At 39.8% G+C, this 60948-nt stretch overlaps 7 protein-coding genes and 1 long non-coding RNA gene across 12 annotated transcripts; 3 read left to right on the top strand and 5 right to left on the bottom strand.

Annotated features, from left to right (window-relative positions):
* Positions 1 to 464: 464 nt before the first annotated feature.
* Positions 465 to 1850, bottom strand: dusp29 (dual specificity phosphatase 29). The gene is made up of 4 exons (XM_026178553.2): positions 1558 to 1850; positions 1204 to 1423; positions 888 to 1111; positions 465 to 800 (listed from the first exon to the last, which is right to left on the bottom strand). The coding sequence occupies exons 2-4, from the start codon at positions 1383 to 1385 to the stop codon at positions 586 to 588; spliced, it is 621 nt and encodes a 206-aa protein (XP_026034338.1). The 5' UTR covers positions 1386 to 1423; positions 1558 to 1850; the 3' UTR covers positions 465 to 585.
* Positions 1851 to 4329: 2479 nt separating this feature from the next.
* LOC113028353 (dual specificity phosphatase 29-like) lies at positions 4330 to 6058 on the bottom strand. Its single transcript, XM_026178552.2, has 3 exons — positions 5691 to 6058; positions 5247 to 5464; positions 4330 to 4651 (listed from the first exon to the last, which is right to left on the bottom strand). The coding sequence occupies exons 1-3, from the start codon at positions 5816 to 5818 to the stop codon at positions 4464 to 4466; spliced, it is 534 nt and encodes a 177-aa protein (XP_026034337.2). The 5' UTR covers positions 5819 to 6058; the 3' UTR covers positions 4330 to 4463.
* A 1970-nt stretch (positions 6059 to 8028) lies between these two features.
* LOC113028352 (dual specificity protein phosphatase 13B-like) lies at positions 8029 to 11012 on the bottom strand. The gene is made up of 3 exons (XM_026178551.2): positions 10834 to 11012; positions 9013 to 9233; positions 8029 to 8273 (listed from the first exon to the last, which is right to left on the bottom strand). Exons 1-3 carry the CDS (start codon positions 10986 to 10988, stop codon positions 8053 to 8055), a joined length of 597 nt encoding a protein of 198 aa, XP_026034336.1. The 5' UTR covers positions 10989 to 11012; the 3' UTR covers positions 8029 to 8052.
* Positions 9624 to 11106, top strand: LOC145430283 (uncharacterized). Its single transcript, XR_013910753.1, has 3 exons — positions 9624 to 9757; positions 9901 to 9947; positions 10849 to 11106. It is a non-coding gene; the product is annotated as an uncharacterized LOC145430283 (long non-coding RNA).
* Positions 11107 to 15011: 3905 nt separating this feature from the next.
* LOC113028348 (uncharacterized) lies at positions 15012 to 21252 on the bottom strand. Its single transcript, XM_026178546.2, has 6 exons — positions 21010 to 21252; positions 20699 to 20916; positions 20394 to 20585; positions 16729 to 17068; positions 16345 to 16562; positions 15012 to 15846 (listed from the first exon to the last, which is right to left on the bottom strand). The coding sequence occupies exons 1-6, from the start codon at positions 21156 to 21158 to the stop codon at positions 15635 to 15637; spliced, it is 1329 nt and encodes a 442-aa protein (XP_026034331.2). The 5' UTR covers positions 21159 to 21252; the 3' UTR covers positions 15012 to 15634.
* samd8b (sterile alpha motif domain containing 8b) lies at positions 20483 to 27533 on the top strand. Of its 2 annotated transcripts, none has more exons than XM_080305062.1 (6): positions 20483 to 20615; positions 22792 to 23367; positions 23897 to 23992; positions 24064 to 24181; positions 24258 to 24408; positions 25941 to 27533. In XM_080305062.1, exons 2-6 carry the CDS (start codon positions 22811 to 22813, stop codon positions 26243 to 26245), a joined length of 1227 nt encoding a protein of 408 aa, XP_080161188.1. In that variant the 5' UTR covers positions 20483 to 20615; positions 22792 to 22810; the 3' UTR covers positions 26246 to 27533. The 2 variants fall into 2 exon arrangements, with proteins under 2 accessions (XP_080161188.1, XP_026034325.1); XM_026178540.2 differs by lacking the exon at positions 20483 to 20615 and adding an exon at positions 21784 to 21966.
* Positions 27534 to 29757: 2224 nt separating this feature from the next.
* LOC113028345 (non-selective voltage-gated ion channel VDAC2-like) lies at positions 29758 to 35989 on the top strand. Of its 2 annotated transcripts, none has more exons than XM_026178541.2 (9): positions 29758 to 29905; positions 30732 to 30803; positions 30932 to 30981; positions 33998 to 34150; positions 34226 to 34278; positions 34367 to 34594; positions 34694 to 34844; positions 34970 to 35027; positions 35114 to 35989. In XM_026178541.2, the coding sequence occupies exons 2-9, from the start codon at positions 30737 to 30739 to the stop codon at positions 35203 to 35205; spliced, it is 852 nt and encodes a 283-aa protein (XP_026034326.1). In that variant the 5' UTR covers positions 29758 to 29905; positions 30732 to 30736; the 3' UTR covers positions 35206 to 35989. The 2 variants fall into 2 exon arrangements, with proteins under 2 accessions (XP_026034326.1, XP_080161189.1); XM_080305063.1 differs by having other exon boundaries at positions 29879 to 29905; positions 30732 to 30837.
* Positions 35990 to 36734: 745 nt separating this feature from the next.
* Positions 36735 to 46650, bottom strand: LOC113028346 (catechol O-methyltransferase domain-containing protein 1). 3 transcript variants are annotated; one of them, XM_026178542.2, is made up of 7 exons: positions 46411 to 46650; positions 44488 to 44612; positions 44269 to 44374; positions 39505 to 39623; positions 38856 to 38910; positions 37649 to 37782; positions 36735 to 37550 (listed from the first exon to the last, which is right to left on the bottom strand). In XM_026178542.2, exons 1-7 carry the CDS (start codon positions 46505 to 46507, stop codon positions 37398 to 37400), a joined length of 789 nt encoding a protein of 262 aa, XP_026034327.1. In that variant the 5' UTR covers positions 46508 to 46650; the 3' UTR covers positions 36735 to 37397. The 3 variants fall into 3 exon arrangements, with proteins under 3 accessions (XP_026034327.1, XP_026034329.1, XP_080161190.1); XM_026178544.2 differs by lacking the exon at positions 46411 to 46650 and adding an exon at positions 45962 to 46137; XM_080305064.1 differs by lacking the exon at positions 46411 to 46650 and adding an exon at positions 45865 to 46127.
* Positions 46651 to 60948: the final 14298 nt, after the last annotated feature.

The following is a 60948-nucleotide window of genomic DNA, read 5'->3' as shown; positions in this document are numbered from 1 at the left end:
TCCCCACTTTGCTCTTGTCTGTTCCAGTGTTTTTAGAAAGTTTTAGTCTTTTTCTAACTAAACTGTCAAGACCTTTGACATTTAACATGCTAATGGATTCCTGCAGAGTCTGAGATCTAGCTCTTCGAGGTTTTTGTTTGCAATTTCTCTGACATGTCTGTGAATTTACCAGGACATCAGCTCCCAGGAAGATGTTGTGAACAATACTTCTCACTGTACAATGATGGACTCTTAGGTTGCATGGAAAAAAGCCTCATAACTGTTCTGAGATTGATGGGCAGCAACAGTTGCTGATGTCGTTCCTCCTTGGCATTGTGTTAACGCACAGCTGAATGCCTCCAGACCAACAAACCGCCCATACTTCTGTTTTTATAGAGGTGCTCAAATTGCTGATGATTAGCAGCACCTGGTTGCTACTTACCCCTGACTTTACTTTTATTCCTATGGAAGCAGTAAAGCTGTACTTAGTTTTAATAGGACTTTATTTTTTTCACATGGCTGTAACTCCTAGCATGACGAAGTCTTAATGGCTGGGATTTGACTTAGTCTCCGCTGACTTTAGTCTCAGACTGATCAGCCACACAATCAGCTTTCCCCTGCAGATTCCCCCCTTTTCTCCAAGAGGTGCTGATCCAGCTCTCGCAGCTGCTTCAAAAAGCCCCAGTTAGGGATGATACGCCTGCGTTTTTTTACGTGCTCTATGGCGTCGACCACCGTCATGTTCTCACAGATCATGAGATAGGCGAGGAAAAGTGTGGCGGACCGACTCCTTCCCATCACGCAGTGCACCAGCAGTTTATCTGCAGACGAATCGGAGAACAGATTCACGGCATGTTTTAGGCAATTTTCAGCCAAAATATTAGTTTTTTCCTGTGCAGCTGTCTTACTCTGAGGATTGCTCAGTGTCTTCTCAATAAACTGGGCAGCGGAGAAAAAATACTGGCTGAGGTCAAAGGTTGCGACGTCTTCTGCTACTACACCATAGTATACAATGTCCATGTCACTGTAGTAGCCAGCTCCAGTGTCCACGTTGTTCCATGTCCCCTCTGCTGCATTCAGGATGTGCGTAATTCCCAGCTTCTTCAGTGTGTACTTGTCCTTTGCAGTGTCCCTACAAGAAGCCAGTGTCAGTATCATTTTAATCCTGTTATTTTTATTCAGTTTAGACATTTTATGCTTTTATAAAACCTTTTTCTTACTTACTCATCGCCAATAAAGACATTAGGCCAAACCTCGTTGACATGAGTGTAAGCCACACTCCCTCGGTTGAGGATTTTCTCCAACTCATAGCCCCCAGGTGTGGAATAATCATCCACTGGACTGGATTCTTCAGCTGCCCGAGTAACATTTATCTTTGTGCCAGTCTTCGACTCGCGAGAAGCCATTTTCTTACCGTGGCTTCCTCTCACACATGATTTATTTGCTTAAGGAGAAAAAGAAATGCCACACTTGCTTCTTTATTTTTTCTTATATTCCTCCACCCCTCAAACTACTGTCATAAAAAAAGCACAGTTTTTGCTTTTTTTGTTTTTCACATGCATCTTCAGCAGCACTCACCCGGAGATTGAAGTCCTTCGTTTTTCTTCCCGGGAATTCGGTTTTCATCATTCTGGCAGCTGGTTGTGAAGCAGCCCTTGAAGGCAGAACATGGTAAGGTTTTAGTTCTGGCAGGCTCAAGTCAGGGCACAGATTGTATAACCGCTCTGTGACGGGCATCAAATGCAGAGGATATTTTTAGGGCTGTGATGTGGCGGGCCTCTGACCTTTGCTGCCACGTTCTCTGCCTGTGGGGAAAACTTCCACCCAGCCAGTCCCTGCCATCCACTTCTGAACACACAACTTTAATCTCTGCTGCTGGCAGGAAGCTGTGCTTATCCAAACTTTGCACTTGCCAAAGGATACCCATATTCACTGGAGTAAACAGGGCACTCTGAGCTTTTGCTCAACCGTACGAGCGAGTCCTTGAAATTGTGTCAGTCTCTCTTAGCCTTTCTGCATATCTTCAGACGCTGGGAGAAGCTGTGTAAGCGAAGCCTCACAACACCCGTTAAGGATGTTCAGCATCTTCTGGAGCCTCTCGGGGGCCAAAAGAGAACTGAAATGTGTCAGACTGTTAGACAGATGAGGTTTTTCGCAAGATGGCACACGTCTTTGATTCCCCATTATATGATATGCACAGTCCATTCAGTGATCTAAATGCAAGCCCCCAAAGTGAGAGTGTGATGATGGCTGTATTGCAGGATGGCTAGATGAAGCTGCTAACATGTCAGACAGAGTTTTCACACCATCAAACTCCTTTATTTTTCCCTCATATCTTCCTACTCTGCCATCATTCATTCTGACAGTGAAATCATTAAACCTGTGATATCCAATTCCTTTTATTTTGACAGCATCTGTCTCCCAGCGAGCTCTGGAGAGCATCTCTTATTAAGATGGCTTCAGTGTTTCATCTCTTTTCAAAGTCTGACCTGAATCTGTATACATGCTCAGAAAGCACGCTGGCATATTTTTGTCATCTTGTATCAAGACTCTTTAGACACATCACAGTTTTAACTGTACGTCACTGGATTGTAGCAGTTAGGACGCAGTATTTTGAGAAATGTGAATAAGTAAGTGGAGCATTGTTTATTTATAAGCATGCACTGTCTGTGTGTTGTTCCAGTACAGCAGGGGTCTTGATCTTGATTGTGCTGCGCTTAAGACGTGAGCCTAAAGGCCCATGCCGCTGTTTTTTTGCACATTTAGCTCCTTGCGTGCTTTGCCTTACCGGTGAACAGGTCAAGTATGAAGAAGTGGAGAGGAAGATGTTCAGATTTAAAATCTGAATATAATACAGATTAATATAACACAAATATTTGCTTTTTTTTGTAATTTGCCCTAGTCTGTTGAGATCTAAAGTCTGTAGCACTTTGTGCCAGTGATCAGGAGCAGAGATAAGAGGTGGCCAAGGGTGGCCCTGGCCCCCACAGAGTTTGTAGGTCACAGAAAAGTCTGGCTACCCCAAACACAACACACACTTTTTGCAAAATGATTTGTCTTCTGTTGTTGTTCCTACAATAAACAACAGCTTTTTTTTGTTTTTAATTAATCAAGGGTTATCGAAATATAAAGGAATGTTATATAGTACTGTGCAAAAGTCTTGAGCCATGCCTTCCTTTTTTAACTTGAAAATTGAAAATGGGAACTGCGTGCAGTGAAACATTTGCACACTGAAACGTGCAAACATACATGGAAATATAGTATTTAAGGCAAAAACGGAATTCCAATGAGCTTCAAAGTATTTGGTATTTAGTCTTTGACACAGTCTGAACAATCTAAGAAAGTCTTCTTGTCAAATCGTCTCCAGGCCTCTTGAAGGACATTCAAAGCTCTTCTTTGGATTCTGGCTGCTATTTAGTCTGTTCTCTGTCAAGATGATCCCACACTGCTTCAATAATGTTGAGGTCTGGGGAGGACCAATGTCATGACTGTATTTTTCTCTACGGATATGCTTTTGCTACATTTTACTACTTTTCCCTCATCCTGACTGGTCACAGCAGATGGCTGCTCTCCACAAACTGGTTTTGTCCATGATTTCCTCTTAAAAAGGAGGTTTCTTTCTCCAAGTGCTTGCACAGAGATCTGTGGCTCATCGGGTTAATGTGTGTCATTTTGAAGGGTGTTTATCTTGCAATATAAAACACTATTGTTAATAAATAAAGAGTAGTTTATTATTAATAACAATAATAGCAAAGAACCATCACTTTTTGTGACGTGTATGGCACTGTTTGAGCTGTGTAGTCCGCCATAGTGAGCAGTAATTGTGCATTCATTTTTATTAAAATTATATAATATTTTAAAATTTAGTCTAATCATAAACAGCATTATATTACAATATGAGCTTTTGAAGCAATCAATTACACAGCTCATGCATGAGTGGGCTAATTGACTTTCATACGTTTCAATTATGGAAAACTGAGAAAAAAAGAAATCACCCAGAAATCTGGAGTGATGGATTCTGGTTTGTAAAATGGAGAATTGTAGTGTGAAAAACACAAAGAGATTAAAAAATAAGGCTTGAAATAGTCTTGTCTCAAATACAATGAGGTTCCGTTTGTGTCAAAAATGAACCGAACATGACAGGATTGAAGTCTTTTTAACTTTCAGCTAACTTTATTTTAGTGTTGACAAACCCTTTCTGACAGGCAGACTGTCTGTGCTGATCGCTCACCTGACAAAACATTTGTCTGTCAGTTCTACTTTGTGCTCTGCATGTTGTGTGTTTAAGTGTGCTATTATGAATGCTGATGTATCGCTTGACTAAGCTAAGCAAAATCCCATCAAGCCAAGTTGGATTACATGGTGCTTTAATTCACTTAAGATGCGAGTGCCCGAAGCCACCCAAATGGAGCCACCAGGACGATTTCATCTGCACAGATAATGCCAACTATGAAACTGTCCCCTTTTTGGCGTTATGTGCTCTACTACGTGAATAGGGATGAGTCCAGCTCGCGGAGCTGTTTCAGAAATCCAACATTTGGGAGGATGTTTCTGTGCCGGCACACAACCTCCACAGCCTCCACCAGTGTGAGCCTTTCTTTGATCATGAGGAAGGCCAGCGTAAGAGCTGCCGAGCGGCTGATTCCCCGAGCGCAGTGGACGAGCACCTTCCCTGCACGGACAAAAGGCAGACTCTAAAATAAGCTGCGAATTCTGCGGCTCGTTGGGTTAAACACAAACAACAAAGGGATTAATTACAACTGTGGGCTCAGCTCACGGTGTAACAGTCACAAAAGGTTCTTTTCACAGCAGAAATGATGACATATGATGGCACACACACAGGTGCTGTCATAGCATTAATAGTGTTTACGTGTCCCTGTAGTAACTGCTCACAACTTTAACTCTCTTTACCATTTTAAATTGATTTTATTTCAAATTATTGTTCTTCTAAATGTTTGTGCAATGGGGAAAAATAGAAGCCTTACATTTTTAAAATAAAAGTTAAAAATAATAAAACATTGTGAAATTATTTTAGATTATACAGAGCAGCTGGAGTCTCCGCACACGACCCAGACGCAAAGGCAATTATTTATGTTTTCATGCATTTAAATATGTGCAACAAAACATAAAATATCATTATTATTTATCATTTTTCAGCTTGATGATGCATCATTTTTCTATATTAGGATGTGTTGGACTGTAACATATTATTAAAGCTCAATCCTTATGTGTTTATTTTGTCATGTGTTGCTAAAATAGACTGGTACCTTTTTGGCTCAGAGCACCATGAATAAAATCAGCAGTCTCACTGAAGAAAGGGCTCAAGTCAAAATCTTTACAGTCTGGTGCTTCTACTCCGTGATACAGTATGCTGGCGTCTGCGTAGAAACCTGGCCCGGTGTCAATGTGCTGGGGGCCATCTGCAGCATTCACCACGTGTGTTATTTCCAGTTTTGCTAACAGGGTTTTATCCCGAGCTGCAGCTCTGTAAATGACACAGGAGAGGCTATGAGAAATGTCATTTTTAGCAATTTTTCTCGCCTGTGTGCAGCTCCGGAAGCATATGTGTGTAAATGCATCACCGGTGACTCAAATGTACAGATTTTATATTTGTCCCATCAGTTGGCCAAATACACTTGTTTGCAGCGACAGTTTCACAATCAGATCACCATATTGCAGTTAGGGGCCCCCAAAGTGAGAATGTCACTTACGCATCTCCGATGTAGAGGTTGGGCCAAACCTCGTTGACAGCTCCAGTGGGGCGTCTGTTCTTCAACAGAAGGCTGAGCAGATCGCAGGTGGGTGGTGTCTGATACTTTGGCTCCTCCTTTGAGGTCATATCTGTATCTCTCTCACCTCAGTGTTTTTATATAATTATCACTTTCACTCAACTCAGTACATAGATAAATAACTTTGCAAGATACTTTATGTTCCAGGATGCAAATGTTGATTATTACTGCTGTCCTGCTGGTGTTTCTTGCTGCAGGCTTTTGAGACAAACCAACAGCGAATACTAACCTTACTGGTGCGGCTCGCGCTGTTTTACATCTGAGCTGGATATCAGTGTTGTTTTGAGGCTGAGCCCCACTGGAACGAGACAGCTGAACATACCAGAGACTGGGCACAAGCAGTGTGGACTATTTATTCCTCAGATGACTGTGACAGAAGCCAGGCTGCTTGTGCTGTGATAAATTCGACTACTGAGCCGTTGCAGTTTTAATGGTTGTAATAGTGCAAGTGATCCAAAACATGGTGGGGAATTAATGTCAGGTTGCCACGCTGAACGAGCTCAAACCACAGTTTGAGCTCAAACCACAGTTTGAGCTATTGCAGATGGTGTTGCTGTGTCTCTTTATTTTAAATCATCTGACGAGAATAAATGAATGACTTCCTATTTTGCCTGATGTCGTCGTCAACAAACTATTAAAGTCCCGTCTTTGATTGCATAGGTTGCTCCTGTCATTATGAAGAACACAAAGATTATATAAGCTATACTGAGAGTTGAATTTCTGGAGTGAAGGTCTGAGTCAGTATGTTAAGGATAATTTAAACTGCTGAGAGAAGCGAACCACACTGTGCTGTTGACAAGACAATCTTTAGGAAAGCGTACATTTAGCAGCTGCTTTTAAACTCTCCATCATATTTCATGAACTTCATTAGAAAACTGAGTTTTCTGATGGTAAAGTCTGACTTTAAAAAAGTTTTAAAGAAAGTTCATGAAAATACAAAATAAATTCCTCACGTTTCTGTGTGTGCATTCCATATTATATAGACTAAACAAAATAATAGATGTTTTACAGGTGCAGTAGTAAATATTGGACGGGCAGAAAAAAAAGAAGAAAGAAGAAACTATTTACAAAACTCTGTACACACTGACTGTTTTCATAGGAATTACGAGGTTAGGGCAGCAGCCAGGTGCTGCTAATCAAATGGATTTGATTAACTGATCATCAGCAGTGCAAGCGCCTCTGTAAAAGCAGGGCTTTGGCAGGCTTGTGTTAACACAATGCCACAGTCTTCTCAGCAAATTCGGTACAATGCTCGGGGAAGCCTCAGGAAACTCAAGATTTACGTCTCAGACTCCACAGGGCTCAGTTAGGAAAGTAAATGTTAAACTTCATGAAGGCAAATTTTGAAGAAAGGCTGAACAAAAGTGTTTAGAAAGGCTGTCAGCAGAAAACCTCTTTTCTGTCTGGAAACCTGTGGAACAATGTCTGGTGATGTTTGTCCATAATCCACTGCAGCAGAAAACTGAACACAGCATATCAGCACAAAACTTCATATCTATTGTGAAGCACAGTGGTGGAGGGCTGATAATTTGGGCTTGTCTTGCAGCCTCGGGACATGTACACCTTTCAGTCATTAAGCTGAGCTTGAACTCCTCTACCAAATTATTCTAAAATCAAATATGAGACTGTCTGTCTGATGGCTAAAGGTTGGCTGAAACCAGACAATGATTCCAAGCACAAGAGCAAATCTACATTCAAACGGCTGAAAAAGAAAAGAATGAAAGTGCTGCGATGGCCCAGTCAAAGGGCTGTATTTGACTGTATTTGTTAAAGGGCAAGAACTGTAGCATTTGTATGACTCACTGTCAAGTAAACATTGTAGTGTAATCTGTGACTGTATAACTCACTGAGTGCAGTAACTTTTCTGTAGTTTCTCAAACACAAATGTAACTGTTTTGAAGCTTTTTAAAGGCTTTGACTGCAGACAGGAGACACAGGCACAGATGGGGAAGAATTTCAACAGTTAAACACAAATGTAATCTTCTTTGTGTTTTGTGTTAATTCTGATTTTGTAACCTTAAAACCTCACAGTCGTCCTTTTGTGTCATACTTTTGGGTATTTTGAGCTGATAATTTAAGCACGTTTTGTTCATATAACTTAATTGTTAATGTTTAAAAATCACTCTTCATCAGGTTATTAAATTTTCTTACCTTGAAGCCCTTTAAATACAGCTGAAGTACCTGTTCATTACAAAAACATTATCACTGTAATAGCTTTTTAACACTCAGATATGGACAGGGGTCAAAAATATTATCCAAATTTATGGGCCGAAGGATTTTATTTTTACGTCCGCCCGTTGAAGCTCCTGGATAATCCCTGGCAGTGGAGCTTTGTGTCCAGTGCTCGGAGCTGCTCCAAGAACCCGTTATTGGGAGAAATGTTCCTGTTGGCGCCCACAGCTTTGATGGCGTCCACCAGAGTCATGTTCTCATGGATCATCAGGTAAGCCAGAACCAAGGTGGATGAGCGGCTGAGGCCCATTGCACAGTGGACGAAGACTTTACCTGCCAGTCAGAAGGCAGAAAATCAGACTTCCTGTGGATCATTTCAGAACGCAGCAGCCCACCAGCCTACAGCAATCAGTGGATTATTGTTGTAAAGTTTGTTCTAAATATCTAATTTGTAACTCCTCTGTGGATTAAAAACCGTGCACATCACAGGGAGGAGTACTTCTTACTCCCGACTAAAAGTTTTCAACAATGTTGCAACAAATGTTTCTACACACGGTAATCCCTGGTTCCTTATCAGGCCTGAGGATTAGGGCGCAGAGGAGCGCGTAATTGAACTGTCTTGGCTTCTGTGTATTTCTGCCGGGGATTACTGTAGGCCCCGCCACACACTGGAGCCCCCGATCAGCCAGCATGTGAAGAAGGAGGCCTCATCTTATTACTGTCATGTCAGATACTGACTTCACTTTGCATAACGGGCCAGGAAAGCACAGGCCACAAACATAATTGTGTAATTTCCATGTCCAATAAAAGTGTTGCTTACAAATTGCCAGGGCAATCCATTTAAAACCAATTTTCCTGGCCGAGGTCTGAGCTTATGAGAAGATTACCATGGGGGAAAGATATTAGCTTGATATTATGTTTAGTGTTTGATTTGCATTTTAATGACTGATACAACTGGGGTCTGCTGTAAATGGGAATTGACTGACAAATGTTTCTCTGCCTTGGCTCGTCTTCCCCGAGTTAATGTGTGAAAACGATGAAGGATACCTTGAGCGCTGTGAGAGCGCCTCACCTGTGGGAGAGCTCAAAGCGCTCTTGATGAAATTGGCCGCTGGGTAAAAGAAGGGACTCAAGTCAAAGGATGGCATGTCAAAAGCTTCGACTCCATGATAAGTGATGGCGGTGTCTCGGTAGAAGCTGGGCCCTGTGTTCACATTGAACTTCCCATCAGCTGCATTAAGCACGTGGGTGATGCGATGAGCCTGGAGAGTCCTTTTGTCTTTGGCTGCGTACCTAAAGGGAAAAATTACAATTATCTCTGCAATCAAACGAGACAAATGATGAGGATAATGCAAAGAAAGCTAACTCGAGGAGAAGAAGGAAGATGGCAGGCAGTGGGGGAAAATGTAGATCATTAGGTTAATTAACTGAATTGTTATAATATTACATTTTATTATGAATGATACAGAGAGACTGCACAGTGCAGTGCACAAGACGCAGTCCCTGTTTTTTGCCCTTTAAGGGGGTATTTTTTTCCTCTGTGGTTACACATATAGTAATGCATATAATATATCTGTCAAATGCCCTACCTTATCCTTCTTAGAGTTTAATCAAGATCCCTTCATGCATGATATGAAAAGTAAAGAGTATGTTGTGATGTGAATCTTATGTTTCACTATATCCCAAAGGTGCTCTATTGGATCAAGATCCGGTGACTGTGGAGGTCATCCGAGTGCAGGGAACTGCTGGAAGCAGCCATCAGAACATGGGTACACTGTGGTCATAAAGGGGTGGACACAGTCAACAACAGTACTCAGGTAGCCTGTGGTGTTTAAATAATTCTCATTTGGTATTTAAGGAGACATAACATTACACTTCCACCAACAACCTGAACTTTTGATGCGAGGCAGGATGGATCTATGCTTCTAATGATTTTTATGTCCAATTCTGACCCCACCAGCCAAATGTTGCAGCAGAAATTGATGCTCATCACGCCAGGCAATATTGGTGAGTCTGTGTGAAGGGTTGCTTTCCTGTTTATAGCAGCCATGAGTGTCACCCAGTGTGGTCTTCTGCTGCTGTGGTCCTTCAGGGTTCCACATGTCATGTGTTCAGAGATGCTCTTCTGCATACCTTAGTTGTAATGAGCTACTGTTACCTTGTTATCAGCTCAAAGCGCTCTTGCCATTATATTCTATATTCTAACTCTTTGGATCAACAAGACGTTTTCTCCCTACGAACTGCCGCTCACAGAATATTTTCTCTGTCAAAACTAGAGACGGTACTGTAATCACAAGACCAGCCCATCTGGCATGTCCTATGCTATGTTCAAAGTCACTTAAATCACTTTTCATCTCCATTATGATGGTCACCTTGAACTTTAGCAGGTCTTGTTGACTATGTCTGTATGCCTAAATGCACTAAGTTGCTATCACTTGATTGGCTGATTAGATAATTGCTAACAATTAGCAGGTGTACCTAAATATTCTATGATGAAGGCAAAAAACTGCCCATGTATCTAAAAATAAAAATAGACAGTATGCTACAAAACAGTATTCATAAAACAGCTACTTTTATTATTGTAAAGTTGGATGTTAGCATGTTAGCATAAGGCTACGACACACTATTCACATGGGCATTAGCACTTGGATGACTGTGTATACAGTTGTGATGAAAGCTTGTTAATGTTTTGCGCATTAGTGTGATAACCAGGTGCTTTTATAAAAAAAAGATCAATTTCAATAATGTAAAAATCATAATGGTGCCTTTAATTACACATGCACTCACAATCTGAGCCCAATTAAGAGAATACTTAATTACTTTATTACAAAAGCCGGTGGAATTATATTTAAACACATTAGCCATAGTGAATCATTTCAGTAACATGTCTCACATGTCTCCGATGTAGATCCCGGGATGAACCTCATCCAGATGGTTACTGGTCCCTTTTTTTGTCCACATAAGTCTCTGAAGCTCTGAAGCTGGGGGGGTTTCATACCGGCCTTCTGCCCCCTCAGGGCTCGCCAGGCAGCTGAGGCCTCTGGGCATGTCTGAATTCTCCACTTCTGCTTTTACAACCTTTCATTAAGAAAAGAAGTGGTCGTTGCCCTGAAATTTGAACCGCGATAAAAACTGAGAACTCAATAAAAGCGTATGTTTTACTGCACTTTGTCCTTTACTATACTTCAAACTTTAAGAAAGATGCTCAAAGAGTTTCAGGGTTCATCTGCATTGCCCATGAATACCAACTAACTCCACTGAAATGCCTAATTGAAATGTACGCATCATCTTAGGAAACACCGAGAAACGACTGCTAAGTGCAGCGTGGGATTATAGCAAGGATCGTTAATTAGCAGGTTTCATATACAGGTCTGTAGCCTTTAAATACAGACTGCAATTATGACAATTAACACATTCCACAGTAGCAAAGGATCATGTGATTGTAAGCTGACCTTATGATGCTCTCATTATTGTATCTATATAGCAGCACTGGATAGATTTATTTATTTCCAGAGATGCAGAAAAATGCCTATAAACCACTTTTCATTTGCTGCAGGCAAGTCTAACCTGTGCATTTACAATTTACACACTGAGCTCTAGAGAGACTCGTACTATGCAAACTGTATGCATTAGCATCCATTTAGGCAGGTGTGTGACTGTGCTTGAGGCTGTGGACGTACAAGCGATGTGTAGGCATTGTTATCGAAAAGAAACTAACAGCAGCCGAGCTTCTTATTTGCATTCTCGCCGCGTGTGGAGACATAATGTTGCTCTCAGGGTTTTGAGACTTTTTGTCGTGTCCACAGGGATGAGTCATTGAGACCAAATCTGTTTTAGTGACCTTTTGTTTCGCTGGTGTGACATATGGAGGTTTACTCAAACATCATGTTGCCTCTATCCATCCCTGCATGTGCATTCGTGTGTGTCACACAGAACACGTGTGCATGAAGGAAATGCTGCATCTAACGCAGTGTAAGCTTCATGCATACGATTGTGTGAGCTAAATGGTGTCTTTGCACAGGTACAACATGCGCCTCGCGTACCTGGAGGCTCTTCTTTCTCCTCATTGATCTATAAGCACAACCCTTTCCTGCCTCCCACACTCAGGGGCAGAGAACTGATTTCCCTGGTGCGCATGTTGAGCTGCAGCACTGCTTTCATACCCTCTCCCCTTAGGCTAACCTGTCCTTCCTGCTCCACTTCTGTGTAATTAAAGATGCTATGTATGGGAAAGTGCCCGCGGTTAACATGGAGGGCAAATAAAAATGGCTTTTTACCTCCTCTGGGCCTCTTCTTGGTGGTTTTATGAATTACACTTCCCTCTTTAGCCTTTCAGATGTGGTTCATCTGGATTTGTGGGCCAATTAATAAAAAAAGAAAGTATCATAATCCGTCAGGCAATGCAGTATCACAGTGAATACTACTTCACAAGTACTCTGTCAACATGTTTATCTTGCAAATAAAGCTATACAGTGCAATAAATCCACACACTTATGAATATACATCGCCTACATTTATCTGTAATCACTTTGTAAGCACACATTGTTGGTTGACACTTGCCTTGGTTGGAAACGTTGCTTTTCATGGCCTCTCTGTACAACAGCTACATGTAGGTCGACAGCACAACTGCCTGTGTTCTCCTTGGTAATCTACCCTGCAACCTTTTTTGCTATTTTAACATCTGAATCTCAGCCCAAAATAATTCTGGCACCATATTCTGCATTCCTTAAAGGTTACCCGAGCTGCCAGCACAGGAGGGAGGATAGGACACGGCTTTTTCAATAGCAAGAAAATTAGATCAGAGCTGCTTGTAGCTGAGTTTAAACCTGACTTCCCTGAGCTTTTTTTCCACTTTGAACTGTGTTTGAATCAACACTCGGTCATTCGATGTAAAAAAAAAAAGTATAGATTATGTTTTTTTCTTGGTGCAATTAAGTGATAGCAGAGATTTTTTTCTTAATTATATCAGCAAAAATGGGAACTTGCAATAAACCCACAATATTGACACTCTGATGAAGTTTTAAAAAGCTAAAAATATATATTTATATTGCAGAAAAATGACACAAATATAGATGGATGAGCAAATACAAACATTTCTTTGTAAAAATGTCTACATTTATTGTATGTTTTTGTAAGTACTGACAAAGTCTATATCTAGAAATTGAACGTATGACTTATAATTCTGTGTATAATACTGTACATTCTTGCTTACTGTGAATGTTTGATTCAGAGAAACATAATAATTCAAAACAGGTCGAAATCATTGGTGTCAAGCTAGATGAATGTGTGTGTACCTTTGCCTCTACAGTTGATTTCATGGGCAATCAAAAGACCTGAAACCTTTTCATGCACAGCAGTGATCAACTGCACTGCCTTGACAAATACACCAAATGAATTTCACACGCTGTGAACAGCGATGTGTTGAACAGATGCTGTTGATTGATTCCCTCTTTTCTGAGTTACCTAGAGACTCTACTAAAATGTTATGCTTTGCAAAACATGTTCCATTAGACATTTGGTCTACTCTGTTGTTGTAGAAGAAAAAACGTCTTACAAGAATGAGAAGTAAAGACTTGTCTCAGTGTTGTAAACATGCCCTGTTGTCATTTTACTTGACATTAAATTTATTTCTGCAACCAGACTCTCTTTTTGTTAAGACATAAAAAAACCCAACAACCTCGCTGCATTAAAAATCCCAGTTAGCAGGCTAATGAGGAGATGATGCAGCTTAGTCTATTATAAATGAAGATCACTGGATTTGGAGAAAGATAATTAAGCTATTTTCGTGCCAGCATCTGCTTTCGTTGGGCTCAAATGTCCATGAACAATATTGTGCGAAACCCTTGAGCCACCTCTCATTTTGTATTTTTCGATAGGAAAAACAAAATTGGTAAATTTATTGATACATGTATAAACATACATAGAGAGTTTGTACAATTCTAACGAGAAATGTATTTGCTATCACCATCATTTTCTTCTTTAACGCAACCTAAGTCAGATAAACTTTCTTTTAATATTTTCTTTAAGTAGTCTTCAGGAATAGTTCTCCAGCTGCTTCAAGGACATTTGAAGCTCTTCTTTGGATGTTGGCTGCCCTTTATTCTGTTCTCTGTCAAGATGATCCCGCTCTGCTTGAGGTCCAGGCTCTGAAGAGGCAGATCCGTGACTTATATTGTGTCTTTTTTCTATCCAGCTATGCTTTTACATCGGAGGTAGTGTTTTTAGGATCAGTGACATGCTGATGGTAATATTGATAATATTGGCTGAAATGCAGACACTCACTGTTGTTGTTCTCTCCTGACCTCCTCTATAAATACTGATGATTAAATAATAATCACTCCATTAGACCTGTTGCAGCTCATATCAGTCCAGTTCTTGTGTAATTTGGCATAACCAAGTCTTTTCTGCTTGTTTTCATCTCTTAAGAATAGTTTCTTGACAGCTACCCTTCAACTAAGACCTGAGACATGGCTTTCAGATACTGTTCATCTCATGTAGATACGTGCCTGCCACTTTTTTCACCTCACTTAATCACATTTTTAAGCACACACTGCACACAGTGCTCAGATTTGTCAAGTTTTTGGCTAACAGTCCCCTGGGAGACACCTTGTTGGTGCAAAACTTTTATATCTGTCAAAATGTGCCAGAATCAACTAAAGAAATGGGAACTGGCTGTTTAGTTTTGCAACAGGCTGCTAGTAACACAGTGCCTAACCCCCCCCAAAAATACTTTCTTCTGAAAATGGTCAGGTTCAGTGACTGAAAATGAATGAAAAAGCAGCCAATGCCCTCTCTCTTCAGAAAGCCTGGAGAATGATTGTTTGATCCAGAATATAAAAAATGTGAGGTAGTTCAACGCTAACATGCTGTAGTATTCAAGTATTATCATATTACTATCAGACCTAAAGTTTCACGCTTATTGACAACAGCTAGCACGCTATTAGGATTTACCATATACCAGCGGTCCCCAACCTTTTTTTATGCCTAAGACCGGTTTATGTCCGACAATATTTTCACGGACCGGCCTTTAAGGTGTCGCGGATAAATACAACAAAATAAAACCAGTACCGATACCAAAAAAAGAATATTTATTCATAACACACGGGAAAAGATCCAGGGAAACTGAGTTAACGATAAAAACTGATAAAAACCCTGAGAACCATAAATTTCACACCTGAGCCTCAACTCTCACGGCCCGGTACCAAACAACTCACGGGTTGGGGACCGCGGGCATATACAATACGATGTCGGTATGCTAACATTAGCATGTTTATTTGCTACTCTTTAGCTTGTAATCATGTAGCATGTAATCTTTATGAGCCTGTATAGGCCTATGTTAACATTTGAAAATCTCCTTTAATATGAAACTTTGCTATCTATCTATCTATCTATCTATCTATCTATCTATCTATCTATCTATCTATCTATCTATCTATCTATCTATCTATCTATCTATCTATCTATCTATCTATCTATCTGAGCTTGTTTAGAATGGTGAACCTCATCATAATAAAAGTAAAGACTAATGAGTGTACAGAGTTGAGTCGACAGAAATTCACTCAGTCGAACCAAATTTCACGATGATGTGTCTAAACGTTTCAGTCTGGACGGTTGCACCGACAGACTGGCTGGCATCGTTATTCCCAGAAACCACCTCGTGGCTTTGTGGCTGAAGATGTAAATGCCTCTTTTCACTACAGGATCCGACATGTTTTCTTTTTCTTTGTCAGTTGAAGATCCAGATCCAACAGCAAAGCCAGGAAATTTCTGTTGGGGTAGATGGCTCTTTTCTGGATCAGCTTCTGCAGAGCCTGTTTGAGTGGGAGATGATGGTAGATCATGAGGTATGCCAAAACCAAGGTCGATGACCGGCTCATTCCCATGATGCAGTGCACCAGAACTTTCCCTGAAGAACAGGCAAGATGAAGGGAGGGATGTGAAGAAAGGATTAGCGAGAAGCCTCAGACTTATTAATATCATACATGACTGCCCGTCTCACGCTGTGGTCTTTCTTTTTCCCTGCTGCGAGCTAAAAATAGTGCCTACAATTCACTCTTTGTTCATTTAAGGTCCCTTTGCAGACTGGGCCCAACTGTCTCCTTAATCCCAACCTGTCCGCTGCTTGATAGCTTCTTTGAAAAGAGCCATGGTCACATTATATACCTAAATTCTGCAAGGTAAGACTCTTATTATTACAGCTGGCTGAAAATACACTTAAAGCTGTCTTACATTGTGCTGACAGGTGACATTGAAAGGACAGCGTGGTGGGAGAATTTGAGTGGAATGAGTGGGTTTACTGTAATAAGGATTTGCAGAGTTAAATAAAAGATGTGATATACAGGGATTTGAGAAAGGAAAACTGTAGCACTTGTAATACTATATTAAAAGCCTCAAGCAGTCTTACCATCAGGTGACTTCAGAGCTTTGTGAATGAAATCGGCTGCAGGCTGAAAGTAAACATCCAGATCAAAGTGTGTCGAGTCATCTGCTGGAATGCCACAATACACAAAGTCGTTGCCATAAAAGCTTTGGTTCCCTATGCTGCCTCGCTTGGAGTGAGCAGCGTTTAATACATGAGTTATACCTAATTTCAGCAAGGCAGCCTTGTTTTGGGCTACTGCCCTAGCAAGACAAAGAGACAGAAAGAGGTTCAAGACTTATGGGAACTCTACGCATCACAGCACAATGATTTTTATGCCAGAATGAAACAATACGTGGAAGCAGTTATGTCAAAGAAAACAGCCTTTGCAAGGCAACCGAATCATCTGAAATAAAAGTACATACTTACACATTTCCTATGTATATGTTCGGCCACACTTCGTCAATTTGATTGAGGTGCAGCTTGCAAGAGTCCAAAAGCTTCTGCAAATCCTTCACACTTAGATATTCTTTTCTCTTGCTTCTCAGCGCTGACATTTTAAAATCCAAATCCCTTGTCTTGGATCGATCACTGGTCCAAATGTTTGTTGTTTTAAAGCGGTTCCCCGTCTTTCTCCGGCTCAAGATGATGTGTACGAGCAGGTGTTTATCTGCTATCACTGGACAGTTACCCAATTTAGTACATAACCTAGCGTGTAGTCTTACTCCTGCAGAGGGCAGAACAACAAACACTGCAGCCGGGGCTTGTACTTTTCACACCACGGCGGGACTGAGATTTAATAAGCCTCAAACAGATGAATCATGCCATAAACGAGCAATAACTAAATGTAATTATGGGCAAAATGTTTGAGTGAAGTGATTATGCTGTGTGACAGAAAGTCCAGTGTAATTTGGCAGTTATAGAAGAGAAAGAGGGTAACAGCTTCATGCAGCTAGTTTACGCTCTGACACAAATATCATGTGAAAGCAAAATGGAAATTTAAAAAAAAAAGAGAGAGAAAAGAGCTTTGCTGTGGGCTGTTCATGACATTAAACAGCCTCTCATACTGTGCAAATGTCTATTTTAACTCCTCTATTATGTTGCAGGTCAATTTCACCCATTTTAGCTTTAAAAAACTAATTAACTTCTCCCTCGCACCATGAAATGTAATGACTTTTCTTCATTCGGAGTCATGAATGTGTATGTAAAATGTGGGTGCAGTGGCGTGTTGTTGAATACCAGTACCAATGTTGGATGCAGAATCAGTCAATAAATGTCTCCGGGTCATTTTTAACCTGGAGACGGTTATTGATTGATAATTCAAAGTGCTGCTTCTCCTTGTTGAAGACTCTAGAGTGGTGTGAAAATGTGGGGGGGAATCCAGCTGAATATGTATGTGAAACTTTAAGAATGTGATCCATAAATGCTAGAGAAAGAGTAGTTTGACAAGCATGGTGCGATTGTGCGTTTGTTCCCCTTTGAGCTTTCTGGTTGAGAAGCTCTTTTACAACCATTTTAAGAATAGTTATTCTCTACAAGAGACACTTAAGAATGAGCTCCAGACAATTTACCAGACACTAAAAATTAGCTTTTGTTCTCGAGAACAGCGGTAATGTAGAGGGAGATGTTTCTGAGCCGTTGGTGATTCAGGATATCTGTGAAGAGGATTCTTCTTGCTAAGAGACCATTGAAATCAAAAGACTGTCAGGCTGCATAGTCACTTTCGTCGGAGGAAACCCAAAGCACATTGTCACATTCCAAAGACCTGTGTTATCTGAAAAAGTTCCCCAGCCTGCTAGGTTTTGATGCACACAGCCATCACCAGCGGGGATGGAGGGAGCCCATTATACCTGAGACTCGGAGGCAAGGTTGAATCTTTATTTATTTTTTTCTTTCTTCTAATGTGCAAAAAAGTTAGGTGTGCAAAATTCTGAACAGATTTCCCCATTATCAGCTGCAAGGAATGTGATACATGCTGAAGAGACACGGGAAGGCTGCTGTGCTTTGTCTCGTTAATAAGATAATGAAACCGCCACCACTTGCTGGAAATGCCAGAAAATAAAACCTTGATCCTGCTAACACTTGGTTTTAAGATGTGTGTGTGTTTTTTTTAATGTGATAACAATGGAAATTCATCTGCTAAAATCTCTTGTGAGGTTTTCCAGGATGCATTTAACCAGGGTCCTTTCATCATGTGTCCACATATGCCCTTGACAGGGATGCCATGTAGGAAAATGTGCCATTAGCAAAGGATTTAGTGTTCCTTTTTTGTCTTGTCCTTTGACATTTTGCATCACTATGACTTGCTAATCTTAACAGTGTTTTTGTTTATTTATCATTCCTTAGCTAGCTTAGCAAGTCAGGAGTGTGGCAACAGACCAACATAATGTCTGTGCAGTGGCTCTTTGACCTTCTAGTGGCAATAAAAGTGAAGCTATCCTTATTAGCTGAATCCTCATGTTGGTGTTGTTTCTACATTATCATAACAGTGTTGGTTAAGGATCAACATTGTCTGCACATTCAGTTAGCATAAGCCAAGAAGTTGCTAATGCTGTTAAAAACTGTTACTAGCAAACCAACATGAGTAACCGAAAGCAAAGTTACCCTTATTAGCTGAAAGGTTTCACTTTCTAAAATAAAACCTGTTGTTGTTTCTATAGATGATTGTCAGGTCTAGATAGGTCTTGTATAGCATTTTAACATCATTAGCGAAGAAGTTAGCTAATGCTGTTAAAAATTGTTACTGGCAAACCAACATGAGTAACCGAAAGCAAAGTTACCCTTATTAGCTGAAAGGTTTCACTTTCTAAAATAAAACCTGTTGTTGTTTCTATAGATGATTGTCAGGTCTAGATAGGTCTTGTATCGCCCAGACTGAGCATTCAGTTAGCATTTTAACATCATTAGCGAAGAAGTTAGCTAATGCTGTTAAAAAATGTTGCTAGCAAACCAACATGAGTAACCTAAATTTGCCGGGAAACATATATATCTATACATATATTATATAAATTAAACACTTGGACGGCTTACCATTTGATTCAGGAGTGACTTTTATATTATTAAAAAATCACCATGACCATCTTATATAATGTTTTACTTTTATAGTATTCCATTTGTGCCAACAAATAATGATTATGATTTAATTTATTAGTATTATTATTAGTGGAACTGATTAAAACAATCAGCTGGAGATTTGAAGACAGAAGCAACAACTTTAAATGAAGAACACATTCAAAGATAGAGTATAGACAGGATCAAAGAGCCTCATGATGATCAAGTTCATCACCTTGGTCCAATATGTAAGCATTGCTACAGTCACGAATGTCTCATCTGTAGATAACAGATGATAATGTTAATCTGTTGTTTACAGGTACTTAGTCATGAAGCACCACTTGAGAAGAACTGTGGATTTGACCTGATGACATTAGTTCATGAGAGTCAACAATAAAAAGTTCCTGAGGGGATCACAGTGTCTGGACAAATTTCGGTTCAATTCATCCAATAATTTTTGGAGACATTTTACCCCAAATCACAATTGTGGTAACAAAATAAAATTTAGGACATCTGCAAGAGAACTGCTAATATACTGATAAAAAAAGGCTTCCATGGTGTACTGGTTATGTTGTTTCAAAAGAAAAGTTTTATGTAAGTTTTTGTACTTACCAAGAAACCCCCCCCCCCCCCCCACCCCCCCAAAAAAATGAATAGGTTTAAAATGAAAACACACTGCAGATTAATTTCACCTGCAGCACATTGGATAAAAGCTTCTTCAACACAACACTAAGGTTAAATAAAAACAATATCTCATATTCAGTCCCTTAAATTGATTCTGCCCAGAGGAGAGTTCATTACATTGATCTCCTATTAAGACGCGGGTCGATATTATATAGAGATGCCGCATAATTCACATCAAACACAGCGCCAGAGTTGTGGGGGAAATACATTTGATTAGATTCCATTCCTGAAACAAACTGATTAAAGTCAAAGCACAGCATTTCCTTCAACTGACACAGTCATCAAGTCTCTCATTTGTCTGGAGAAAAAGCTGTTTTGAGGTTATGTGCATTTGAAGATCTTTATTTTTTGAAGCGGTCATGAAGTCTTTTGCAGTTTCATATCCAAAGCACGAAGCTGTTTAAGGAATCCTCTGTTTGGGAAGATCCACCTGCGCTCTTTGACCTTATTGATTGCATCTAGGAGCGTGTAATTGTGGTGGATCATTAGGTAGGCCAGGACGATGGAGGCAGACCTGCTCATGCCAACAGCACAGTGGACGAGAACTCGACCTGGAGAGGAAGGAGAAGAAAAATATCACGGTGAGCATAAAGCATGTGGTCGATAAGGGATGAGACGAGTGAGAGGTCGGCGGAGGCTGACATTAAACATGATGGGTATTTACCACTTGTCGTGTCAAGTGCGTTATGAATATACTCAGCAGAGGGAAAGAAATATCGAGAGAGGTCAAAAGACGGTGAGTCATCTGCAGGCACTCCATAATAATCCACGGTGGATCCATAGAAGTAGTGACTCCCCTGACAGTGCGTCTTCCCATGAGCTGCATTCACAACATGGGTGATTCCCAGCTTCCACAGACTGTAGCGATCATTAGCCACTGACCTACAAAGAAAAAAGCAATCAGTCTTTCTAACTGGTAATTGATCTAGGCTGATTATGTTGTATAAGCCATCAAGAACAATTTTAAAGACTTACATATCTCCAATGAACAGGTTAGGCCAAACTTCATCAACATGATTACCAAACCTTTTACCTCCATACAAAATCTTCTCAAGGTCTTTCACAGAAGGAGAGGCAGGAGAAGCTGCACTATTTTCCTGCAGATTGTTCATTGTTGACCACATGCATATCCCTATGTATGATTTATTCTCTCAACATTTATTTTCAAACTGTTAAACCTTCACTGAGACCACGCTGGCAGCCACAGACAAGGACAGGTGTTGCTGTTCTAAAATTAAAACAGTGACCTACCTTACTCTGAATGTAGGCCAGCTGTACATCTCTAAATGTTTTTTTTAAAGTACATTTTATGTCAACTCATAATTTCTAATTTTATCAGTTGCAAAAATACATATAGTTGTGGCCAGAAGTTTACACTCATCATGCTCATTATTGTCATTGTCCTTTGGGGTTTTGAATGATTTCTTTAAAGTGTTCTTTTTTCACGGTGGAATGATTGTACAGCATGCATTTTAATTAATTAAAAAACGAGAATTGAGGACACATGTTTGAATCTATTTTGGATATTATCTAATCCACAGAGTGCCACATGTATAGAAACTGGGGTATAAATACACCCCAACTAATTTTGGTTTAATGTCTCCTAGCAAATAACTACAACTCTATTTAATGTTTTTGGTCATACGATTTCACACGTAAGAACGGTGTAGTACCACCTGTTCACCATAGAGTGTCACTGTTTCACTGTTGTTCCGCGTTTTCTTTTAGCGTGCGCCGCTATTCTGGACATTACCGCCTTGTGTTGTCAACAGGACTCCTAGCTAGCGCAAAGCCTGGGCGTAATGATGTCCAGCAAACTCGTGTCACTAAAGCAAATGCTAATAAGATTTCTTCTGATTCTTGTGAGATGTCACTTCGTTAGTTAGCCGGAGAGATATATTCTGTGTCATCTTCTGTTACATCTCAGAGCTGGTGAGTGACCGCAAAGCACACGCATTGATTGAGCTAGCACCAGTGAGCTAGCAGTCTTTAGTATTAAGCTGAGTTAGCCCCGTGGGCAGGGGTGCATGTGGATGCTTTCACGTTTATCTCTGGCGTATTTGTCTTTACATACTAATAGGCCAGATAGTTGCCTGACAAAATACTGAGATAAGTTAACTTCGGAGTATACAAAGAGCTTCTAAGCCCGATTTAAATGCTAGCCAGTGATATATTTAAATGGGTTAAATATATGGGTTATTGCAGGTCGACTGTAGTTGCTGGACTGTTTATTTAAATTATTTTTTATCAAAAAACACAGAAATGTGTTGCTTTCTTGTCAGTCCAAGGAGCAGACTGTTGAGGCAGCGTTTATTTCGGTTAATAATGAAGTTAGAAATAGTCATAATGTCTTTTAATGTGACTAGGACAATAATACCTTAGGATTTAATTGACTGTTTGGCCTGGGATAACATGTAGCTGCTCCTTCACTTACATTGTAGGGTGTGGTTTCCATTGTGCCATAGGAAATCCTTGCCAGTACTTGCGTCATATAACTGCATAAGTTGTGATTACCCAGATTTCCTGTGTAACTCAGGATTTGTCTTAAATTTGTTTATCACCTATAATTTTGTCACAAAATGGATGTATTTTCTGTCTGCGCAGCAGTCTTGCATAGTGTCTTTAAAGTTACTACTGCTGATTCAGAGCAAATAAACTGTGCCTTAAACTAATCCTGAATATTATTTTGCATGGTGTTTTGGAAGCCAATAAGGAACTGATACTGCTGAACTTAAATGTGGCTGTTCTTCTTTTTAGCCTTTGGTGTCAGGAGGAAATGACCCAGCTGAGTGTCCGTCGTTGGACACCTAAGCACGTTGCCAAGTGGTTGAAGGAAGAGGGCTTCTGCGACTATGTGGACCTGCTGTGCAACAAGCACCGGCTGGATGGCACCAGTCTGCTTGCCCTCAGTGAGTACGACCTCCGCTCGCCGCCACTGGAGCTCAAGGTGCTGGGGGACATCAAGCGGCTAATGGTCTCCATTCGGAAACTTCAGAAACAGAACATTGATTTATTGGAGGAGCTGGGTCTTCCCTATGATGGCCACTCTCCCACCGGTTCCGGAGGCAGTTTGGACTGGTTGTGTAACGGAGACCCGGGGAGAGACTGCGACAGCACTGACACGGCACCAGTGGGAGAGGAGTATCACCAGTACACTAATGGAAAGTACAAGCAGCAGATGCGGCGCCTCGATCCCGAGTACTGGAAGACAGTGCTTAGCTCTGTCTATGTGGTGTTTGTGTTTGGGTTTACATCCTTCGTCATGGTCATTGTGCACGAGAGGGTCCCTGACATGCGCACATACCCTCCGCTCCCAGATATTTTTCTAGACAGGTGGGTGTGATCGCTCACAAGAGCTTTCTTAAATTTTCTTACAACCAAAACGTTAATCACCTCTGAAATATTACAAACGATGATGTTTGAGTATCACACCAAATCGCTGACATTATAACTGCCCTAATTCCTTATGGCGTGTTTCTATTATTGTCCTCATATACTCCTGATGTGCTCGCTGAGGTTCAAAAAGACCTTCGAGGATTGTTTATAAGGTGACCTACTTTTGTTTATGACCAGCTTTGGGCTTTTCATGAAATGAAAACTTACCAGGAGAGATTATTTCAAGGAATTTCCAGTGTGTGTTTGGCAAGACACTGAGGCAAATTATTCAGGCTAGTTAATTATCTCCAAAAGAGATATCTTGGGAGATAACATCTATATGCATTGAAATGATTTATTAAAACTAATATACCAAAACACCAAACTAATTTTTCTGTCATGTTTGTTGTAAGATGTTAAGCAACATCAGCTATAAATGCTCACTTTCAATCTGTTATTTCAGCACTGATGTTGTCCTTTTCCGCAGTGTGCCTAGAATACCCTGGGCATTCGCCATGGCCGAGGCATGTGGAGTGATCCTCTGTAACATCTGGATGCTGGTTCTGCTGCTCCATAAACACAGGTCAGTAGGTGCTCTGAACGATCCCAGGAGCCTGTCAGTAGCACAGGAAACTCACATTTCACTACTTCTAGGTCCATTCTCTTGCGGCGGATGTGCAGCCTCATGGGGACGGTGTTCATGCTGCGCTGTATCACCATGTTTGTCACTTCCCTGTCTGTTCCAGGACAGCACCTGCAGTGTTCAGGAAAGGTAACGCATCTTTTTTCTCTTTTTCTCATGTATCAGATCTCTTTGCAAGATTAGAGTATTGCCTGTTTCCTTCTAGATGTACGGCGACATGTGGGCCAAACTACAGCGAGCTGTGGCCATCTGGAGCGGTTTTGGGATGACACTGACAGGGGTTCACACATGTGGCGACTACATGTTCAGTGGCCACACTGTGGTCCTTACCATGCTCAACTTCTTTGTCACAGAATGTGAGTAGCTTCTGTTTCTGTTTTCTGTGAGGAGGAAAACACACTTGTGCTAAGATGAGTTGAAAAGGCCTTGGAATAAGTTGGAATTATAATTGGAAAATGATCAATGATTTCAAAACTAATCCCTAAAACCCCTCATTTTGTAAGTAAATAAACATTTTAGACATTAACTAACACATGTGAGAGAATTTGTATGTTTCCAGGTTAATGGATTCCAAACCATATTAGTCCATTAGCCAACAGCTAACTGATCTAATTTATTTGAAGAGTTTCAGTCAGGTGTCAGAACTCATCACAGTACACAATAAGGCATAAATGAAGGTCACAAATGATCATCTTATGGCTTCTGACAGTGAACTTATTTCTGTGCTTATCCTGCTAAATGTCAGTGCAGTTTTCGATACTACCGACAGCAATATTTTATTACAGCGATTACACCATGCTAGAGGAATTAAAAATGCTGCATTGCAGTGGTTGGACTCATATCTACCTAATAGACACCAATTTGTTCATGTAAAATGGGGAATCTTCTTCACGCAATAAGGTAAATTATGGAGTTCCACAGGGCTTTGTGCTGGGGCCAATTCTATTTACATTATACATGCTTCCCTTAGGCAGTATCATTCGAAGCATAACATACATTTTTGTTGCTGTGCAGTTGATGCCCAGCTTTATTTATCCACAAAGCCAGATATGACACACCACTTAGTTAAACTTAAGGAATGTCTTACAGACATAAAGACCTGGGTGACCTCAAATTTCTTGCTTCTAAATTCAGATAAAACTGAGGTTATTGAACTTGGCCCTTACCTTCTATAAATCCTGTTAAACATGCTGTCATATTAGATGCTTGCTCTGGGTGGCAGTACCTTGGCCAACAGTAACACTGTGTGGAAACTTGGGAGTCAGGTTTACCATGATATGACCTTAAATGTGCATATATGTTCAAGGAATGCATAGGGCGGGTGAATTGGTCCTATATAATTAAAACTTGATTTAAAAAAAATTATTGTTGCTTTATTAATTTCAATCCAAGTCTAAAGAGCACTATTATTATGTACACAGTACAATAAACCCTATAGTGGTAGTAAATGATAAAGCAGACATAGATTAGCCATATTTGGAGAAGGTGTCCCTATGTTGCCACCCAGTGTCCGCTACTGGTACTGCAAGTATTTCTTGAAAATTAATAATAAACCTATTATAGTTGTTTCCATTGAAATATTTTTAGTCTTTGATTCTGCTAGAGAAACTTTGTATGATTCATCCTCAGTTCCAGTGTCTGTAGCAAGCCATTTCAGCTCCTCCTCCTGTAGAGCCACCCTTCTTTCTTTCTGATTTAAACAAAAAGCTTGAATAGCAGGTAGGAGTGTCTGAGAGCTTTGTGCCTGAGATGAGCCACAAGCAGAAAAAATATTTTTACATTAAATATGTGAATGAAAATAACTTTAACAGACTTAACAATGTGCCACATTTTAGAATGGAATCACATAAAATGCTCAGTAACGCTCTTCCGTCTTTGATTTACACAGACACTCCAAGAAGTTGGAATTTTATCCACACTTTGTCCTGGGTGCTCAACCTCTTCGGCATCTTCTTCATCCTGGCTGCGCATGAACACTACTCCATTGACGTGTTCATAGCCTTCTACATCACTACCAGACTCTTCCTGTACTACCACACCCTAGCTAACACTCGGGCCTACCAGCAGAGCCGGAGAGCTCGCATCTGGTTCCCCATGTTCTCCTTCTTTGAGTGCAATGTCAACGGGCCGGTCCCCAACGAGTACTGCTGGCCTTTTTCTAGACCTGCTGTGCTAAAGAGGCTGATCGGATAATAAGCAGCCTGCAGCAGTACTGTTAGACACAGACAGTGTTCTTTCGTCTGCTTTGTCAAGTTGCCAACTGAGGCGGTGTGCGAAAAAGACGCCTAATATGAGCCGCACAAAGCCTGATGGAATACACAGAGCCATATCCTTTTACATTTTAGGATTTAGCTCCTAACCTGCTTTTATTGTCTTTTTTTAAACAAAAAAACCTGCAGAGTTTCTAAAAGGCCCCATCCCAGTTTGATTTTACAATACAATGACATCTGTTACAGACTGTTTGGATAGCAAGAAAATTATGAAATAAATTCTCATTTAAAAATGCATCTAAACCTTTACAGGAAACTGTGCAATTAAGATATCTGGATCTGGATTCTTGAGTTTTTCCTCATATCCCACATTTGAGTTTTAAAAAACGATGTATGTATGTATCTGTATGGACCACTGTTAAAGCAATATGTATAGATTCATATTATGTTATATAGAAAAACATAATTTGTCATCATGTTTGTTCAATTTTCTGCATTCCTTTATAACACGCTGACATTTTGACAGCATTACTAAAGACTGAAACAGAAATTCATGGCTCCTTTTCAGATAAACGACATACACCGAATCTTGTGTCTTTACTCATGACATCGCCTGCTATTTCCTAGAAAATATGCATTTAAGGAAATGACATTATCAGCCAAAAAAGTTAGAATAAAGTTTTATCCAGCTGTCTTAAACATAGTTCCATTTGCCAATTACCTGGAGTGTTACTGTGATACATTTCTCTGTGAAGAATTATTCCAAACTGCTCATGTTTACTGTTGAATATATGTATAGGTTTTTTAAGAAGTCCACATTCAGTGTAAACTACTAGACTTAGACCAAGTGCAACAACCTTTTCTTGATATTAATTCTTTGATGTTAATATGTAGTAAACAGATGCTGAAATTTGTATTTGTTTAGATTAATTTATTCCATTTTATAAATGTCAATAGGTATTTTTATATTCTGTGTACAAGGTTGCAGCAATGTGCACATAGAGAATTATGTTTACAGTTGCTTCAAACTCTGTATTCGTTGGAAACACGTGTTATTTAATTTACATATTCCAGCTTGTCCTGTACATTTCATTGAGAGAATCGTAAAAGATCATCGTCATTGCAGCATGTTAGAAACATGACTCTGAGTGGAGTTAACAGTCTTAACACATCCCTTCACTGAAGAAGTAGGATGTGTTTATGTGCTACTGTAGAGCCATTAAACTTCTTGTCCCAACAGTCATTTCCATCAATAAAGAGCTGAAACAGGAGTTTCCTTTCCTTTTTTATTTATCTATTTATTTTGCCCCACTTGCTGTACGACCACCTGGGGAATGCGCGCTGTTGCCAGAGCTTAAGAGCAATCATTTGGAAAATTGACAGGCTGAGTTAAATGTGTATTTTATTGTTACAGGCCACTGCTTTAGGTATTAAAGAGCGACTTGTGTTGACATGGTGGCAACCTGAAGTATACTGCGCCCACAGACAGGAATCTAGCCTAACACAATTTTCCTCTAATTTCCTACACCAAGCTTGATTGGCAGGGTGCCCTTACTCCAGGGCAACTTGGGTTCAACATCGTTTTCAATACAGTCATGTTACAGTCAACATTTTAATTTGTAAAGATAAAACTCAGTGGCCCGTGAGCCACCATGGGCTCCAAATGACAAAGTGGCAAATTACAAAAAACATTCAAGAAACTCCGAGAAGGGCCCAGACCCGCAAAAAACAAAGCATATGCTGAGCGCTTACTGAACAGGGATAAAACCAAATAACCCCCTTTAAACCCCAACAGCCTTCAGATGGTATTTATTCACTCGCCCTGGAATGATTAATACTGTGTCACGAATATAACAAGACCCACAATGCTGATAAAAACATGCTCCTAAAGTCTGTAATCAGTAGTGAGTAACAAAAGTCCTTGAATATGGTCCCACACGCAGTCTTTTTCTTAATGTGTCCTAGTCCATTAGAGTTATAACCACAGCAGCTGAAATGTCCAATTAAATATCAGGTTAAAAGTCCAACAAAAAGAAGGGAGAAACCATATCTTTATGTCTCTGTGGAAGTCAATGGGAAAGATACTGGGCTATTCACAGAGCTGCTTTGAGCCTCATCACTTGCTTCAGAGGCCTCAGCAGTCTCTACCTGTTCATCCGGCTCACCATCACCACATAGTCCACTGCAAGGACCTCAAGTGGTGTTGTAATATTGCTGAATGTCACTAGGTACTGGATACCTTTAACCAGTGTGCACCGCTTGCACTGCCGAGCCAGTCCTCCTCAACAGACTGAGGGTGCTCTTTGCACTGAAATGCCCCCATCTTCATGTTGGCTCTTGCATACCTTATGTTGCAAGGGTTCTAGGACAATGAGCTGCTGAATCTCTTCCCCATCATGGAGTCTTTGTGTGTATACCACACGCTGATAAAGCCTAAGGTGATCAAATAGCTGGTAAAGTCGCCTTTCATCAAGTGCTGATATGTGAAGTTCAGCACATGGAAAAAATGTCCTCATCTGTGTCCTCCCCTTATAGGTTCTTCCTGGTATGGAATCTTGGAGCCATCCCCATTAGTGTTGTCCTGTCCGGCTTTGCAACACGCTTCAAAGTTATACTGGCAAAGCTGTACTACCAGTCGCTGCTCACCAGTCCTCAGATTAGCATAATGGGTTGTACAAGGGAGTGTGGTCTTTAGCTCAGACACGTGTTTCTCAAGCTAGCATGAAAAAGAGACGAATGTTTAACGCTCGCAGGTGTTTGCACGCTTTGCAAGCGGATCGAGGTTTGCGATGAGATGACATTGTGCAGCACTTAGATACAAGTGTATTTAAATACTTTACTTTATATTCATTAATGACTTAATGTATAACTCTTGAGCACTTATTTTCGGATTTTTCTCACTTTATTTGCACTCCTTTGGTGCTTGAAGTCACAGACTGTGCCATGTTGTGACACAACAAAAGGACTATATATTTTATTTTGTAGCTTTCACTGCGTTCAAACGATGTCCAAAAATGTTCAGAAGTTCCTCAGAACTACCGTACGTCTCCTGATGAAGAAAATAAGCGAATGCCCCGTTAAAGACTCTCTTCTGTCATGCTAGGGCCTGCTACAAGATTGTCTTAACGAGCAGGTAAAGTGTACCTAATAAAGTGATCCACGAGTGTATCCTGTCATTAAAGGCTTTTCCTCCTGATTATGTAAAACCTGTGAATGATACGTTAGATTTGGTGAGCGGCACCAATGTAGCACTATAGCTGATTTCTGTACAGCTCTGTATGCATAAGCCCGTAACTTTCAGTCGTATATAGGTTGCCATAGTGATTTAGAGGTCTTCCATTTGCCTGGAAGACCTCTCGCATTATTAACGTGAAAGTCGCTTTTTCAAAATTCAGTTTCCTGTTGTAAAATATAATTTATGTATAAATTAATATCCATATGATTTAAACAATTACTACACGATTCCTATTTCAGTCGGGCACAAAACGCACAGCTATATTTTCGGGTCCTGCTGAGCCGAGGTCAGCAGGTTGTTTGCTGCGGTGTCTCCTCCATATCGTCCTACACCGGCTGTACTCGCTCATTCCGCAGCTTTTCTTATCTGTCAAGTTAGTGGGTATATAATAAAGAGAAGAAACTCTCGGTAAGTAATAGGCTGAGTATTTACACACGTTATCCGTGTTTTATTTGTTGTAGTGCAGGGGTACTGCTGTCAGACATTCTATTTGCTAGCTAGAAAACGCCCCCTACCCATAGACTGTATGTAATTTTATGCCCTTACTACACTCAGTGCTGTGGTTGCAAGTATTTGCATGGAAAATAAATGTATATTCAACTAACACTCTTTAATTTTGATAACGTCTTCAAAGTAAAGCTCAGTTCACTTATTGAATCCATGACCCAGATGCTCACTTAGTTTTTTCCATACTATTTAAACCAATTTTGTATGCAATCTGTTATAGCGTTTTTCCTTCTTAACCAATAACCTCCATGCTCTGATTACTTGAAAACGTCGGTCTAACCTTGAGAATAAGGTGAAAGACACCTGAACTCGTGTCTTTATATATAGCTAGTGACAGCAGTTAAACAAATAAATATTAAAATAAAATCTGAATTACAAATACTTGACAGAAACATTAATTGTAGTCAAGGTTATAATAGCTGGGATTTTACTACTTCTCTCTTAGTTTTTTTTTGGTTGCTTAATGCATTCACTGTATAATGTTTCACCATCATTGAGTTTAAAGCAGTTGACAGTAGAACAAGAATTTAAAAATATTTCCAGTTGTAAAATTTGTAACTTTCCTCTCCATTTGACAGCCACAGCTATCACACTTTACAGACGCACATTTTGCCCATGTCTATACATATGCTTGGTTTTAATTCTTTTATTAACTAACGTTTAAAAGCAAGCTGCTTTTTATACTCCTGTGTCACCATTTACATTCACTTTTCTCTTGTGTGTATAGGCAGAATGGCAGTCCCTCCAGCATATGCAGACCTGGGCAAATCAGCAAAGGACATCTTCAATAAGGGATATGGTAACTGGAAGAAAGATAAAAGGCACCTTTATAAGTGTGTATTTGCTGACCTGAAGAGGTCAGGTCTGCGGCTGGAAATGCCTTTTCCAAGCACAGGAAGTAGTATCTCACTGTCATTGTCTTTGCAGGCTTTGGGCTCGTCAAGCTTGATGTGAAGACTAAGTCTTCAAGTGGAGTGGTGAGTTTAACTGTAAATATAACATCCAATGTTGAAATGTAGCTAATGTATACTAATATTGTTATCATAGATATGAAATATCAACACATAGGTTAGAGGGTAAAGGGCCTGCAGATCCTAAATGACAAACAAACATTTCTTTCATTTTATCAAATATGTGATTCCATGTTAGTGCTGAGCAGCATGACCAAACATTTGTATCAAGGCACTTTTTTTCTTGCATGCTCTTGCATGTTTCATACTCTTGCTCCATAACATTGTATTTTTTATTATTATTTGCATAGATGGGCCTTTCTGTATTTTGGCAGTGGCTCATTCTTCTGCCTGGGGAGTACGAGATTTTAATAGCCTCATAAAAATAGATAAATCATAAATAAAATAAATGCTCCACTGTTCTGCTAACAAGAGGGAAATGAAGTAAACTGTAATGCCAATTTGTGTTACCATATAAAGTCAGCATCTGGCTTGTTTGTGTTGATGTTTCCACAGCAAAGCCATAAAATGTAGCTTTGAACTCCGTTTGGAGTTAGTCTTAACAAGTTTGGTGGTAAAATAATTCTGTCTCCATGTAAAAACACCTGTTAATGTGTTTTCTTTGCCTCGCCCGGTTTCCTGGTGCTGTGTGGTCCTAACAGTTTGTGTTACTGAGTATATTGTTTAGTAATGGAACTTTGTAAAGTAGTGTTACAAATTGTCAATGTTTCATAGGAAGTTATGTCTTGTGTTGTTTGTCCTTTAAAAGTAAGTTTGTTGTGAGTTTATTTTTGAGATTTTTTTTTTTTTTTGGTTTCATATGGTTATATAACCAGTGTTGGTCAAGTTACTTGAAAAAAGTAATCAGTAACTAATTACTGATTACTTACCCAAAAAAGTAATCCCATTACTTTACTGATTACTTATTGTCAAAAGTAATTAATTACTTACTTAGTTACTTTTTAAAAACACGATTTACAACCTGAGTAGGTGATAAAGCGATAGATCTTTCAGCCCAATTCTGCTTTTTCCTGCATAATCCATCATACAAAATGTAATCAAATGGAAAAGTCTCTTTTTAAAACTTGTTTTGTTAGTTTTAATCTTTTAACTTTATGCATCAAGCAAAAATTAAATTATATGCAACATTCTCTGACTGGAAGAAATTTGTTTTACATTTAAACCTATTTTCTGCACATTCCAGCACATAAAATAAAATATTTTCTTTGTGTTTACACTCAGTCTTTCAAATAGATGCAAGTGAAACACAGCAGAAAATAAATAAAATCAAAGACTAGCGGTCCTGTTGCTCTATTTTCACCTGTAAAGCAGGAGTGGGGTAGGCGGAGGTTTACCCTGGTGCAGGTGTGCCGCAGCAGTCACTTGAAGAATCCGCGAGTTTCTCTGTGAGTTTCCCATTACGTCGTAGCTACTCGGTGCTAGCTTGGAAGTTTAGGGGTTTTTTTCCGCTGTAAAAAGAAGTTTTCTTCCCACGCATAACTGACGCTAATGTTTTTGTCACTTTTTATGGAATCAAACTCAAAATAAGGTCAGTACTTCCACGCTTTAAACGCTGCACGCTCATACTCTCTCCCGTACTCGATATATTATCCATTGTTGATCTGCACACAGATGTTGTCACGGACGTCGCCCTCGCTTACGTCACTGTCATGAGACATTCTCGCAAAAAAATCACGGTTTTAGTAACGCAGCATTCCTACAGGAAAGTAACAGTAATCTAATTACCATTTTTGCAATAGTAATCCCTTACTTTACTCGTTACTTGAAAAAAGTAATCGGATTACAGTAACACGTTGCAAGTAACGCGTTACTGCCCATCTCTGTATATAACAGATTTTCACTTAAGATGCTTCATTGTGGTCTTTACAGTCTAATCATTTAAAGACATTAAAAAAAGGTTGATTTTGTTGCACCTTTGAAAACGTCACATCAGGCATAACCTCACGACATCTGGTTTGCTCCCCCAGCGCTACATTATGGATAAAATTGCAAGAAAACTTGTGGCCATCGGTTTATTTGTTTTCTTTGGCTAATCCAAGAAGAGGAAAAAAAGCTTGTTAATCCACGATTACTGCAATTACTGATCCAAGTCAAACTTAACGATAAATTCAATCTAACTAAACTAAGCACACAAATATGTATTTAGTGAACACACTAAGCATGCAGTGCAGGTTTGAAAAAGTATATAAAGCTTTGTATTAGTGACTTCTCTAAAACCTTCTTGGAGTCAGGTGCTCCCATTAAGGAGGATGACAAAAGGAAATCTGCTCTTCTCTGGAAGAATTAGTTGCTGCAAAACACACCAGCTTTCGCAGGACCTGTAGAAGGATTGTTATATTGTTATAGAAGTGTAACTGGAAAACGATGCACAACTGCGCCCCCCCCCCCCCCCCCCCCAAAAAAAAATAAAAAAAAATAAAAATCTATGTACCAACAAGATTGTAACTCCAAACACACAATTTAAAAAAGAAAACAAAAGCTGTGTTGTGCGTTAATACTCAGTGTTTTCAGGAGAATCGTGAAGTACAACTGTTTTGTGAGTTATTACTTTAATCAGATTGTGCTTGTTTGTAATTGTGAAATGAAGATCACAGTTAATTATAAATTGTTATTTATTGTCACAGTGAAAGAAAAATCAGTCAACTTTGTTTTAACTGTTTATTTAAATTCTGAGATATAAATTAAACGGATAATTGTTTTGACTCCTGTTATTATGTTTGGTGTAAAATCTAGAAAATATATAAAGACAGTCTGAAATAGATAGAAGTGAACTTCTGACAGCAGCACAAGGGTCAGAAAAAGTGAACTGGTTTATATTTAGAAAACAGTAAAATCAGAAAAATAAGTAAACTAAGGTACATTAAAAAAAAAAAAAAGGTTAAAGTACTATACAAGAGTAATTTGCACAATGCACAAGTGGTACCATACACTAAAATACACATCAGACTTATTAACATTTGTATGTATGACAGATAACAGACTTTTCTAACCAGTATCGTTTTCCCTCATTTATTTGTTTCAGGAATTTAAAACATCAGGCTCATCCAATGTCGATACCAGCAAGGTCACTGGAACCCTTGAAACCAAGTACAAATGGGCTGAATATGGGCTGACGTTCACGGAGAAGTGGACCACGGAAAACACTCTCGGGACAGAAATTTGTGTTGAAGATCAGGTAATTTATATCTTGGCTATAGTGTTGACCATTCCAAATATGAAATTGGAAAGTAAATTAATTTTTGTTTTTTAGATCACCAAAGGCCTGAAACTTACATTTGAGACAACGTTTTCACCTAATACTGGGTAGGTTATTTACTGATTGGAAATTCGTGATTGGCAGCCTGTTACTAACTCAGTAGTCTTATGTAAAATGTTCATTTTAATTTCACAGCAAGAAGAGTGGCAAGGTTAAAACGGCTTATAAAAGGGAGTACCTTAATGCCGGTGTTGACGTAGATTTAGACTTTGCTGGTCCTACTATTCATGGAGCAGCAGTGGCCGGATATGAGGGATGGTTGGCAGGTTACCAGATGACCTTTGACACGGCTAAATCCAAGATGACCAAGAGCAACTTTGCTGTCGGTTACAAAACTGGGGACTTCCAGCTCCACACCAATGTGTATGTTTTTTGAAGACAATATTTTAATGATTTCTAATATAATTTATTGATCCGTGAGTCAAGGTGTAATGTGTATTTGTTTCCCCCCATTTCCCTCAGAAATGATGGTTCAGAGTTTGGTGGCTCTATTTATCAGAAGGTCAATGATGACCTGGAGACCGCTGTGAATCTTGCCTGGACAGCGGGCAACAACAGCACTTCCTTTGGAATCGCTGCTAAATACCAGTTAGACTCCAGTGCCTCCATATCAGTAAGATATTCTCACATTTTCTTACATTTTAAAGATATTATAAAGTCTAGTTTGTAGTCCAGAATAAAAGACTAACAGTAACTTTCAGTGCTTAAATGATTTCATGTGGGGTTTTTTCCCTGCAGGCTAAGGTGAATAATGCCAGCTTGGTAGGAGTTGGGTACACCCAGACTCTCCGGCCCGGTAAGAACAACCTCATTAATAATGTCCAATAAAAACACTTCTATATCTTAAGGAACTCGTTTCATTAAGTTCACTTAATATTTCAGGCATGAAACTCACCCTCTCTGCACTTGTTGATGGGAAGAATATCAATGCTGGTGGCCACAAACTAGGTCTAGGCCTAGAATTGGAGGCATAAGGATAATGTCTGCTACTTCATAAGAAGAGGAAGGATTATCGGCAGAACCTGACCTTCTGCCTTCCTGTGTGGTCAGCAACGTATATTCTAACGACTAAGCCAAAACAAAGTAGAACCCCCAGGACACAAGCACTGATGAGATGGAAACCTTTCCACCTACTTCCTTTGATTGTGGTTACAATAAGTAGTCAGTCACATGTATTTATTAATCAGCTATTACTCCTTTCAATTTACCATAATGATAATTATAGAAAAACCTTCCACTCGCTGTTGAACATGAGCTTTTTTTTTAGTTTGACGAAGACAAAGAGTGGTTTTCAAAACAAAAACTTGTTCCTTTGCTAAAGTGTGATCACATAGAATGTAAACCTGAGGTGTTATTTTGCACAGTAGGATTTTTCCCTTAATTAAGCTCTTCCTCCTTTGTTTTATTTGCACATTTTATTTATATTTTGGTAGTACTGCCTGTGGAAGGGTTACTCCAACAAATTATGCTATGAAGACTGAAGCCAGCCTCCTGGCTGTGCTTTAGTTGTTTTCTTAGAGAAAACAACTAAAGAGCAGTTTGACTGATGTTTAAATGTTCTGACTGAAGAGTTTAGGACCTCTGCTAGCTGCTTCTAAGTTGCAAGGCTATGCTAAATACATTTTTATTTCCCTCACTGTGGCTTGAGTGACTGAGTGAATTATCCACCTTACTTCCCCTTTGAGGACTGTGACACTAATCAGGGAGCTGTTTGTGTGTTGGTGTGTGTCTACCTTTACAATAAAGTCCTGAAATCAACCTTTCTTCTCACCTCTAATTTGATGCCAATTAGAGGATATTATACAAAGTCAGCTTATTTAAATTATGCAATAACAAAACACGTGCAATTTACTTTAATCAAATACTCACACAGAAGGAAGGTTAGGGTAGATTGCAGTCGACTGGATGGTTTTCTTACGCCTCTCAGTTGAGTGCATAATCCTAGCTACAGTCGCTCCTATAGGACAAACATGTTTGAGCCAGTCAAGAGAGATCAAAAACAAAATTTTAGTTAAGTTTAGACTGTACCCCATAACTTCCACAGTCGGCTTGCTGACGTGTTTCTACTACTGTTTGCATAAAAACATTTTGTAATATCACTTAGCAAAAAACAGGGAATAATCTGTTTCTATCCCAGAGTTACTTCAAAAACTGGCAACCTTTGATCTGTAGTGAATGCATTCATATTCTGGACTGGATTAACCACAAAGATTTTTCCTATTGCGTAAGCGGTCAGTTCACTGTTTACCTCAGCTGTCAGTGCCATGTGAGAATCATCCACCTTTATTTACTCTAGAAGAGGCTTTAAAACTTTGTCAAAGGAGATTTTGAATCTGTGAAGCTCACTTGTGACCAATGACAGCAATTTTGAGGTGAGTTGTTAAGTAACAGCTGTTGTTTTTGGTGCTGTTAGCCAGGGTTAGTGAAACTGTCTTTCTAGATATTTCTAGACAATAAAGGATTTTATTTATTGGAAATTATTATTCTTATACTCTTAGTATTCTCATAACCTTTTTATTATTGTAAAATTTTGCCAAATGCTTGTATTTTTTCACAGTAACCCCCCCCCCAAAAAATCTGAACAATAAAACAAATTGGTGGTTGGCAGGCTACCAGATGACCTTTGACACAGCTGAATCCAAGATGACTAAGAGGAACTTTGCACACAGTAGAATTTGCCCTTATTTAAACCCTTTCTACTTTTGTGTTTTGTTAGTACTGTGCTACCTGTGGAAGGGTCACTAACAAAATATGTTCTGAAGACTGAACCCAGCCTCTTGGTTTGGACTTGTTTCCTAGAGAGGCTTGATTGTGCTCAGTTAAGAGTTCAGGACCTCTGCTACCTTCAATAGCTGCTAAGTTGCAAGTCAATGCTAAATGCATTCTCATTTTCCTCACTGTGGCTTGAGTCAGACTGAGTGAATTAAACACTTCCCATTTTTGGACTGCGACACTAATCGGAGCTGTTTGTGTGTCCTTCACAATAAAGCACTGAAATCAACATTATTCTCATGTCTAACTTGATGCCAATTAGAGGATATTATATGAAGTCAGTTTAGTGAAATAATGCAAAAACAAAACACATGGAGTTTTTTTTAATTTTTTTTAATCAAATCCTGTTGTATAACTTCAGTACTGCGCACTAGCAGCACTTCTCAGATATGCACTATAATTTGATGGCCAGGGTGACTCCATCTCCCACTGTCAGCATGTTCAGATTAATTCGGGCATCTCTGTACAGCTTCCTGTTCAGCTTGTCAATGGCCACAGTGTCGGCGTCATCTGGGGACGGATTCAGCACCTTCCCACCCCACAGCACCTGCAGCACCAGACACATTTTTATAGAGGTTTTGCCGCTTGAACTGGCACGGTGCAAGAATTTGTGTGTTTCGTGCTTATTTTGGTTGTAGCGCTTACATTGTCGATAGCAATGACACCTCCTTTTCTCAACAGCTGCAGAGACTTCTCGTAGTAGTTGTCATAGTTAACTTTGTCAGCATCGATGAAGATGAAGTCAAATGTTTCTGCTTGGCCAGAAGACAGGAGATCATCTGAAAGAAACAATGAAACCGAGGGGTAAAATGTCCATCTCAGGGTATTGTAGCTGTCACACAGCTGGTGTACTACAAAGCAACTTTGACACAGCTTGGCTTAATTTGCATCAACTGCAAACCCTCAGCAGAGATAGTGGCTAACACAGTGGTGATTATCGTCTCTCTTTGTTAACCCAGGCTTTCTGCTTCAGGCTCTGTGCACGCTCACATAAAAGGATAGATGGATCAACCAAGTGCCATTTACTTCAGTCAGATACCTTATCAGAAGAATGTGTGATAGAAATCTATAAAGAAAGGTCTATGAAACAATATATATAATACCAAGAGCCAACATTGGTGCTGCTCATCATTAATGGTGAATTCATATGCAACCACTCTGTGTGCCTTCAGTGCTGGATTTTATTTCAAATTTGACAGCTGCACACGAGCTTTGAAGGCTTTATTACTTCATCATAATTAAAAAGAAAATGTTTTTTTTTAAATTTAACTTACAACAGTAAAAAGCTCAAATTTGGCAATTTTCTATTAAGACGCATATTTAGAGAAATTGCAGGTCATCAGCCTGGAAATGATTGTTCAGTGGATGTGGAATGACCCTTACATGACTTATTTCTAAGTAGGCTCACCGGATCTACCACCTCCCAAATCCCACTTTAACATCTGAATGTAAGACTATAAAGTACTGCTTTACTTGCAATGTTACTTAAATAGTTATTTAGTATTTATTAAATCATACATGGTGAAAGATTCCAGAAAGTTATTTTAACGATCCATGCTACCCTGGTACCAAACTCTCTGACTCAAACCTCCGTTAAACTGCATCTGCAACAGGTATTATCTTTTTCAACTTGTCAAAAACCTTTACCCCAGCTGAAGTACTAACAGAGCAACACCCCCAGAGTAATTAAATCAGTTGTTGGACGCAGATTACCACAAACTGCTCTGTCCTACTAAAGGAAATTGAATGCATCCTCAGACCTTTGGGAAAGACATTTTTGAACATTTTTATCAGTAAAATGCAAATCTCCAGTTAAATGTATGAGAGCAAATAAAGAGAAACATTACCATACCTAAAGTTTTCAGTGCTGGCTGAATGCGCAGATCAATTTTTTTCTCGACTCCAGCCTGTTAATGGAAAGAAACAATGTTTTAAAGAGTAAAAGAAGTGAAGGGTGTGTCACAAAATATCAGGAAGCCTGTTGCTGATACATTTATCTGCATGATTATTCAGTTACCTTTCAGAGTCCGTTACATAGATGTATTGTGTAACACTTGTTCTTACCTAGATTATTATGTTTAAAGCGCTATATAAGAATCAGACCATTTAAGCTCTTCAGGTTCTGTTGACACAAATCACTGCTAAGAGATTTGTCTTTCGACAAATATTTTCTTGCTTGATTTTAGATTTCATAATTACACTGCCATAGTCAACTTATCATAGACGAATCATCTGAATATTTCTTATATATCAGTCATTTAAAAAATAAAAACCTGCTAAATCATTTTTGTTTAATAAAGTGATATCTTTATGTGATATCTATAATCAGTTACAGTAGTTACTGATTATAGTTACTTTTCTTTTACTCAACTATGTGCAAAGATGTCAGACAGAGCTGTATACTTCCCCTGTGATGACTGATCATCCTCTGCACTGTTCGGTACTTTGTTATAAGCATTATTACATTTAATAAAACAATAAAACACAGATTTGAAGCATACCTCTTTCCAGAAGGGTTTACCAATGTTGGTGTACTCTTCACTGATATCGCATGCTATCACAACTCCATCTTCAGGCAAGGCCAGTGCCATGTTCAGTGTGTTGTAACCTGTATAAACTCCTATAGACGCAAGAAGAAATCATCATTGTGCATGACAACAGAAAGGGGGTGTGATATACTGCATACTTTAATACAGTTTTCTCTATTTTTTTTAGCCAATTTGCTATAGAAATTGATTTCCTGACCACATCTGCACATTCCTAGGATTCTAGCTTTTTACATGTGTGGATATGCAGGACGGGAGCACCTCACTGATGAAATGAAATGAAAGAATTTTAAGAGTAAGGATGTGTCTTTGTCTTCAAAATAATTTAAAGTAAAATATTTTTTTTATTTTAAGGAGCAACAAATACAGTCAAACTTGTGCTTTCTCATGCTTAAAATTATTAAACAGATAAGTCAATAGCCTATTAAGCCACAAACATCCCTAAAAAGACATCTATATAGTACTGATCCATCAAAAAAATATATCTATACTGTATGTGTGTGTGTGTATATGTGTGTATATATAAAAAAAAAAACAAAAAAAACCACCCAGCACGCCCCTGCGGGCGGTTTATCCTTCAAGCTCGGGTCCTCTACCAGAGGCCTGGGAGCTTGAGGGTCCTGCGCAGTATCTTAGCTGTTCCCAGGACTGCGCTCTTCTGGACAGAGATCTCCGATGTTATTCCCGGGATCTGCTGGAGCCACTCGCCTAGCTTTGGGAGTCACCGCACCTAGTGCTCCGATTACCGCGGGGACCACCGTTACCTTCACCCTCCACATCCTCTCGAGCTCTTCTCTGAGCCCTTGGTATTTCTCCAGCTTCTCGTGTTCCTTCTTCCTGTTATTGCTGTCATTCGGAACCGCTACATCGATCACTACGGCCGTCTTCTTCTGTTTGTCTACCACCACTATGTCCGGTTGGTTAGCCACCACCATTTTGTCCGTCTGTATCTGGGAGTCCCACAGGATCTTAGCTCGGTCATTCTCCACCACCCTTGGGGGCATCTCCCATTTTGACCTCGGGACTTCCAGGTTATACTCAGCACAGATGTTCCTGTACACTATGCCGGCCACTTGGTTATGGCGTTCCATGTATGCCTTGCCTGCTAGCATCTTGCACCCTGCTGTTATGTGCTGGATTGTCACTGGGGCATCTTTACACAGCCTGCACCTGGGGTCTTGCCTGGTGTGATAGACCCCAGCCTCTATGGATCTTGTACTCAGAGCTTGTTCTTGTGCTGCCATGATTAGTTCCTCTGTGCTGTCTTTCAGTCCAGCTTTGTCCAGCCACTGGTAGGATTTCTGGATATCAGCCACCTCCTCTATCTGCTGGTGGTACATACCGTGCAGGGGCCTGTCCTTCCATGATGGTTCCTCGCCTTCCCCCTCTTTCTTGGGTTTCTGCTGCCTGAGGTATTCACTGAGCACTCGGTCAGTTGGGGCCATCTTCCCAATGTATTCTTGGATGTTCGTTGTCTCATCCTGGACTGTGGTGCTGACACTCACCAGTCCCCGGCCCCCTTCCTTCCGCTTAGCGTACAGCCTCAGGGTGCTGGACTTGGGGTGAAACCCTCCATGCATGGTAAGGAGCTTTCTTGTCTTTATGTCAGTGGCTTCTATCTCCTCCTTTGGCCAGCCTATTACCCCAGCAGGGTACCTGATCACGGGCAGGGCGTACGTGTTGATGGCCCGGATCTTGTTCTTACCATTCAGCTGACTCCTCAGGACTTGCCTGACCCTCTGCAGGTACTTGGTGGTTGCAGCCTTTCTAGCGGCCTCTTCATGGTTCCCATTTGCCTGCGGGATCCCCAGGTACTTGTAACTGTCCTCTATGTCTTCAATGTTGCCTTCTGGTAGTTCAATCCCCTCAGTTCTGACTACCTTCCCTCTCTTTGTTACCATCTGACTACACTTCTCCCGTCCGAACGACATTCCAATGTCATTGCTGTATAGCCTGGTAGTGTGGATCAGTGAATCGATGTCTCGTTCACTCTTGGCATACAGCTTGATGTCATCCATGTACAGGAGGTGGCTGACAACTGCTCCGTTCCGTAGTCGGTATCCGTAGCCAGTCTTGTTAATGATCTCACTGAGGGGGTTCAGGCCTATGCAGAACAGCAGTGGGGACAGAGCATCTCCTTGGTAGATCCCGCACTTGATGGTAACTTGTGCTATGGGCTTGGAGTTGGCCTCTAGTGTTGTACGCCACATCCCCATTGAGTTCCTGATGAAGGCTCTTAGGGTCCCATTGATCTTGTACAATTCTAGGCATTCCAGTATCCAGCTGTGGGGCATTGAGTCATAGGCCTTCTTGTAATCAATCCAGGCAGTGCACAGGTTGGTCAGTCTGGTCTTGCAGTCTCGGCTGATTGTTCTGTCTACCAGTAGCTGGTGTTTTGCACCTCTGGTATTCTTGCCAATTCCTTTCTGTGTCCCGCTCATGTATTGACCCATGTGCCTGTTCATCTTAGCCGATATGATGCCTGACAGGAGCTTCCATGTAGTACTGAGGCAGGTTATTGGTCGGTAGTTGGAGGGGACCGGTCCCTTCTTGGGGTCCTTGGGGATCAGGACCGTCCGGCCTTCAGTTAGCCATTCCGGGTGTCTCTCGTTAACTAGCAGCTGGTTCATTTGTGCTGCCAGACGCTCGTGGAGTGCAGTCAGCTTCTTCAGCCAGTAGGCGTGAACCATGTCGGGCCCTGGTGCTGTCCAATTCTTCATACTGGAGACCCTTTCTTGGATATCTGCCACTGTGATGGTTACTGGACCCTGTTCAGGGAGGTCGCTGTGGTCTGCCCTCAGATCCACTAGCCACTGAGCATTGCCGTTATGGGTTGCATCCTTCTCCCATATGCTCTTCCAGTATTGCTCCGTCTCCAGCCTTGGTGGTGCTGTTCTCTTGCCACTGAGAGTACACCTTTGCTGGTTCTGTGGAGAACAGCTGGTTTATTCTCCTGCCTTCTATCTCTCTGGTGTACCTCCTCAAGCGGCTGGCCAAGGCTGTGAGTCTTTGCTTGGCAGTTTCCAAGGCCTCAGGTATGGACAGCTTGCTGTATTTCTTAGGCACCTTATTTGTCGCACCTTTCTGCAACTCTGTTGTCCCTTCTTTCGAATGTTGGAACACTGAGCTACTAGTTGTTTCGCCGTCATTGTGGATGTTGGGTATCGAAGAATCCATAGGTCCCTCATCCTATTCATGTAGCCCCTTCCGCCGGGGTTACTTGCGTAGTAGCATTCCAACAACGCCCTGTTTTCGTCCCTTGCCCACCGATGCCTTCTTGTTCCAGTAGCCCACTTTTCGTCAGGGTGCCCTGGTTCCTCAACACCTGACGCGGACCTTGTTGATCCGGGCGACGTCCGAGCCGGCATGCCTTCATATTTATCTGTCTCGCTCATGTCTGCGGTAGGCTTGCTTAGCATAGGGGGTCTAGCCTTAGGACCCTTACTGGATACAGACGCCCCAGGCAGGAATCGAACTTGCGATCCTCTGTTCCAAAGGCGTGTAGTTTAACCACTACGCTATCCAGCTGCTATAATATATATATATATATATATATATATATATATATATATATATATATATATATATATATATATATATATATATATATATATATATATATATATATATATATATATATATATATATATATATATATATATATATATATATATATATATATATATATATATATATTAGGGGTGCAACGATACTCCTATCGATATTGAACCGTTCGATACAGTGCTTTTGGTTCAGTACGCATATGTATCGAACAATACAAAATTTTTAATTTATTTTATCAACTTTTCTTCTGACGATGCTGTCTGTGTTGAGAGCTCAGTGGATCTGCGTTCGACTAGTCCGCCTAAGCTGCACTGTCAAGCGCAGATCCACTGAGCGCAGCGCAAGCTAGCAAGACAGAAGCTAAGCTCGTTGCAACATGGCAAATTGAACCTCCCCCACCCTCATTCAGATCTGGCCTTTGGAACTATTTTGGTCTTCATGTGGAGTATGACCCTGAAGATAAGCGCATCATGGACAAAAGTAAAACAGTATGTCGGATGTGCCAAGCAAAGCTCAATTACATGGGTGGGAATGCATTTATCGAGACTTTCAACCCCAGTAAGGCCAATTATTGATCTTCGGATCCACATTATGTCAGCAGCCATTCTCCACCTATGTTAAAAACAAACAGCGCTCACACCTCACAGAAGAGTGTGTGTGTGTGTGTGTGAGAACAGGAACAGATTAGTGATCGATTTAAATCTCGCTGTAACTGGAAAGCATCTCAAACTGCATGTCACATTGCTACTGAAGTTTGCATGCGTTTGGTGGTGATGGAGAAAGTAAAATATTTTTATCCTTGATTCTAATCTGCTGCCAACTGCAACTACTAAAGCACATATTAGAAAATGGATTCAATCATTAAAATCGAGTTTACTTTGGTCCTAAAGAACTAAAGCAGCTTCCACAGCTCCTTGATTGATTGATTGCTAAACATGCCAAAAAAAAGGTTCAGTCCACTTTGAAGACTTGCCTGCTCTATGTCCTGCTCTCTATGCAATTTCCTGTGCACTCCAAGTAGCCAGTGTTTTGTGTTCATATTGTGCAATGTTACTGTGTTTGAACAGGTGAAAAAAAGGGAAAGCTTAGTCATAAAAGCTGCGCATGTTTTTATCAGTTTGGATGTTCGTGTGATGTCAAATTCGTCACCCTTACCAATCTCTATCGCTTTCTTAGCTTTTATTAGTTTGGCCAAATTGGCCAACAACTGTGACTCTTCAGAGGCAACCATCATCCCGTTCCAGGAGTCTTCCATTGTTCTCTGAAAGCAAGCGGAGCGGAAGCCAGTTACATAAAATTTCATAATGCCATATGAAACCTGATTAGATTTATTACAATAGATTTGCCAGAGCACAAGCGGCAAGACCTCCTTACCAATTTGAGTTTTTTCAGCACCGGATGCTCCCTCACGGAGTGATTGACAACATACTGTAACAGTGGATTTTCTTTCCCCCCGCAGTGACTTTTGGAGATGCTCATTCTGGAAGATTTCTTTCTTCCTGAGGGCACAAACAAACCATAAAAAAGACATAAGGATCTTAAGAGCACAATGATGTCAGAGGACTCCTAGCCAGCTTAAATATATTTCAGGAAACCTAAGATCTAGTTAATAAGTAGAAGTTATTTGATTAAGTTCAAACCCAAACGATTTCAACAGGGAAATTAAATTATTGCAGCAGCAGCAAAGACAAAAAATTAATATTGAATACTGTAAGATAAGATAACCTGACATCTTTTGTTAAATATAATTTGGTAGACATAGAACATATCCATGTGGCATCTGTAAATTTGTATAAATATGGGGCCTAATTTACTGTAAAATGGCATTTAATCAGCTGTAAAAATATGACTTAAGGAGGAAGGAGAAGGAGTTTTTCTAACATTTCTACACTCATAAACTTTTATAATTTAAACTGAGCAAACTGTATGGGATGATTCTAAGACTGAAGTCGAGAATAAATCATTTATTACATTACAAACAATTATTATTTGCACGTGAACCATGCAATTTGTATTGTAAATGTCACTTCAGAAGCTGTTGGGGTTTTTTTGTAAGTCTATCAAGCTCAACAGTAGCTAGAAAGTGAAGCAAATATATGATTAGAAGAGGACTTTGTACTGCAAAGCCTTACACTAGGTGTTCACTCAGTCTTATACAAACTTTATGCATTACATAATAGAATCTGAATCTAAAAATAAGATTGATGTGATCATGGAGGCTGTGTTTTTTTTTTCAGATTCAGCTTCTCATAAGTTCATTAGTGCACCAACATATTCTTCATCTTGTGTTGTACCAAGGTAATTCACACAATTTACAACTTAACTAAAAGCCAGATCACTGGAAACCGCATATTTATTTCAATAGACCCCAAATCAGCATCGAAGCTCTTACCTCTTAGATAAACGGCATAAACACAAACTCGAAGTGTTTACAGCGACGAAACATGAAGTGGAATATTTTTTTGTTTAATTGTCTGTATTAACAGGAAGAAAAAAAATACGATAAACAGATCCTGAGATATGATTTTTTTGAAAATTTCCCCGTTCAAAACAACGCAACAAATACAGGCTAAGCCTAAACATAACTTCCAATAATAAAACCACTATAACCCTGAAGCTTTTAACTTGCGGTAATAAATAAATACAATTAAAAAAAATACCATAGAAGTCTGAGTCACACACAATTCTCCTGTATTCCACTCATTAATAATAAACATAAAAAACAAACACAATGGTTCGGCTTTAAGTCACCTTGCGCACACCTTGTTACAGACAGGCTTTCTTGCTTTAGCGACGACGTCACGTCATAAGGATTACTTTTTGTAGCATTGTCCGCCTTTGAACTTACCGATAAAATAGCCGGCAACAAAAACAACACCAAGCGTGACGGAGCCCACCAGCGCTTCTTTAGAAACGATACGAAATGACATTTCTTTCACAAATTCAGCGCTGTTTGAGCTCTTCCGGGTTTCCTCGCCACTGTACCGTAATACTACGCATAAAGGCGCCGCTCCGGGGTGGGTGAAAGGCGATTACAATTCTACAAGTCTGCGTCTCCTACTGTTTTGTGTTCTGCTTGGCACAAAACACCACGATTAAAATGTAAAATCAAAACAAACAAGAGAGGCAATTCAGAAAGAAAGGGTCACAAGAAGGGAATGTGTGTTTTGATAAACATAATAATTACAGTGGCGGAATCATTTTAACTAAAGGGAAAAACATGTTGCATACCCACTCAGGGTTTTAAATAAACTGTATACTGTAGCTGCAATCGACTACACGAAAACGAGAACTCACCGCAAAGTAGAGACGGGTCTGGTGTGGTTGGTCTGGAGGCGCGACAGAAACGCGAATAACTCAATTCCTGCTTAACCAACCTTAAAAATATGGCCATTCATGTATTCATAGTGGCGATCATGTGACCTGCTTCAGCTCTCCTGATAGGACTGTAAAACAGAAACCTAACGGCAGAAAGAAAATGGATCGCTATGATTTAAAGATGCGAGGAGACAAATATCAGAAAGTGTAACTGTAATCCTAATAAAACACGCACATTCGCAGATTAAATAAATTTTAAACAGATTAATGTGTATTTCTAATGATCAACAAGTACCTGAACTAGAAGTACGTTTCATGCAGAAAGTTAAAAGTTTTCATTTCTATAGTTCTGCACTATAAAACGTCATTGTAAGTATACTTTTTGTTACTTTTGTTACTAATTTTATGATGTTATATATTTCATGTTTCTTCGTGTAGAGCATTGATGGGGTTAAAGTTGGATGCCATTGCATAATCCCCTGGTTATCCTTCCACTGGTTATTGTTCTAGTGGTGCAGCCGACTCACTGTGACTCATCATTTATTTGGTTAATTTATTTCTGAGAAACATGGTTTACTGTAAAGTCTACTCAGGTTTTATATGCAGTCTAAATCTGCAAAGTAAATACAGCTGTTATTGTAGTAAAGTAAAAATTTAAAAAATGCAATATGGAAGTATAAGGTTTTATTCAAAGGAGCTTGCAAAGAAAAGCGTCTGGACTTCTTTAAGTTACTTGAAGACGTTTCACCTCTTATCCGAGAAGCTTCTTCAGTTCTAAGGTCAAATGGTGGAGAGTCCCAGATATAAACCAGAGGGACAAAAGGACCCCCTGATGATCCTCTAATCGCCTGAGCCAAGGTGTGAAACTGGGTGTGGGTCCCAATCAGCCAGAGTTTCGGGTGAGTTCATTGTGAAACCTGGCCCCACCTTATCATGCGAATTCCTGAGATCAGATGGCCCAAGATGTGAGTGGGCGTTAAGGCGTCTGGGAAGGGATCTCAAAACTGGATTATAGATGGCAGAGATAATCCAGTTTTGAGATCCCTTCCCATGAAATGCAGTGTCAAAAGCACGTATTTTTACGTCTGAAACCGTAGACTGAAAACTGTAAAGTAGGCTGTAGAATCAGTGAGTGTTTCACTCAGATTAAAGAAACAAATGTAACAAATAATCAAATACAATTTAGTTAATAAACAGCAACAATTCAGTGACATTAAATGTACAGTGTACTTTATTCTGTGGGAAAGAGCAATATAACAACACCTGATATTACATCAGTCAAGTGTAGGTCAGGACTTTGATTTATTTACTGATAAAGAATTAGTAGGAAAATCTAAAACGGAAGAAAACTGAATCGTTTGTTTTTAAGAACCGAATGAATATCTGCTGATTTATTTAATTTTTTTAGGCTGTAGTTTTTATTTTCCATACACTGTCACAGACTTAAGTATGATTCAGTTGGTTCAGGGTATTTTAGTTAGGGCTTAAGATGGTTTTTCTAGTGATTTTATAGGATATAAGGAAAATAATATATGTAAATAATTTTCCCAGCCCTACTAGTGATAGCATAAACTCTAAACTTTACTGCCACTCAGGAATGAACTTTTCTTTGGCACAGTGGCATGTTGTGTCCCATAATCAATATTTTTATTTCTATGGAACTTTATACACTTTAATAAAGCCAAAGTTTCCATTTTATTAAAGTGTGGAGGCAAATACTATATTTACTGCAGTAATAATGCTAATAATAGTACTTTGCAGATTCCCTTTATCCACATCCTTTATCCTCCAATCTCAAGTCCTCTACCAGAGGCCTGGGAGCTTTAGGGGCCTATACAGTATCTTTGTTGTCCCTAGCTGTGTGCTATTCTGGACAGAGATGTCGGATGTTGTTTCTGGGATCTGTTTGAGTTACTCGCCCAGATTGGGGCTCACTGCCCCAAGTACTGTGATTATCACGGGGGCCACTGTTGCCTTCACCCTCCACCTTGGGCTTTTTTTGTTTGTGTTTGTGTCACTTCTTCCTGATGTTGCTATCATCTGGTATAGTTACATCTCACATTATGGGCTTCTTCCTCTGCTTGCCCACCACTACTATGTCCAGTTGTTTAGCCAGTTTGTCCATCTATTTCTGGAAGTCCCACAGGATTTTAGCTCGGTCATTCTCAACATTTTGACCATTTTGACCTTGGGACTTTAAGGCCATACTTGGCCTAGATGCTCCTGTGTACTATGCTAGCCACTTGGTTATGGCATTGTTGGCCAGGTACTGTATGCTTTGTCTGCTAGTATCTTGCACCCTGCTGTTATGTGCTGGATTGTCTCAGGGGCATCTTTGCACAGCCTGCACATGGGGTCTTGTCTGGTGTGGCAGACCCCAGCCTCCTGTGCTGCTATGTCCAGCCATTGGTCGGCTTTCTCATTGTCAACTACTTTTTCTGTCTGTTGGATTTTATTGTATTGTATTGGAGACAAAGGCTGAAAGGTCTGTAAGGCTGTTGGACTATGATGGTGCTCTGTAGCCTCTGATTCTCCAAAATAAGATAAATGTTGTACTATCCAACACACACAGCTCTGAGACTTTGAAATTCATTTATATTTATTTGTATTTTTATTTTCTTATTGAAAATCCACTTTAAATATATTCCTGGTTACACTGTTACACTGTAAATACCTTTCTTGTTTTTCTATAAATTGCTCTCAGTGTGTGTTATTCTTTTGGGCCTTTGCTGTGACATGAATTTCACCTCATGTAAATTCATGTGCTGGAATGACCCAGTAAAAACACTTGAATCTGTGAAAACCAATTCAATTGAAATGCATTTCGATTAGTTAGTCGTTACCAGCCTTCATTGCTTTGGTTAAAGCGTAAAGGCAACAACAACAACCATGTTCTTATGAAGCTTATCAGTGTATTCTTGCTCTAAGGAATGAGTTATTCCATGTGGAAAATTACCAAATAATCCGAAGTTTCACAAATTAGCGTGTACTTGTCCCTTTAGCAGAACAGTGTACACTACCCAACTGTCTCACTTTCTGGTTCCAAATTTGACCCCAAATTCCCAGTTGTCTTTTACATGTTCTAATGTTTGTTAACTCCATGTGAGCACTGAGACAATATGTTTTTGTCTTTTGCAGTCAATTTTCAACATCTCTGTCCTAATATTACTCCTCCTTATATAACTCCTTTTATTCCTTGAGTATCCGTCAGTCTTCACATTGTTAATATTTAAGTTTAGTACTCATTTGAACTTTATTCACATATTATAAATAAAATCATCCATGACATAAATTATTAGCTAATCATAAGTAATACTGTATATAATGTGATCAAGATTAGATTATTTTATTGTTTTTTTTCTTACATTGTATTTGCTAAACAGAAAGTTAAATGAGAAGACATGTAATACAAGAGTTCTTACACAAGGGGGCAGCATCCTCATACTAATGAAATCCAGCTATTTCAATGTGAGGTTTTGGTTTACCGCCCACTAAACAAGAACAGTGGCCTGTAGTTTTATCTGACATAGTTTCTAGGTTTGATAGACACATTTTTGTTGTTGTTTTAAGCAGTTGTTTTATTCACATGTGGATTATTAGTGTTGACCTTTATGCCATTTAAATCGCACTGGTTTGACCCCTGTGTTGATGTGGAACAAGAAGCATGACATAATGCAAACTTTTAAACGGCTTCCTTTGTGTATCTGCAGCATGTGCCATCATGATGACTGCTGTTCGGTCAGGGAGTCACAAAGAGATGAGATTATCCTACAGTGTATAGATACAGTAAGTGTTGCACTCACACTTCAGGGAAAGTATCAGCTAATAAACCAAGCAGAGCACAGACGGCCTTTATTTATTGTGGCGTGCTGGAACATTTTTATTCTGTCACACTGGGCCATTTTGATTAAAAGCAGGGTAAGCGTTAAGATTATTACAGTTGAGCTTTTGTTCAACAAACTGCTGTCGAGAGCCATTTAAAAGCCACAGCTTTGATTAACACCTCATTCTAATAACTTCTATGACTCATATGCCACTCAGGATAACAGGGGAGAAAAGCTGCTGTAAGTGTAGACTCGAACCTTTTAAACAGCTATTATTAATCTTCATCTTGTTTCAAAAACACAAAAAAAATTGGTTTGAGCTTTAAATCTTGTCACACAAAGTAAAAGAAGAAATTGATTAATAAAAGAGGGGAATAAAGATTTTAGAGGAGCATTTGTGGGGATGCGTGTTAGTGATGAGAAATGAATTTTCAGTTGTTTACAGAAACCTCAAATTAGAAGAAATTGTGATCATCTAAAAATGAGGCTAAGTAACAATAATTTAAAATGCTGTTAAATACATAACTCTAATATACAGTAACATGGTGAGCAAATACTGACAGGTCAGAACAACAGCATCCTTCATATTGTATGGTACAAACCCTCCAACAATTAACAACTAATTTAGCTGAAAATTAGCAATTAAAACCCAGAATTGTTACCATGAAAGCCGACTAATGAGTATTACAACAACAATTAGATGTGTTTTTGTTTTATATCTGCCCTCTATACATATTTCCTGTGTATATAAAAGTTAAGATGCTTTTAAGGTTAATTATTTGTGTCTTTAAAAAAAAATCTTTTAGCAACTCTGGCTGCTGAATCTTTTATGTCTATAATTTTTTGGGAATGGAGATTGGAGAAAACACTCATATTACACTGAATGAGGAGCTTTGTAAGTCCTGTGCATTTGGAGGCCAGTAATACAACACTGTCTGTCTGAGTCAGCCACACTGGGCTGGATTCATTCTCAGAGTGCAAATAGATCAATTGCTGCTCCTAAATGAAACTTTCCCGCACCGGTTGTACCTGACAGATAACTTGCTATCTCTGCACTTTCTGATCTGCTGTACCAAGGCAGAACTCGATGCTGACCGGCCGCTGCTGGACGCTGACGGAGCCCGAACAGCTGGAGAGCATCGTGTATTTCTGCAGGAGGTTGGGACACTTGCAGCTGGGCGGCCGAGGCGTGGAGCTTGCCTCGGGGTAAGCCTCTTGTGTGAGTAAACACCATAACAATCAGGCAGAGTTGCACGCTTCCTGGGTCGGGGATTTTTCTGGTATGCCAGAACAATGTCTGACACTGTTGTGATGATTGAATTTTATAGTCTGGCCTGACTCAAGTGTGCTGAAAAGAAGTGTTTTTATGGTGTCTCATGCCACAATGAATAATGTTCTGCGAAGTGTGTAGGCTTTCTCTGTAAGTGTGATGAGGCAATATTCTGTTTTTATCACTGATTACCGGGAACGTTTGAGTCAATTATCTGTCTGCGCACAGCATTTCAGAGAACTTGAAGATTTAAGTGTCATGCCATATCAGCCGTCCACCTTGTCACTCCTTTACTTAGCAAACGTGCCCCACAAATTTTAAACCAGAGCTGAACTCGGCTCCTCAGATTTCTCTGCCTTCCAGACAATGAAATGCCACGTAAGTCCGCTCGTCTCAACTCTTGAATTTGACTTTGGCAGCAGTCTTTCTTTTTGACTGACAGATGAGCGAGTGATACAACTCCATCAAAAAGTGCAGCCTGACAGTCTGATTTGACAGCCATCTTCAGACCAAATATACTCCTTGTTCCTGGCACTACATCAACTTGACAGGAAGAAAAGTGGTTTAAAGAAATAAGAAAAGAAAAAGATTTGGCTCTCTACTCGGCTATCCATTTCACTGTAAAAGGACAGAAAAAAGGTTCCCTTTGTGCTTCTAGCCTTTATAGACTGTTACAGAATACTTATGCCTGTCAGACCGCTGATTATGAGACTGTAAAATGTCAAAAACAGATAAGAAATCACCCGACAGTCAGACTGATTTGCCATTTTAGTTTCACGTCATTCGTGCCGCCTGACATCGTGTCCATTTTGATTTTGGTAGGAGGGCGTTTTGTGCTTGAGCCCATCCTACCAAAATCATTCCAATGAGTGACTAACGTAATGTTTTTAATGCAGAAATGTGTCCATCAGGTGTTATTTCTGTAAGTCAGTCTAGCACAAGCCTTTCTCATGCTAGTCACCATTGTTGTGGACATTTTTATGTTACTATATTTCTAGCTTTGCCTAGGGAAGATGATGTCCTCATTTTTAATTACAGCAAAATTCTCCAAACAGGAAATACAGCAAGCAGTGACCTGCAGATCAGAATGATTTAAATTGCCGACCAAGTTAGCAACTGCGGCTGTGAAGCAATTAGCTGATTAATCCAACTGCTTGACTTACACGTCACAATTTAAACCTTCCAAAAGAAATGGAACCAAAAATTAATTTGTGATTTGTGAACAACAAGTCTTAAAGAAACCACAAAAACAAAAAAACTACAAAACAAAAAGAAAATGTTAATAATGAAACAGTATTACATAGTTATACATTAGCAGCTTGATGTTACACTCACTGGACACTTTTTTAGGTATACCTAGTACTGGTTTGGACTCCCCTTTGCCTTCAAAATTGCCTTATTTCTTCATAGCATTGATTCAATAAGGTGCCTGAAACATTCTTCAGTTTTGGTTTGGTGGATAGCGACATGATATCACATTGATTTCACATTGCCTGTGTAGCCCTGTGTACTGTAGCCTCAGTTTCCTGCTCTTGGCTGAGTGTCACCCTGTGTGGCCTTCTGCTGCTTCTTGTACATCTAAGATGCTCTTCTGCATACCTTGATTATTTAAAGTCACTTAAATTACCTTTTTTCTCCATTCTGATGCTTCGATTGAACTTGTCTTGGCCGTGTTTGCATGGCTAAATGCTGTTTGTTGCTGCCATGTGATTGGCTGATTACACATTTGTGTAAAGCAGCAGTTGATCTGATGTACCTAATGAAGTGGACAGTGACTGCATGGTATACCGGACCCTAGGTAAAACAAATACAAATTGAGTGTTTAAAGCAGTATGAAGTCAAAGCGTTTGGCTTACAGGGATTACTTTAAACAAACAGCGACCTACTTCATTTTGGTTAGTATGGATATCCTCCATTGTAATCATGCACAAATTAAGAAAAGCATCATATTAGGCTAATTTTAATATACACGCTAACAAACGTCCCTTAATAGCCATTAAGTTGTATCGTTTTTCAATAATTCAGGAATCTGACTTGTTTCCTGCCATTAACTGGGGGGCGGGGCTACGTGGAATCGTAATCTAGTCACAATAATCCTTCCTGTACTTGTGCTGTCATCACTCGAGTGTGTAAATCCTCATCACTGTGATCATGTGATACGCCTAAATTCTGCTCTCCCATTTAGCCAATAAAATTCACAGGCTTAAATCATTCATGGCAACCATTTACATAATTTATAATTAAATCACAACCTGATGGCATGGAATTTATTAATAGTGAAAGTGGATGTGCCACGATGGTGATATACTAATTAATATCTTTAGTTATCAGTGGCACGTTGCTCACTGGGCCGGGGTTGGTTATGGGGCAGGAATGATGCATCGCAACAACAAATTATCTGTGCATTTAAGTGGGAATGTCCCGGAGTGATGGCCACAATATGCATTTGCCTGAAGAACTTAATGGGAGACTCTTCCTTATCAGAGTTGTCACATGTTGTGGCTAATCATTTTAAACACGTCAAGCGCAGGGCTAATGCATTTTCATCCTCCAGCTCCAAAGTAGGGCTGCAGGGCGTCTTTATTTGCACTGTTTCCACTGTCCGTTATAAGTAACTGTATGCCACGCATGCTCTCGGTAACACACTCATACTGAGAGCCGCATTGTTAGCACGGATTTAAAATAGATTTCTTGACCCATTGCTAAATTGATTGCAGCATGACAATATTTAGTCAGAATTATTGGCTTGGTTTCTGGGATCTGCAGTGTAAGACTTCTGTTTTTTTTTATATTCACTGACTTTTTCTTTCTTTTTTTAAATACACAATTGTTTAAAAAGTCAGCTTCAGGTTAAGTAGGATCAACAGTATTGCCACTGTATGAAAAATCTAAAAAAAGGTTTAAATCTACCTTAATGTGCCAAAGGATTATAGTAAAAGGGTAAAACAAATTATACATAAACACATAAAATGCTAGAAAAGAGAAAATGCCCATGTGCTTTAAAGTGTCAGCCTCTGAGGAGGTACATGGGATTTTTTTTATAGTGAGGAAAAATAAAAACAAAAGCTGCATTTCTTTTGAGCGTTAGTGTCCTAATAAAGCTTGATAATCCATAGATTGAATAATAACATAATGGTCCCTGTAAATGAAATCACAGCGTGTTTATGGGGACTGCTGAGAGTGACTGGGAAATTGTTACTAGACGCAGTTGCTGCTGTTGACTTTGCAAGAAGAGGTTGATGTGACCTGATAAAGACATCCTATTATTTGCAAAAACACACGTGTCAGGCTTGTGTCGCCAAGCACCTTTCCCTCCTCTCTGGTGAACTCGGCATATTCTTGGCTTCGACACTTAATTCAGGCCCAAACATCCACAGAATCTCCCCACCAGCGGACAAACAAAGGGGCCCTCTTCACTAATGGTCCCTGAGGCTTCACCACTATCTATTGATCTGCTGTCACCCAATTTCTCCATGACTTATATGCCCTGCTTAATTCCCATTACTGTGCACACTGAAGCCTTATCAGGGAGAACAATAGGCCCGTTGTCACTGAGGGCAAAAATATGAGCAGGCCTGTGACAGTGTGAGCACAAACTCATGACTTCAGCTCACTCAGCCCTCTCGGTGACCTCTACGCCCATGCGGGCCAGGTTGAAGCCTGGCGTCAGAATACTAAACTCAACCCGAACCGTTTGCAGATGAATCAGAAAATTGGATCTTGCTCGTTACGAGCCCCCTCCCTCCTCCAAAAACAAAGAGGGCTGCTCCTTTGCCATAAAGCTGTCGCTGTGATATGTCTCTAGCAGTGATGATTCTCAGTTCCTGCCTGCCCCCTCTCCAGCTCCTCTACTCACTAGCTGCTATCTCTTCCTTTCAATTATATGTTTCTCTGCTCTTTTAGACAAAGAGTAATAAAGCTATAAATCGTCTATGCGGCAGAAGGTATGGACATTCTGTCTCTGAACTGCTGTTGAAACTGCCATAAACCACCCACAAAGTCAAAGATAAGGATTTACAGTTATTTAACATCATCCGTGTCCCTTAAATCACACTGATAAGAGAATTAAGTGATAGCTATAGGTTCTTTGTCCTCTAGCTATTGATTTCTTTAGCCGAGAGGGCCAGTACAGTGTTTTTATTGAGCATCCTATTTGCTTTGAGCTTAAGAGTAGAAATGGAGCTATTTGGTTTGTTTTATTGAGCTACAGAATCTGCGCTGAATTAATTTATCTAATGGCTAAGCCCTCTTGCTTGTTTAATTTTATCTGTATTGGAAATGTTTTCATACGTTGAGTCACGAAAAAAAACTACGATGTTTCCATGCAGGGGTAAATGACCTCCTGCAGAGGCCAGTGGGACATTTGTTTTGTGTTGCTGTGTATTGATCAGTTTTTCTGCCATTATTTCTCTATGGTATACTACGATTACTATGCTTTTCTGCATTATTTTTGTGAGTGGAGATGATCGGAGGGGTTTTTTCGCCTTTCCAGACAAAACACATGAACTGAATCACAGGATGACATCCTTCTGTAACAGTAATCGGTATTAATATCTAATGCAGCAAATAATCTGCTTGTTAAAGCAGCCATTGTTGGACCAATCCTGAAGTATATGTCCCTCTTGGCGCATAATGTCCCAGTTTGAACAAAGACGCGTTTAGCTTAGCGGAAGTTAGTCACATTTCAGCATGAAAACACTTATGTCAGTGCCTCAGAGATGGCAAAGCTGCAGCCGTTCACATCTAATGATTCAGCTGCTGTTTGGCTTCAAGTTCACGACCCTGGAGCTATGATAAATGTCAAACGCGACATTGTACCGCTAACTAGACCTGCCACTGCCAACCAATCATCTTGTTATTGACTGGGAAAGCTGTAATGTGACTCTAAATGCTACATTGCAGTGTATTTATCTGTGTAACCATGTGGTTCAGTTATTCAGAGGGATTCAGTTTTTTTCCTTTCTTCCATTTTGCTCAGAGCATTTCTAGACCGGATCACACAACAGGCGTCTGGGCAGTTCTCAGACTGTGTCAATGGTTTTATTAGTCATGGAAATAACAGGGCTTAGAAATGGCCGTTACTTTTTTGGAATTAGCTTAAGGTCAGTGGGTTCTCAAACGAACTTAACACAGTCCCAAATCTGTTTCCCCATATTGTAAACTGGAGCTTATTCGACACTGTGAATAATTATTACATAAATGTTAACATAGTTTTTCTAAACTAGCATGGCTCTAAAAAAGAAGTTGTGGTATGAAGAACAGATTATAAAGGAAAATTTGATACTGTAAAATCCCTCTGACCTGAATTTTTGTTTGTTTATGCTTAGTGAGCTTTCCACAGAAGCTTTGCATAAGTTGGTATTTGGGCAGATTACCTTTCAATATCTATCTGACTTCCTGGTAGCACTTCATATTAATGTCACACTATTAAGGTATTAGCTAGTGCTTAATTCATCATTTATATAGAATTACTCCTCTTTAGTATGTCAGTTATAAATCTAGATATATTAATATGATTATGATCATTCAGTGTTATAGTAGCAGTGATAGATGCACATAGTTACACCATGTACAGCAGTGATGGCTGTACCTGGTGTAAAAGATGGATAAACATGTCTGTATTTATAACTGACATAATAAGTAGGAGCAGTGACATATAAATGGTGAATTAAACACTTAATACCTTAATTTTGCGGCATTATTATAAAGTGCTACTGACTTCCCTGCTTAATTGCTTTACTATGTCTTACAAAAATCCCAGCAGCAGTTTTTGGGTTGATCAGACTTGTCAGGGTGTGTTTTCTGATTTAGGCTGATCATATTTAGTAATCTACTGCTTATTATATGAGTATTATAGATTTAACCTCCCACAAAACTGCTGTCCTGTTTGCATTTTTACAGTCACACTATGGAGAACGGTGATTTCTTTTTGTTGCCTTTGAAATGGATGCTTTCAAGACATTGACCAGGTCTGTGACCCTCTGCAAAGTGACTGATGCGTCAAAATGGCGATAAGATGATGATAAGACGGCATCCGTCTCCTATGAGAGGTCAAACTGGCAATTAACTGATTAGTGCCGTTTACATACACAGATATGCATATTAAAAGGAAACTTATTACATTCAGAGTCCAGCCAGAAACTCATAGATTTAAAACTGAAATTCAGAAATTCTGCAAAATCACACATTTTATATAGTAAAATGAACAGAATACAACTAGTTGGCAAACAGCTGAGTGGAGTTCCCTATTGAGGGGTCCTCAGAGAAATGCATCATAGATTAGTTGCTCTAATTGGCGCAAATGGTCTCAGATTGTTGGCATTTTGTCTGCATTTATAAATTAGACAGCAATCCTTTGCAATCTGTCTGAGAGCGATTGCAGTCTCTCTGAGTGGGTTTGCGATCGTTTGAAAACAGGTTGGACAGGTCACTGCACCAGTTGCCTGGTGAGAAGCGACCTATGTAGTGACCTTGTGATTGCAAGAAGTAATTGCAAGTCTTTGCCGAATCCAGAAAAAAATGTTTGCCACCATTTCTTCCCCCCCTTTTTGTTTAGTTTAAATCGTCTCCTGTCCTATTTCCTGCTCTGAGTCTTAAGGTAGCTACACTTGGGGTCCATGCAGGCATCACTGGCGGGGATCTTTTTTTTTCTTATCTCAGTGGATCTGAAAACATGAAAAACTAATAACACTGTGATGTTTTTTTGTATTGTTCAAACATCAGCTAAAAGAAAATAATGAGTGTTGGGTGTTGGGTGAGTTTATCCTAATTCTACTTTGCATTCCCAAGACCTATTTTTCCTGATTTGTTGGCATGTGAAAGTTGATACCTCAGCCCTAACCTTCTGAGCATCAAACACACTAAGGGGAATGTTAATCATCATTTTTTCCTTTCTCTAATAAACTCAGTCAGGATTTGGTTTTAGGATTTGGTTACACTTTATAATGCAGCCCACGCCTAATTATAGGTCAATTAAACCCTTAGGTTAACACCCAGAAAGTTTGTTATTTGTTTCTGAGACGTGGAAACATCAGCATCTAAAAAAAGAATGACTTTCTTTCAGCCAGTGACACTTTTGTTTGTTGTTTTTATTCTGGCATTAGATTTCAATATATTAATTTCCAACAACTCGTCATCCGGCAACTGTTAGAACATATTATTTATCCTTTATTTGAGCATGTATCACAAAGTTGGGAAAAGTAAGCAGATAACACATATAGCTGCTTTTTTACAGTGTATAATGTCACGATGCTTGTATAAAACTTTATCAACCAAAGCCAGCACTCACTCAGTGATTATTTATGACAGTAGCTTCTCTCTGTCATTCTCTGACATATCATCTGCAGGAAAAGGCTAAAGCATCACTTCCCTATGTGTAGTTTCATGTACTTTAATTTGGTACAAAGTCCTTCCAGTTTGTCAGGACGAGATGGTCGAGGCAAACTCTGCTGTGTTATCAAAATACGCCTGCATTAAACAGCTGTCACTCTGAGGAAAGAATATATGACAAAAACTCGATATTAGTGTTTCAATCAGGAGAATTACACTTTGTGTTAGTTATAGCCATTCTCTGTCTGCTTTTTGACCAGCAGCGGCACTATAGAGCACTGATTGGGCGTCGACGCAGGTGTAGAATATGACGATAAGACTGTCCTGATGATAATTTGACATAGCAGTGTTGTTCCAGAGGCTGTGCAAAAGTAAACATGCAGCAATTAAAAATATTCACAAAAACAGCTTTTACAAGATAATTAAACATCTGGAAGCTTTCAGCTGATACGAGGACACAAACACTGGATGATTTTTATAAAAGCTAGTTTAGTGACTTCATATGATTTAAATGCATCAAATAATTCATGGTTAACTTTTCAAACACGAACGCTTTCCCTCTTTTTGACATTTCTCATCATACCAGTCATGTTACTAAATAGATTTTTGACAATATTCACCCAAAATACAATACGAAGGAATGGAAGTCATTAAAAATCTGAGTAAAGACCAGCGGCTCTGAATAGACCACAAGCTATTTTTATCTATTAGGGGTCAGCCAGGCATATAAATGGGTTTCTGGAGATTAGTGTTCTGTTTAGGGGTGACCAAGTCTCCATGTGCCCCCACAAAGTGCCCCAGAATGAGATGACTTTGGCCACTAGTGTTTCTGCCCCTCATTAATGAACTGTGGAAACAAAAGGCTGAATGCAGAGGCCTCAGAACCACATAAATACAGCCAAGCGGGACTTATGTTCAAAATGTAAAACTCCCAAACAAATGAGATTGGAAAACTCTCCGGAGCGTCCTCTAAACTTTGCTGCTGTCATCAATCAAGAATATTACCACGCGGGTCCATACAGGACTTGGACAAAGTGCTTCTTTAAGCATTTCTCCGGGAGGCACAAAACTGTATTTATGGTCACCACGGGCAGGTATAAAGGGAGATTGGCAAACATGAAAATCAAGCTCTCTCCTGGGTGCCATCTAGTCAGGCTCAGCTGTGCTAAATCATAGATAGAAAGAACAACAGTCTGGTGCCACAACAGTCCAGTCTGACAAAGCACCGCCTTGGGCCTGCATTTTACATTCTCTTCAAAGCCCGTTATTGCAGTCAGTGTTTTTCCTTCATACCTGTTTTTAGCTCTGTAATAAACTTCATCTGTCTTATTGTGCACATCAATGACACGCTCCAGTTTAAACTCAGTTTATTGCATATTACAAAATGCTAAGATTTAAGGCTGCAGAACGTTTCTGTTTCTGCGTTTAGCTGATGTAGGATTGATTTCTTTTATGAATATATGAATCACCGGGGTCATAACTGCTCTGGACTCTTTCATTAAAGTGAACAATGCCTCCTGCTTAAACACAAGGGTTTCAAAGAGCCCTCCGCCAAGAGAATAAACTGTGTCTCTATGTGCTTTGAAAACAGCAACATGTAAAATATAGCTTCATTTATCCCTCGAATGCAGGACATTGATCCTCTGCGGGGAGAGTGGGTGACAACGCATTCTTGGAGCCTTTTAATAATTCAGACGTATGTGGAGGCATAGTAAATATAGCTATAATTGGAGAAGCAAAGTCTTAGAGCGGTAGAAAATTATAAATGTAATGACGCACCTGTGTATTCATATAAATGCCAGCGTACCTTAATGCTTCCCGAAACCCTTCTAATTGGGAGGCTTAGACAGATCACTGCAAGTCGCCCTCGCTTAATAATATTCCTCACACACGCGGGCAGTATTGACTTTTCAAATAAAAAGACATTAATGTAGATAACAGCCATTTTGAATCCTCATTAGTCACCGGTAATCTAGAAACATGGGCGATGTATTAAGAGTGGTGTTCGCAGCTAGTCATTAAAGGAGAAATAAAAGACAAAATAAATCCAATCTTGGAACGCCTGCGATTAATCACGTTGGCCACTGCTGGCTG

The sequence above is a fragment of the Astatotilapia calliptera genome, chromosome 8, assembly GCF_964374335.1.
Source record: "Astatotilapia calliptera chromosome 8, fAstCal68.1, whole genome shotgun sequence".
NCBI classification, from domain to species: Eukaryota; Metazoa; Chordata; class Actinopteri; order Cichliformes; family Cichlidae; genus Astatotilapia; species Astatotilapia calliptera.
The sequence above is the reverse complement of the archived record's forward strand: the minus strand, read 5'-3'. Positions and strand labels throughout refer to the sequence as shown.

What these genes read in the sequence shown, in the direction of transcription:
- LOC113028345 (XM_080305063.1), top strand. Translation starts at nt 30,756, where the DNA reads ATGCAGACCTGGGCAAATCAGCAAAGGACATCTTCAATAAGGGATATG. An exon ending in CTAAGTCTTCAAGTGGAGTG is followed by an intron (nt 30,982 to 33,997) that starts GTGAGTTTAACT and finishes TATTTGTTTCAG; the next exon opens with GAATTTAAAACATCAGGCTC. An exon ending in TTCCAGCTCCACACCAATGT is followed by an intron (nt 34,595 to 34,693) that starts GTATGTTTTTTG and finishes CATTTCCCTCAG; the next exon opens with AAATGATGGTTCAGAGTTTG.
- LOC113028348 (XM_026178546.2), bottom strand. Translation starts at nt 21,158, where the DNA reads ATGTGGTCAACAATGAACAATCTGCAGGAAAATAGTGCAGCTTCTCCT. An exon ending in GAAACTGCAAAAGACTTCAT is followed by an intron (nt 17,069 to 20,393) that starts GACCGCTTCAAA and finishes TGGTGTGAAAAG; the next exon opens with TACAAGCCCCGGCTGCAGTG. An exon ending in AACATATACATAGGAAATGT is followed by an intron (nt 16,563 to 16,728) that starts GTAAGTATGTAC and finishes TTGTCTTGCTAG; the next exon opens with GGCAGTAGCCCAAAACAAGG.
- LOC113028353 (XM_026178552.2), bottom strand. Translation starts at nt 5,818, where the DNA reads ATGACCTCAAAGGAGGAGCCAAAGTATCAGACACCACCCACCTGCGAT. An exon ending in AACCTCTACATCGGAGATGC is followed by an intron (nt 5,465 to 5,690) that starts GTAAGTGACATT and finishes TGTCATTTACAG; the next exon opens with AGCTGCAGCTCGGGATAAAA. An exon ending in TGGTGCTCTGAGCCAAAAAG is followed by an intron (nt 4,652 to 5,246) that starts GTACCAGTCTAT and finishes TTGTCCGTGCAG; the next exon opens with GGAAGGTGCTCGTCCACTGC.
- LOC113028346 (XM_026178542.2), bottom strand. Translation starts at nt 46,507, where the DNA reads ATGGCCATATTTTTAAGGTTGGTTAAGCAGGAATTGAGTTATTCGCGT. An exon ending in TGCTGAAAAAACTCAAATTG is followed by an intron (nt 44,375 to 44,487) that starts GTAAGGAGGTCT and finishes GCTTGCTTTCAG; the next exon opens with AGAACAATGGAAGACTCCTG. An exon ending in GTAAACCCTTCTGGAAAGAG is followed by an intron (nt 38,911 to 39,504) that starts GTATGCTTCAAA and finishes TTCCATTAACAG; the next exon opens with GCTGGAGTCGAGAAAAAAAT.
- samd8b (XM_080305062.1), top strand. Translation starts at nt 22,811, where the DNA reads ATGACCCAGCTGAGTGTCCGTCGTTGGACACCTAAGCACGTTGCCAAG. An exon ending in CCAGATATTTTTCTAGACAG is followed by an intron (nt 23,368 to 23,896) that starts GTGGGTGTGATC and finishes CCTTTTCCGCAG; the next exon opens with TGTGCCTAGAATACCCTGGG. An exon ending in ACCTGCAGTGTTCAGGAAAG is followed by an intron (nt 24,182 to 24,257) that starts GTAACGCATCTT and finishes GTTTCCTTCTAG; the next exon opens with ATGTACGGCGACATGTGGGC.
- LOC113028352 (XM_026178551.2), bottom strand. Translation starts at nt 10,988, where the DNA reads ATGCCCAGAGGCCTCAGCTGCCTGGCGAGCCCTGAGGGGGCAGAAGGC. An exon ending in GGGATCTACATCGGAGACAT is followed by an intron (nt 9,234 to 10,833) that starts GTGAGACATGTT and finishes TTTTCCCTTTAG; the next exon opens with GTACGCAGCCAAAGACAAAA. An exon ending in CGCTTTGAGCTCTCCCACAG is followed by an intron (nt 8,274 to 9,012) that starts GTGAGGCGCTCT and finishes TCTGACTGGCAG; the next exon opens with GTAAAGTCTTCGTCCACTGT.
- dusp29 (XM_026178553.2), bottom strand. Translation starts at nt 1,385, where the DNA reads ATGGCTTCTCGCGAGTCGAAGACTGGCACAAAGATAAATGTTACTCGG. An exon ending in AATGTCTTTATTGGCGATGA is followed by an intron (nt 1,112 to 1,203) that starts GTAAGTAAGAAA and finishes GGCTTCTTGTAG; the next exon opens with GGACACTGCAAAGGACAAGT. An exon ending in GACACTGAGCAATCCTCAGA is followed by an intron (nt 801 to 887) that starts GTAAGACAGCTG and finishes ATTCGTCTGCAG; the next exon opens with ATAAACTGCTGGTGCACTGC.